Below are 72089 nucleotides of genomic sequence, written 5' to 3'. Positions count from 1 at the left end.
CTTGCATGTATGTTTGCAGGGATGACAGCTTGGGACTCTACAATGGATTGGCGTGCTCTCCTTTGGGGAAGACCACCTCTCCACTCACAGTATGCATCAGTTGCCTTTAGTTCCTTGTGTACAGTTGAGGCCCTAAGGCCTTTTTCTCATCTACTTTCAGTGTCTTATAGTATTATCCTTGTTCAGCTCACATTTGTACAGGCAGTGGGACCCAGACCTGTCCTTAGTGCATGAGCTGGCTGTTTGGAACCTTAGGCTTACACAGGGACACTTTGCTCAGCCTGGAAGGAGGGGACTGGACCTGCCTGTACTGAATCTACCAGGTTGAATTGAATCCCCAGGGGTGTCTTGGCCCTGGAGGAGATGGGAGTGGAGGGGAGGGGATGGCGGAAAGTTGGGGGCGGGGATGGGGGGGAGGACAGGGGAACCCATGGCTGATGTGTAAAATTAAAACACAAATATAATAAATAAAAAAGGAGAAAAAAAACAAAATCAAAATGTAAATCACATACTTCCAACATACAATGGCATTGGTGAAATTATTGAGGCCACTCCACATAGTTAAAAGGGAGGTTTATATAGTGGCGTAACTTACAAATGAATGGATAGTTAGGTTGCAGGGTCTGGTAAAGGTATGTCGCAGTCTGGCAGTGTTCTCTGGAGAACTCTGCTCGGTCTACCCCCAGCGTCCAGTGTCCTAGAACCAAGAGAGCTCTGGGATCCAGAACTCTTTGTCGCTTTGTCTTATTGACCATGTCCTTTGCTCTACAAAAGCTTCTCAGTTTCAACAGGTCCCATTGATTGATTGTTTCTCTCAGTGTCTGTGCTACTTGTGTTATATTTAGAAAGTGATCTCTGGTGCCAATGCGTTCAAGACTACTTCCTACTTTCTCTTCTATCAGGTTCAGAGTAACTGGATTTATGTTGAGGTCATTGATCCACTTGGACTTAAGCTTTGTGCACAGTGACAGATATGGATCTAATTGCAGCCTTCTACACATTGACATCCAGTTATGCCAGCACCATTATGTACACATGAGTGACCCCAAAAATTCAACCAAGAACTGATACAGCTTATAAACACCTTCAGCAACATAGCAGGATACAAGATCAACTAAAAAAAAAATCAGTAGCCCTCCTCTATACAATAGACAAACAGGCTGAGAAGGAAATCAGAGATACATCACCCTTTACAATAGCCACAAATGATATAAAATACCTTGGGTTTACTCTAACTAAGCATGTGAAGGACCTATATGACAAGAAATTTAAGTCCCTGAAAAAAGAAATTGAAGAAGATGTCAGAAAATGGAAAGATCTCCCATGCTCATGGATAGGCAGGATTAACATAGTAAAAATGGTGATCTTACCAAAAGCAATCTACAGATTCAATGCAATCCCAATCAAATTACCAACACAATTCTTCACAGATCTGGAAAGAATAATACTCAACTTCATATGGAAAAACAAAAAACCCAAGATTGCCATAAGAATCCTGAAACCTTTAACACTAGAAGACTCTGTGTTTTTGTAGTGGTATTGAAGATTGTGCGCCCGCGCGCGCGCGTGTGTGTGCGTGTGTGCGTGTGCGTGTGTGTGTGCATGTGTGTGTGCGTGTGCGTGTGTGCGCGTGTGTGTGCGTGTGCGTGCGTGGGCGTGTGCGTGCGGGTGTGTGCGCGTGTGTGCGTGTGTGTGCGTGTGCGTGTGTGCGCGTGTGTGTGCGTGCGCGTGTGCGTGTGTGTGCGTGCGCGTGTGCATGTGTGTGCGTGTGTGTGCGCGTACGTGTGTGTGTGCGTACGTGTGTGTGCGTGTGTGTGTGTGTGCGCGTGTGTGCGTGTGTGCGCGTGTGTGTGCGTGCACGTGTGCGTGTGTGTGCGTGCGCGTGTGCATGTGTGTGCGTGTGTGTGCGCGTACGAGTGTGTGTGTGTGCGTACGTGTGTGTGTGTGTGTGTGCGTGTGTGTGTGCGCGCGCGTGTGCGTGTGCGCGTGCGTGTGTTGTTTGCTTTGTTTGGTTTTTGTGATTTTTGTTAGTTATTTGGGGATTTTACATAACACATTTTGATCTTCTCACCACTCAGCTCCTCCCAGATCTCCTCTCTGAAACTATTTATTTCCTCCTTTCTCTTTGTCTTCCTCCTGCTCTTCTTTTTAAAGGCCATCAAGTCCCCTTTGTATTGTTCGTATATTCCTGCACGTGTGGCCTACCCATAAATAACCACAGTCTTAAAGAAGCTGACTTTCTTCCCACATAGCTACCAAATGTCCATTACTCCTCAGGAAGAGGTAGGACCTTGTGCCAATCTCTTTTCTCTCAACTAGAAGTCTTGTCAGGTTTGAGTATTAATGAGTCTTGTCCATGTTTCACAACTACCACGAATTTGCACATATACATTGCCCTTTTGTGTCCATAAAATTCTCCTTTCTTGTATTCGCCTTTGAGAAAATACATGACAATACATGACAGTGCTAGTGGACATTTGGACTAGTATGAAGAATAGATTATCAGAGAAAAGTCTAAAGTCATAATCTCATGAGACCAGTTCAAGAAGTCAAGAAGCCATTAGTAAGGCTATAGAGTCAGTGAATGAAGATAGACAATATTTTTTCTTAAGATTTATTTACTTTCATTCATGTTTATTGTGCGTGTGTGTGTGTGTGTGTGTGTGTGTGTGTGTGTGTATGCATGTGGGTCTCCATCCTGCAGTTTTCCTTACATGTAGTTGTGAGCCTCAGCGTGTGTGTTGGGAACCACACTTAGGTCTTCTTCAAGATCAATCAGCTCTGCTAACCACTGTTCCATTTCTTAAGCACCCTGAAGCATATAGATATTCAGGAGTAAACAGAGGTAAGAGGTAATAATTTGGGGGGTGTGAGTGTGTGGAGACTGATGTTAACTATGTACTGGCTAGGCTTTTTAATGTTTCAGGCACCAGGCACATACTTGATGCATATACATACATGTAGCAAAAAATTACTACATCTAAAAGAAATATTTTAAAAATTTAATAAGTTAACATTCATTATCAAAGATTTATAAGTATACTTTTCCAAACTTAACAAGGCAGAAAATAAACAGAAACATGATATAATTTATTTATTTAATTGAACACTTCTCATTACTAAAAATCAGAACCTATTGTAAATCAAAATTAATATCTTAAGAGAACACTAGTTTTGAAATTGAGTGTATGAAGCAAGCTATCCAAAAATAAACAAAATTTCAATTCTTCTATTTTCTGCCTAAAATAGCATCATTTATATACTACTTGTATAGTTTTGACCTCGCTATGAATGGACGTCTTGCCTTCATGCTTACTTTTGACATTATCTAATTCTGAAATGTCATCATAACAGACTTGCTATGAATAGCTGGTCCAATGAGGATTTTAAAGAATAATATCAATGCTAATTACTCCATCTTCAAGCATGGTTCTTATAATATCTTTGTTCTATTTTCTTCTGTACTTGTAGGTCAAGATAGAGTTCAACCTTGAGATAATTTATTTCTTGGCTGAATGGTAAATGCATTGTTTTAATCATAGAACATGACTCTGAGTGGCTTAAGGTTAAAATAAGTGTACTGTGTGACGTTGAAACTTGTTTGGAAAAGAATATGCTATTTGAAAGGAAGTCATTACTCCTCTAAGAACTTATGAACTGTGTGAGAATATTTGAGTGGGGACTAAGTACAGAAATAGTTTTCCTGTGTTTTCTCACATCATGTACTCTTTGCATAACAACATGTAGTATTACTCCATACCTCAGTTCACTTTAAACACAACTTCCTAATAGTTGAAGGCATCATTCCATTATATTTTTAGAGAATTAGCAAATAGTATACAGTTTGATTTTAACTCAACTACTTATCTACTTGATATAAGCATTAATTGAATGCATTTGAAAACATTCTTGTGATGATCAGTTTGCTTTTACATTACTTGCAATTCTTATCATTTTTCTCTCTCTAAATAACAAAGTAAATAATGGAACAGTTACGTTTAAGTTTAATTTCTATGTATCATTTTCTTTCATATCTACTCTAGCATTAATGTCACTTTCAGACTAGTTAACTAAAGCAATTCAGCAAGGACAGAAAACATATGCCTGAAACTTAATTACACACTCTGAATGAACAGTTTGTATTGCCTGAAACTGTCCTATAAAATTAAACGTTTAAGACAGAATTTACAGTATTTCTTTATGCAAATCTCTATTTCCCTATGAAATTCTAATAGTTATTAAAAGAATTTATTAGCTTTGACCAGACAAATTATCTAATTTTACTTTTGGAAATGATTAGAATTATATTTTATACAAAATAATTCCTGGTGATACTCTGCTATACCCATATACCTAGCCCAACTGTCATTAAGGAGTCTTCACCAAGCAATTAATGGAAACAGATGCAGAGACCCACAGCCAAACGTTCGGTTTGGCGGACCTTGGGAAATACTATGGAAGAGGGAGAAGAAGGATTACGGGAGCCAGAGGGGCCAAAGACACCATAACATAAGAAAACACACAGAGTCAACTGACCTGAATTCATGGGGGCTAAATAAGACCGAACCAGAGAGCTTGCATGGGAGTGATCTGGGCCCTCTGTACAGTATTGCGATTGTGGAACTTGCTCTTATTGTGGGACTCCAGGCAGAAGGAGGGGGCTGTCTCTGACTCTGAGGACTGCTCTTGGAACCCTTTCTTCCTGCTGGATTGCCTCATCCAGTCCAGCCATAATTGGAGAGGAGGTGCCTAGTCTTGCTGCAACTTGATATCCCATGACTGGCTGTTATAGGAAGGAGTCCAAAGCTTTTCTGAAGGGAAGGGAGAGGGAGTGGATGGAGGGATACCGGGAAATTGGAGGGAGGGACTTGTATGAGAGGAGGGAAGGAGGGGAAACTGAATTGTCTGGGGAAACTTGATTAATTAATAAAAAAGAAAAAATATTATATATGTAACTTCTATGAATAGTAATAAATTTTCAAATGGAGATAAACTTGTATTTAGCTTCAATTTCTTAAATTTGAAAAAATTTAATGTAAACATTTGTTTAATAATCATAATTAAATTTGTGCACATTTACTGGTATAATACAGTTATAGGTGTCTAAGTTATGAAAGTGTCACTGATAAAAAACAAGACAGAGAAACAACCGGAAGTCACTTATCTTAGAGATAATTATGAAGTATTTGCTTTAATCAGCATTTTCCTTTCTTCACAATTGCAGGTAATGTAATAGTTTTAGTAACATTACTTTCTATAAAAAACAACCATCAAATAACAAATACTTCAAAAACTATCTTATTAAAGGTAATCAAGCTTGCATCTTTTTTAATAGTTTAGGTACCATTAAGAAAACAACAGACATTACACAATATTTCCAGGCACAAAAATATCATTTAAAATTCCCTTTTTTCAGGACCAAACATAAGATATGGATGGAGCTTTTCTTTATACAAAAGAAGCCTAGTCCTTCAGTCACCATGTAGTTGACCAGATATTTTCTGATGGCCTCTTGAAGGGTGTGAGTCCTTAGACTTCTGTTGAGCTCTCCATACTATAGTTCATAGTCTATGAACTTTTCACAAATTCCCAGATATTTGCATGCTCTGTTCTTTTGACTATGTCTCACAACTGGTGCTTAACCTACTTTCTATCCATCAACATCTTCCAAGTATTCAATTATAAAACCAGTATTATTACTCTTTTCCACTTGCTCATATGATAAGCAGTTTGTTTCTTGCTGATGCTTAAGAGGATATTTTGTTTTCAACTTTACTTTTTCATTAGGTGGCAAAAATGGTTTCTCATTGTTTAAATCCTTCATTTAATTTCAGTTGTTTTTGGATGGGAGGTGAGAAAGTTTGTTAAAAATGACAACTGCCCTCCATGTAATTTATAGTTTCATAGAAAATCCACCAGCCAAGAGCTTCTGGTGTACACATTGCTACTTAGCAAATGGTTTACAATTTTTATTTTATAGGAAAAATTAATATACTGAATTGTGTTAAATTTCTTAACACATGTAAAACATCTACATAAAATTTGAAACTGTTGTAACTTTCAGAAAATAGTTTGTTACCCTTTTGTGGATCTTCAAAAAGTTGTGATTTCAAGTTCTGAAAGATAAAATTAATAAAACCTGACCATAATGTACAAAATTAATGTTATTATAATGCCTCTAGAGGGCAGTATTAAATTATTTGAGCCTATTAACTTAGAATTTTGTAATGTAAATCAGCTAAATTTTGGAGCAGGGACAGTCATAATGGAAGGGGAGTGTTCTCTCTGTAATCTTACATGTGGATGCAAATGGTTGTAAATTCAACTCTTTACACTTGAACCAACAAGCTTCTGATGTGCTCTCCAGGGAGATGTTTAAATTCTTCTGTTAAGGTTCAATAGGTTATTGTTGGCACACTCAAAATATATACATTAGAATGTTACAATTTTTATTTATTCTTTTATTTTTGACATTAATATAATTACATAATTTCCCCTTCCCTTTCCTTCCTCTAAATCATCCCATATAACCTTCCTTGCTCTCTTTCAAATACATGACCTCTTTTTTTAATTGCTGTTACATGCATATGCATATATAAGTTTCTAAATAATTTTCCCAGTAAGTAGTGTTTCAATGCAAACCATAGTAGACCATAGTTTGAGTCAGCTTTAATCACTTTTATATTTGCAAATTAAATTATGGATGTTAAACATATTAATGAAATAGTAATTTTATAAAACCTTAAAATTTATCGGATTCTGATGTACTCTTTATCCCATGAGCTGTATCGATTTCTCTCTCTCTCTCTAGATACACACACACATACACACATATCCTGTGTATATATACATATACACATATACATACATATATAGTTTCTTAGATTTCTACTGAAGTGGAAGGAAAAAGTGAATATATGGAATAAGTCCCTCAATGTCAAGTGTAATGTAGCTTTAGTCTATTTTTTAAATCACAAACCATGCTGCTTCTTGGAAGCATCAGAGAGATTATGAAAGTAGAGAACTAGGTGGCTTATCTGCCTTCTTTACATAGAGAACTATAATTTACAGTTTTTCATTTCAGTTCTTTTCTTTGTAGATCGATCTTTCCGAAGTTATAAAATCAAATTTTATTTCTCCTGAATAATCCCATCACACCCTGAGGTGATAAAAGATGATCTGTGGTCCCGGCTGCTTTACTGTCTTCAAAAGTGGTTGGAGGAGGAAAGGTTTATCCCTCTTGTTGTTGATGTAGAAGACAGGATCAGAATGACTGTTCAGTCTTTCTTCTGGCATTCTCCTTGGGAGTGTAGAATATATGTTCTTTTGTAGAATATGCTTCTAAACTGAATACGAAATTTGGGGGAGAGTTTTGTATTTCTTTCACTACATTTTGTGAAGGGTGTATTAAATATGCCCTTTTGAGTTGCAGAAGTCATGCTTAATTTAAAATGAAGTATATACGGAAATGTCAATTTTGGTAAAAATCTTAATTTGTTGACAGAGTTTGCATGCCTCACATTTCTTACTACTCTATATTTGAGAAGTATTGTGAATATTTAATGAAAGCTTACAGGATCTGTGAAAAGGTACAAAGAATTATCCCTGCTTTAAATTTGCAACAGAATTTGAGAGCAAAAAGTGACTTTTGTAAGGTTACATCAGGATCAACATTGGTATAAGGAAAAGAAGTTTTCTGACTTTATGTTCAAATTATAAAATAATCTTTTCAGTATCAGAAAATAGTATTATTGTAAAAGTAAAGAAAAAATAAAAGTCTTGTTGCTTCCAGGAGAGAGGCTCCCCAGAAAAATTCCTTTGCATCCCTGGATATTTCCTCTTCCCGTACCACCCCCACCCCCGGCAGTTGTTCAAAAGGTACAAAAGCACAAACTCATCCTGTACCTAAGATGCTGCCCTTCTGCTGTGATCTTACAGCCTTGACTCAGAGTAACTATGCAGGGATATGAAACTGGGTTTATGTGCATGATTAATCAACCAAAGTAAAGTCCTTTTCATATTTCTGATGTACTTAGATGTGACTTACATGAGAACTTCAGGATATTCTTCCATTTAGAAAATATAATACTGTCTCTTGCCATCTCCCCTGTATGAAAGAAAATACAAAGCATATTAGTATAAACAAGGCAGTCACAGAATTAGAGATCACTTCTGGCTGGCTTGATGTTCTTGCTCACTGTCAACATCTGTGGTCACTCTACCTTGCCCAACTCCTAAGGGAACTAAGTTCTATGGAATGTGCTCTGGCCCAACAATAGCAGTATTCTTTGAGGAAAGCGTCAGTGTACCTATTTACTGATCATCCCTTAACTTGTTTTCCAACTTCCTTGTCCTATTATTGCATCACACCCCTGTTTCTGACACTATTGGTCAACAAATTGTGCCCCAAGTTGATGTCACAAACTCACAATAATTTTGCATGTATTTTGGTTAATGACTTAGGCAAACTTTGCTTTTTCATTTTATATCTACCCTCAATACAAAGTGGGTTATGTGCACATCAAAAAATTTGACTACCTGACTGTTACTTTAGAGTTCTCCACCACCATGTATTCAGTGGGATTTTGGATGTTAAAACTTAGATGCACTGTAAATGGAAAACATTAAGTTTATCTTGAGTGTGAGCTAACATCTGCACACATAAACCTGTCTTTGCTTTTTGTTGTTCTAATAAAATAAAGATTTTCCCAATTCACCAGGCTTGCTCAGATCTGAAACTACCAATCTTATAACCAAAATTTCTTATCATTTCTGAAGTCTTAAATATTTCTTTAATACAACCAATTTCCTCTTCTTTCTGATCTTAGATATTAATATATCTTGTTTCAGTGATTTTTTTTTCTCATGATAAAGTAAATGCAACTAAAACACCAACCTGGAAACAAATTCTTTGACCTACAATCTGTTCTGCCTAGGGTAATATTGGCAAAAAACTTGTGGTAATAACCAACCAGCATCTGGTTTGACTTAAGGCCCACTCCACAAGATGGAGTAGATACATGACACTGATTGGATGATCAAAAACCAGAAACTATATATCCAGGAGACATAGGGTAAAACCAAATACTATCTGTCTAAGAAGAAAAAAATGTAGTGATAAAATGACTTATAATGACATTCTGCTATATACGTAGATCAGTGTACTATTCAGCCATCATTGAAGAAACTTCTTCCTGCAGCAGATGATAACAAACACACACACACACATACACACACACACACACACACACACACACAGAGAGAGAGAGAGAGAGAGAGAGAGAGAGAGAGAGAGAGAGAGAGAGAGACCTTGTAACACACAGCTCTAAATGGGATATATTTATCCCTCAGAGCTCAGGGAACCCAAACCCTATAGAAGAGGAAGTAGAAGGAGTGTACTAACCAAGGGTGTGGAGGACACCAGGAAAATACAGTTCTTCAAATCAGCTGAGCAATGCTCATATGAACTCACAGTGTCTGAAGCAGCATGCACAGGGTTTACACAGGGCTGCACCAGGTCCTTGACTTACATATTATAGTTTTCAGTTTATTTTTATTGGACTCCTGCATGTGTGAGTGAACAAGCCTCTTTATTTTGTGCCTTATTTTGGGTGCTTTTCCTTCTGTTGGGTTGCCTTGACCAACTTCAATGTGATGGTTTTGTTTTAACTTATTATATTTTGTCTTGTTTTTGTTTAGTAGAAGCTTGTTTTTTTTTTAAATGAGAGATGTAAAATGAGTAGATACAGATGAGAGGAAGTGGAGGGGGAGTAGAAAGGGGAACTTTAATCAGGATAAATTGTATGAGAAAATCTATTTTCAATAAGACGGAAAATGATGCTGTAGGATTTTATTGGAATGATTGAATTGGTTGGTGCTGGTTGTCCAACTGTAAATACAACAAAAGATCTGAATTTTATACTTTAAATATATGATGTGTATAAGCTATCTCTTAAGATAGCTGTTTTGACAAGGAAATAATCAAGCAAAAACAAAAGGTAGCAGTCTTCAGAATGGGAACATATTTTTTTTTTTTGCGAACTCTGTATCCAGTAGAGGACGAATATTTAAAATATATGAAGGACTCAAGAAGTTAAATATCAAAAAACTAAATAGTCCATTTAAGAAGTGGGGTACTGTAGTCCAGTTATCCTTTGCTTTGCTTCTAACATTCACTAACGTTATGAGTGAGTACATACTGTGATTGTCTTTCTGGGTCTAGGTTACCTCACTTAGGATGACTTTTTCTAGTTCCATCCATTTGCCAATCCACAACCCCAGAGAAACTAGGTAAAGAGGAGGACACTAAGAGAGACACACATGGATTTCCCCAGGAAAGGGTAATGGTTAAGATCTCCTAGGCAAACTGAGATGGAGGAGTAGAGGGGAGGAGATGGTGAAGGGAAGGAGGTGGGAACATGGGGGAGAGACAGGGAGAGGGACGAATGAAAGAGATATCTTGACACAGTGTACCATTAAGGGGATGGGGAGAAATCTGCAGCTAGGAAAAAACCCAGGAACTCACAAGATTGTTCCCAGCAAAGACTCATAGCAATGGTGGAGAGGGTGCTTGAACTAGCCTTCTCTTGCACTCAGATTGGTGTCTACTCTAATTGTCGTCATAGAACCTACATCCAGTGACTGATGGAAGCAGATGAACAGACTCACAGTCAAGTACTTGGCCAAGATTCTGGAGTTCAGTTGAAGAGAGGGAGGAAGGATTATAAGAGCAAGAGGGGTCACAATCATGATGGGAAAAATTACAAAAATAGCTGAGCTCATGGATTCTGGACTAATAGTTGGGGAGCTTGCATGGGACTGAACTAGGCCATCTGAATGTGGGTGAAAGTTGTGTGGTTTGATGTGTTTGTGAGTCCCCTGGCAATGGGATCAAGTCTTACCCTGGGTATACAAACTGGCTCCTTAGACCCTATTCCCTATGGTGTAATGCCTTACTCAGCCTTCATACAGGAAGGAGGGGCTAAATCTAGCCCCAACATGGTATAACAGCCTGTGTTGACTGCCCAAGGGAGGCCTTATTCTCTATGAGTGAGGAGATTGGGGTGGTATGGGGGTAGGTGGGGGAAGTGAGAGAAGATAAGGGAGGAAGAATGGGTTGGTATGCAAAAGAAAAGAAAATTTTTAAATAAAAAATACATATAAAGAAGACTTAGGATACAGATCTGAGCAAAGAATTCTCAATAGAGGAATCTCAAATGGCTGAAAAACATTTAAAGGGACGTTCAACATTCTTAGCCACTGGGGAAATGCAAATCAAAACTACTCTGAGATTCCACCTTAAACCTGTCAGAATGGCTAAGATCAATTCCACAAGTGACAGCTCATGCTGGTGAGGATGTGTAGGACCACTTCATTGCTGGTGGGAGTGTAGACTTTTACAGCAACTGTGGAAATCAATATGTCAATTCCTCAGAAAATTGGGAATAAATCTACTTGAAGGTCCAGTTATACCACTCCTGGGTATATACCCAAAGAACACTCCATCTTACCACAAGGACACTTGCTTAACTATGTTCATTGTGATTTTATTCATAATAGCCAGAGACTGGAAAAATACTAGATGTCTCTCAAGAAAAGCACGGATTAAAGAAATGTGGTACATTTACACAATGGAGTATTGCTTAGCAGTTAAAAAAATAAACAAAAAACCTATGACTTATTGAATTTGCAAGCAAATTGTTGGAACTAGAAAAAAAATTTTGAGTTAACTCAGATTCAGAAAGACAAACATATTGCTCACTTAAAGCATGTATTAACTGTTAACTAAATGATAGCCAAGATACCATCCATTGACCCAGAGAGGTCAGATAAAGAGGAGGACTCCGAGGGGACACAATGATCTCACTGAGAAGGGAAATTAGATTATAACTTTTGGGTGTAGTGGGGACTGATGTAGATAGAAGCAGGAGGGATCAGGTTGTGGGGGAGATGGGATGGAGAGAGACAATGGAGGGAGATATGGCTGGAATTGGGTGCATTTGGGGGGGGGTCAGTGTGGAAATCTGGTGCAGTGGAAACTTCCTGGAATCTGAGAGATATCCTAGTAAGGACTCTTAGTAATGGGGGATTTGGAGTCTCAACTGGTCATCCCTTGTAGCAAGGCTCCCAATGGTGGAATTGGATCGCATCAGGTTGACTTGTTGACTGAGAGAGGTCCTGTGGAGATCCCTAAACAACCGAGGATGATGCTAGGGCAGAGAATTGCTAGCTACAAACTGACAGTGGGGTCCCATTGCCTAGGGGAACATCCAAGCAGTTTACTGAATATGATGAGGAGGTATAGTTGGTCTCTGCATGGAGCCTTCACCCTTAAAGTGCAGACACTCTGCAGGCTACTGAAAGAGAAACCTGATACCAACCCAGCCACAAAACCTTTTACAAACCTGCTTACAAAATATGCTTGGACAATGGAGGCACAGAACTCATGACAGTGGACAACCAATATCTGATTTAACATGAGGCCCACTATGTGAGAGGGAGCCTATGCTCAACACTGCTTGGATGGCTAGAAGCTTGAGACTGGATAGCCAGAGACCTACAATAGAACCAAACAAGACTACTCTAAAACAAAAATCAATGAAATGATTTTTAATGATTTTCTGCCATACTCATAGATGGGTGCTTTGTCAAGTTATCATCAAAAATAGCTCCTCTGACAGCTGGTAGGAGGGAATGTAGAGACTTACAGCCACACATTATACAGAGAGAGAGAGAGTCTAATTTGGAGGTCGCCATCAGGTCCTTCCCCGTGGAGCTCAGGGAATTCTGGGGTAGAGGGGGAAGAAAGATTGTAGGACATCAAGAAACCATGGCCCACTGAATCAACCAAGCAGGACTCACATAGGTTCATAGAGACTGAACTGGCAAGCATGGGGCCTGTATGGGTCTGCACCAGATCCTCTGTGTATATGTTGTGGTTGTTAGCTTAGTGTTTTGTTTTGATTTTTGTACTGAATATTTTTATTCAGGATAAAAACAGACAGACAACCCCTTTCCCCCAAACAACAACAACAACAAAACCAAAGCAACACAAAAACATCTGTGTCACTGGCAGTATCGGTCAGCTTTCAATTTGTCTCTCCTGTCCAGAAGTGTCTCATGTAAAAATCCATCTTTCCACGCCTTTTTAAGAATTTTACTATCTTCTTTGCTTATTTTGAGTTTGCGGTCTTGGAAGCTCTGAAATTTCCTTACATAGTTGACTTCACACATTCCCTTTGTCTTCTTCTGGGATGTCATCTTTCTTCTTGGTTTCTCTTTCAGCACAGGATCTAATCTTTATTATCTCCTCCTCTCCTGCTGTTTTATTCTTTGCTTCTATATCGCCTGCTTCATTACATCTAATAAAGAAGCTATTTGAGGCCAATAAAGCCATTTTCCCATCTTGAAATACTGGTTCCCATTGTTCTCTCGGCCCAATTGCATCTGAACACCCAAAAAGTCCATCTGAATTTATACCAAGGTATTTTCTATAGCCAGATTTCAGGGCAATTCTGGAATCAGACAATTTGATGGCAGTAAACTGCTTAGTGTTTTTATGGGACTTATAACTGTGGGAGTGGGTGTATCTTTGACTATTTGGCCTGCTCTTGGAACTCTTTTCCTCCTATTAGGGTACCTGTTCAGCTTGGGTGTGAGGGCTTTTTCCCTGTCTTATGTTTTATTTTGTCATGTTTGATTGATCTCTTGGAGGCCTGTTCTTTTCTGAAAGGAGATGGAGGAGAAGTGGATTTGGGGGTGAGGTAAAGTGGCAGGGGACTGAAAGAAGAGAAAGGGGGACACTATGATTGAGATGTATTGCATGAGAGAAGAATCTTTTTAATTAACAAAAGCAAAACCAATCATTTCTTAAATTTTTCAGTGTTTAAGACAAATTACACATGCTTGACATGACTAAAAAAAAACCACTTTCTTCATTAAATCTCAATCCATATGCTAGGAATATTGCCATTGATGGGGAAAATTATAGTCTATTTAGTACCATTTTCATGAAAGGTTATTTTGCCATGAGTTTTCAATTTGAGACAAATTAGTCACTCTGACTTATCTTAATTTCCCACACATTCCTTTGAGTATATTATTGGGAAATCAAGTAAAATCCCATTCACATTTTTTTGTATTACATATTTTTTAATTTTTTATCCTATTTTTGAGGTTATGATACAATTTACCCTTTCTCTTTCCTCTCTTTGAATACTCCCATATATGCCTCATTGCTCTTTCAAATTCATGACAGCTTTTTCATTAATTGTTGTTAATATAAACACATGTATATTGTATATAATCCTAAGTACATAAATACAACCTATATTTCTATAATAATATTGAATATGTAGAGTTGCAAAAATGTTCAAAATATTTTTTTCTGAATTATTTGAGGTCATCAAGTTTATGTCTTGTAATTCTACTCTTAGGTCTTTGGGGATACTAAAACAGAGTTCTTTAGATTAGGTAATACATAAATAGAATTTTACTTCTCATAATTTTAGAGGTTAGACATTCTAAGATTAAGATGCCAGCAGGTCTGATGCCTAAGTTAGGGCCTATGTCTCTTAGACAGAACATTTTAGGAGTCTTCATGTAATATGGGAACAAGCATTTCTTTAACATGTTTCAAAGGAACACTAATCCCAGGCCTTGGAATGTACCTAAGTGGTAAAGACTCTATTAGTATATGTGAAGAGTTAGAATGGGTTCCTAAGCACTCAATAATGATGATGATGATGATGATGATGATGATGATGATGATGAAATGAAAGATAGGAAGAAGAAAAACCAGAACACTAACTCTACTTATGAATCTTGCACACTCATGATTTAATCACTTCCTAAAGTTCTTATTACTTAATACTGCCTACATGGTAATTAAGTCTCAAAATATAAATTATGTATTCTATTTGTTAGACAATCATGACTTCTATTTTATTTGACACAAATTTTCTAAAGACATGGTCATTCTTCAGCATATTTACAATGCATATGACTAAATATGAAAATAAACAATAATGTATTTTGTTATCTAATCTGATAGAGCACCTTCAAACTTTATTAAATATCTGGAAATATCTAACTAATACATCGAATAGAGGAGATGATAAATTGAAGGGATCTGGGTTTCTGTTCTCAACATTGAGTAGTCAACTAACCCTAAGTTGTGATGTTTTCCTGATGTACATAACATATCTCTCCATGGCTGAGCTACTTTAGATTGACTTATTTAAACTTGAAAGTAAGAGAACTCTTACTGTTAATGATTATGTAGTTGTTTGTTATTGTTTCATTATTTTAGTAGTATATATCAATTCAGAATGTCATATTCTAAAACTATTTGGAATAAAATTTTTTAAAAAGCTTCAGATAATGTTTGTTCCATGTTAAATGCCAAATAATGACTTGCTCCTTAATATAGTTTCCTGAACTTTTTTATAATGACTAGTTTTGTTTTTCATTAAATGGCAAATATTCTATACATTTCCATTAGAAATGTATTAGCTTCTGGAGCTAGTAAGGAAGAACAATCTGTCCCAGAATTGAGCAAACATCATTTATGATGTTTGTTATTGATTATATAAATGGCTGCTATTTTTCAATCTTTTGTTTTGATCCTTAAGTGAAATAGAAAACCATACATAATGAGAATTTATAAATTGCAAAAAACATTGATTTTTATTTATTTTTAGCACTGTGCTAATAAGACACTTACAGAAGATGAAACTTAGAAGTTTCCTTAAGATTATATTCATATATGAATAATGTAAGAGGTCATTAAAAAATCAGGACCCTTGTTTCTACACATGTAAGACCAGAAGAAGAGCAATATTGGATTTCATGATGACTGTAGGAATGAAATTTTTTTGTACTGCAGGAAAATAGATTTATTTATTTTTATTTTTATTTATTATTCCCTCCCACAATACAACCCAATCACAGCTTTCCCTCCCTTCAATCCTCCCAGTCCCCTGCACTTCCCCTCTCCCCCAGATCTACTCTTTCTTCATTTCCCTTCAGTAAAGAGCAGGCCTCCCAGGGATAACAACCAAACATGGCATAACAAGATCTAATAAGACTAGATACAAACTCTCATATCAAGACTACTAGGTAAGCCAGGAGGAGGAAAAGGCTCCCAAGAGCAGGTGAAAAAGTCAGAGACACCCAAACCCCACGGTTAGGAGTCCCAAAAGAACACCAAGCTGTATAACCTTAACATTTAGAAGACCTAGGGCAAACCCATGCATTCTCTGAGATTTCCACTGCAGTCTCTAGGAGCCCTACTTTTGTTTGTTTGTTTGTTTGTTTATTTATTTATTTATTTATTTATTTATTTTTATTTTTTTGATTCAGTGGATGGTATTCTCCTGGTTCGATATCTCTGGCTTTTATAATCCTTCTTCTCCCTTTTCCTTAGGGTTCCCTTAACTCTGCCCAATGTTTGGGTGCAGGTCTCTGCATCTGCTCCCATCAGCTTCTAGAGGGAATCTCTCTGATAACAATTGAGCTAGACACTGATCTGTGAGAATAGCAGAGTATCATTAGGAACAATTTTATTGAATTATTATTGTAACATGAATCTTAAAAAGTCTTATTAATAAAAACAAACCCAGGAGCCAAATATTGGGTTGAACGCTGAAAGATCAGAGAAACAGAACAAGCCACAGTCAACCTCACCTCGCCAGTTCCTCAGCTGATCTTGTTTCCTCAAACTGAAAGATTTTGAGTCCTCACCCAATTGAGTCTCAGCTGAACTGCTGCTAGAAGCCTAAGAGCTTAGCAAACTTAGTTTCTAGTACTCATGCCTTAATATACCTTTTTGCTTCCTGCCATGACTTCCTGAGATTAAAGGTGTGTGTTTACATGCCTGGCTGTTTCCAGTGTGGACTTGAACTCACAGAGATCCAGATAAATCTCTGCCTCCCAAGTGATAGGATTAAAGGTATGTGTACCACCATTTTATGGCCTCTATGTCTGTCTAGTTGTTGTTCTATTCTATAACCCCATATAAGTTTATTAGGGTGCATAATATATTGGGGGACACAATATCACCACTTCTTCTTCTTTTTTTCTTCTTCTTCTTCTTCTTCTTCTTATTATTATTATTATTATTATTATTATTATTATCAGTCATGTTGTTGTTGTTATTTTGGTCACTCATGTTTGGGTTTACCCTAGATCTCTTAGTCATCCAGCTTCCGGTTCTGCCTGGTCATCCAGGCAGAGTTAGATACATGCTACCTCTCATGGCTTGGGCCTCAAGTTAGACCAGTTATTGGTTGGCCACTTCTACAAGTTCTGAACCACTATTACCCCAGCACATCTTGCAGGCAGAGCAGCAGCTGTAGGTCAAAGATTTGTTGGCTGGTTTGGTTTCCCAGTCCCACCCCCTTGCCTGATTACAAAAGATGGGTGGTCAGGCTCTGTATTCTCCTTTCCTAGTAGTCCTTGATAGGGTCACCATCATAGGTTCCAGGAAGTTTCCTTTGCACTAGGTTTCCATATTTCACCTAAGTACTTCTCTATTTCAGCTGTCTCTCCCTGTACTCTTCCCCTATTCCTCCTTCCCATACCTGATCTCTCCTGTTCCCCTACACACCTGTACCCAGTCTACCTGCAAAATCTCTTCACAGCTAGCCACCGTTAGATTAGTTGGACTGTAGCCTGTAAGTCACTCTAATAAATATTCCTGCAATCTCTATCTATCTATCTATCTATCTATCTATCTATCTATCTGTCTGTCTGTCTGTCTGTCTGTCTGTCTGTCTGTCTGTCTGCCTGCCTGTCTGTCTGTCTGTCTGAGAGAGAGAGAGAGAGAGAGAGAGAGAGAGAGAGAGAGAGAGAGATTCATTCTATAAGTTCTGTTACTCTAGAGAACACTGACTAATGCAGACCAGCACCATTTGCTGAAGATGCTTTCTTTTTTACGTTACATATTATTTCTGGCTTCTTTATCAGAAATAAGGTGTTCATAAGTATGTTGGTGTTCAGTTTAATTCCATTGATCAACATGGCTATTTTTATGTCAATACCACACATTTTTTTTTATTCTACAGCTTTAAATCAGGAATAGTGATACCTTTGGAAGTTCTTTTATTGTACAGAATTAAGCTATCCTGGGTTTATTGTTTTTCCATATGAATTGAGTATTGTTATTTCAAGATTTGTAAAGAATTGTGTTGGAATTTTGATGGGTATTGTGGTGAATCTACAGATGGCTTTTGGTAAGGATGATGATTTTTTTTACTATGTTAGTCCTACTAACCTCTGAGCATGGGAGATCTTTCCATCATCTGATATCCTCTTCAATTTCTTCCTTCAAAGACTTGACATTTTTATCACACAAGGGTGTCACTTGCTTCATTAAGGTTACCCCCAATATATTTTATATTGTTTGTGGCTATTGTGAAGGGTGTTGTTTCACTGATTTCTTTTTCAGTCTGTCATTTGTACGTAGGAAGGCTACTGATGTTTTTGAGTTAATCTTGTATCCAGTCCCATTGCTGAATGTGTTTATCAGCTGTAGGAGTTCCCCAGTAGAAATTTTGGTGTTGCTTATGTACATGACCATATCATCTGCAAATAACAATGCTTTGACTTTTCCTTTCCAATTTATAACCCCTTTATTTCCTTCAGTCATCTTATTGCTGTAGCTAAAACTTCAAGTACTATATTGATGTGGATATGGAGACAATGGATAACCTGTCTTCTTCCTGATTTTGGTGGAATTGCTTTGAGTTTCTCACCATTAATTTGATGGTGGCTATATTTGCATAATAATTTGATATTGTTCTAAGTTGCATTAATTATGTTTAGGTGTGTAGTTTGTACTCCTAATCTCTCTAAAACTTTTAACATGAAAGAGACTTAGATTTTGTCAAAGGCTTTTCTTGGCATCTAATGAGATGATCATGTACTTTTTTTCCTTTAGTTTATATATATAGTAGATTATATTGGCTGATTTTTATATGTTGAACCATGACTGCATCTCTGGGATGAATCCCACTTGACCATGATATATGATCTTTTTGATGTGTTTTTTTTTAATTCAGTTTACAAATATTTTATTGAGTGTTTCTTTCTTTCTTTCTTTTTCTTTTTTTTTTTTGAGGCGGGGTTTGTCTGTGTAGTTTTGGTGCCTGTGCTGGATCTCAATCTATAAACCAGGCTAGCTTCTAATTCACAGAGATCCAACTGGCTCTGCCTCCTGATTGCTGGGATTAAAGGCATGCACCACTGCCGCTCAGCTTTGTTGAGTATTTTCACAACTGTGTTTATAAGGGAAATTATTCTGTAATTCTTTCTTTGTTGTCTCTCTGTGTGCTTTGAGTATCAGAGTGAACATGGCCTCATAAAATAAATTTGGCAGTTTTCCTTCTGTTTCTATTTTGTGGTAATTTGAGGAATATTGGTATTACTTTTTCTTTGAAAGTCTGGTAGAAATCTGCTTTCTCTTTTTCGCTTGCAGCTTTTAACATTCCTTGTATGTTCTATGTGTTTAGTGTTTTAATTATTATGTGGACAGTGGAATTTCTTTTCTGGTCCAATCTACTTGGTGTTTTATATGCTTCTTGTATCTCTAAAGGCATTACCTTCTTTGGGTTAGGAAAATTTCTTCTGATTTTACTGAAAATGGTTTCTGGGCCTTTGAGCTAATATTCTTTTTATTCTATTTCTATTGTTCTTAGGTGTGGTCTTTTCATAGTGTCCCAATTTCCTGAATGTTTTGTTATAGGATATTTTTAAACATTTTCTTTGACGAATATATCTATTTTTTCTGTCATATCTTTAATGCCTGAATTCTCTCTTATAGCTCTTGTATTCTGTTGTTGATGCTTAAGCCTGTAGTTCCTGTTCACTCACCTAGATTTTTTTCATTTCATGAAGCAATTTTTAAGGCAGGTTCACACACAAAGATGCAGTTCAGTTTTCCTGTGTCCCCCTGGCTTCTGCAGCTGCTCAGACCCAAGTAAACACATAGAGACTTATAATATGAGAGGAGGATGGGCGTTGAAGACACTCTCTATGGAGTTTATCTTCCTTTTGGCAAAAATAGCCATTTGGGTAAGAAACTGTTCTTGCCTGGACTGCTTGATTGACTGGACAGGCAGGTCCCATAGAAAGGTGACCACTGAAATTTGCTTGGCAAAATGGTCCTTTAGGTTCCTGCTTCACAGAGGAAACTGCCAGACATTCTACAGGACACAGAGAAAAGTCACTGAGAGACTCTAGACCTGTGGGCTGAAGACAGATGTTACAGCTTTACAGAAGAACTCTGGATGACTGTACAGGCTGCCAGCTGTCAATGTCTACTCTCACAAGACTCTTAAAAGTTGCTTGCATCCTTCTCCTGTTTCTCAGGTAATATTATATCCTTCTGATGTGTTTGATGTAGTTGAAGACTAGATAGTTATAATTTCCTTAGTTATGATAAAAGATAACTTAGATATGAAAACTTAGACTCACAAATATAGGATAAATAGGATATTTTCTTTAATTTTGTTAAATACAAATAGACTAGATATTATAAATAGACTAGATATTGTAGCTGTAATTATTGCCTGATAATTGTTTTGTTATATGTAATTTTACTATGTTAATGCTAAAACCTCCCTTTTTGAAAAAAAAGAAAAGGAGAAGTACTGGGGATGTTTTTTCTGTATGTTGTGATTGTGTTGCTCTGGTTGATTGATAAATAAAATGCTGATTTTCTGGTAGCCAGAAAGGAAGTATAGTATAGGCAGGACAAGCAGAGAAGAGAATTCTGGGAAGTGGAAGGCTGAGTCAGGAGGCACTGCCAGCCACTGCCACCATGAGAAGCAAGATGTAAAATACCAAATAAGCTACAAGCCACATAGCAACTTATAGATTAATGGAAATGGGTTAACTTAAGATATAAGAACTAGATAGTGAGAAGCCTGCCATGGCCATACAGTTTATAAATAATATAAGTCTCTGTGTGCTTACTTGGTCTGAGCAGCTGTGGGCCCAAGTGGGACTGGAGAAAACTCCAGCTACAAACAAATAGATTACTTTTTATATTACAAAGTATGTAAATATTATTGATCTACAAACAAAAATTGCAAAATGTCTAAACTAAGTGTTTTGTGATTATTTCAGATTTGTTGGTGCAGCTATGTCTCAAGTGTGCTACCATATTCCCACAAAATTGTGCACACCACTCTACATGTTCATCATTTATGAATTCATGGCAAATTCTTAAGAATATTTTCAAAAATTCTTAAAGGACAGCTGTCTTTTGAGCCGTTTGAGTCATAATAATCAAAATCAATATTGAAATACCATATATTTTTGTAGTTTAAAACCACTCCATCAGGGTTGGGGATTTAGCTCAGTGGTAGAGCACCTACCTAGCAAGCGCAAGACCCTGGGTTCGATCCTCAGCTCCAGAAACAAACAAACAAACAAACCACTCCATGACCTTCATGATAAATTACTATAGAAATCCCTACCAGGAGCCTACAATTCCAACATTTATGATTGCCATTATGGTTAGATCTGTACTGTGTTGGTGTGACTGAGATTTTCCATGCAAGGATGGTCCACAGTGTGCTTTGTAGAGGGCTTCAACTTGGGAAAATTTGAGAGGAGTGGCATCTGTAAGAGATGCATCTAGATCACTGGTATCACTGTGGATCCATAAGGCAAGAGAAAATACACTTCAAGCTCATTTATATTCCCCAAAGAAAAGGAAAGGGCAATCATAAGGACAGAAGGAGATGGTGTTCACTCAATTTGTCTACATTTAGCTTAGAGCACTAGTAATATCCTTATAGAGTATCCACAAGAAAGAGAAAGCCAGAGTCATCAGCGAGGAAGAAAGGAATGTTAAGGTGTCATCAGCATAAAAGATCAAGAGAGCTATAGCACAAGATGTCAAAAAATAAAACAAAATAAAAGTAATGCAAAGATTTTTCAAAAAGTATGAAGACAAATGACCAATAGATTGAGTAAGGCAAACTTTTAATGATTTTCTAATTAAAACCAATTTAAGTTTTTATTCAACTTTGCAGCTGTTTCTTGATGCTTCAGGAATCCCCCAGGTTAAAGATACACATGTAATTTAGAGGAGTTGATCTGAAATGTCTAGTTGATGAAAGAAGACCTATTGATAAAACAAAGTGAAAATAAAGAATACATTTACAGCCTTGCTGGAATTGCCATGATGACAGACTGAATTTTCAAAAGTGCTTTTATGTGTCGGATTCTTAGTATGTTACAGGAAAGAATTCTCTATGTCTTCACTAAAATTCTGACTATTGATCACATTTTTTTCTGAATATATATATATGTGTGTGTGTGTGTGTGTGTGTGTGTGTGTGTACTTTTCTTTATTGAGAATATACATCTTTTCATGGATGGAATCTAATTTCACACTACCTTCTATCTACAGAGCACTGAATAATGGCAAGGAGATTACATATAGGAATTCCTAACTCCTTGTGAAGAGGGATTTGGATACAGGAGGAAGGGATGGAGAGGGCTTTGTTGCTAGGAGCAGCCAAGTCTCGTGTTATCTCCCAGATAAATCAACTTTGGTAAAATAGGAAATCGGTGCAAGGAACAAAGAAAAGGAATAGGAAGAAAGCCAACATTCCTTGATCTTATTTCCTCCATCTGGCAATCCAGTCCTTTTAGGAACACAGGGAAGCTGGATCTGCGAAGTATGTGTTGTTTAGCCCTACCCTAGATGGCATCCACAGCCAGCAGATACTTTCCTGTGCTAGAGCACAAGAGGATGGGGAAAACCATCCTGTAAGAATATTAGGGGACAGAAGTGGAAGGAAAGGGGGAACCCTCCAGAGTTGGCTGCCACGGGACCAGCACTGGTCAGGCAGCTGCGCCCACTCTTCTGTCTTTGGAGCTCCTTCACTGTTTCTCCTTTGTTGTTAGGCTTCCAAGACAGAAAATGTGGTAGGTGTGAAAGGGAAGCTACCATCTGAAGGTCCCTGCTGGGGAAAGGGCGCTATTCAATTTGGCCTCAAAGGTAGGCACCATTTCCCAGCTTTCTGTTCTTCCAGTTGAATGAGACTGAGTATCTTGAAAGGTACATGCAGCAGAGTGACAAAATGTGGGTTGAGATTTTGTCCTTTTGAGCTCCTTCAGTCTTCACACAGACATCTAGGTAATCCCTCCCTCGTCTAAGACGATGAACTCTAGGATGTGGGTAGTCTACCTCTTCTGCATCTAGAATAATTCTTTGCTTTTTATGTCCTCCACTTCATAGGGTTTTTAATCTTCTTTTATGATGTCATGTTAAGATGAGTAAAAATGCAGAGATAACAATTTAAAGTAGCACAGTTAAATTTGACGCACTACTTCAAAGCAAGAACACTTACTGCAATAGTGAAAGCATGCTTGTCTTAGGAGGAAAACACGTGCCTTCAATTAATGTAACTTTGATTCCAGTTGTTGTCAGAAAAATTAAGAAACAAAAAGACCCTGAACATTTTGATACTATGCAGTATTTTTACTAATCTGTGTGCCAGTTTATAAAAATAGACTGTCATGCCATGTGGAAAGAAAATCTATGAGTCACTCTGAATGGTGCTATCAGCAGTTTGAAATGGAATCTGAAATCTGAATTCCAAATTCATTTCTCATGAGAAAAATAATTCAGCCTGTCTGCGCCCCCACCCCCGAGGTGTGTGTGTGTGTGTGTGTGTGTGTGTGTGTGTGTGTGTGTGTGTGATGGAGTTAGAAGACAAAAGCTGTAGAATAGGCTAAACTCTGACAATCTCCTCAAGTGACAATTTTAGAGATTTCAAATATATGCAAAACTGGAACAAATTTACTCTGCTCATAATAGTTCATGAATGGAAATAACATTGGCATTAAAAAGGTTTATTTAGCTTATTCTATGTGTATTAGTTTGATCTGTAGACATGCACATATACCATGGTGAGCCTGATGTCCACTGATGTCAGAAGAGACCCTTGGTTCCACAGAAGATACAGATGGTTGTGAACTACCACTGGATGCTGAGAGCCAAACCTGTGCCCTTGGAAGAGCTAAAAGTGCTTTTAAGCACTGAGCTATCTCTCCATACTCCAGAGTAATAATTTTTCTTTCTTTTAATTTTCTTCAAAAATTAGAAAATGAGGCCCTTGTAAGTTTCTGGCTCATTACTTTTATCATATCCCAGGTAGTTTTAACTGTGCCCCCTCTCTCCCTGGTATCAGTAGATAGGCCATTGTCACTTAAGGAGCTTGGGTTTTGCTGATTTCAGTCCACTGAATTTCATAATCGACAGTAATGCTTATAACCACAAGTTTTCAACTTTAAACCTAGATTTGAGATTTAAAATTCACGAGATAACTTTTGTTCTTATAATTCAATTATACTGTACATTAAAACAAATTCTAAATTACAAAAATGGAAATCTGACTTATACATTACATAGTAGATCCACAGAAAATATGCATAGGTTCAGAAATTACAGATCTCTACCCTGAAATGAGATTGTGGTTTTACTAATAATTAAAAATATGTATATCAAGATAATAGCAATTACAGTAATACTGAAGTGAAATGAAGAGGAGAAAAGGAGATATGCTTGCCAAGTCGTAATTGAAAATGAAACGAAATATTTCTGAGGAATGATGAAGATGGCCACTGTGAAACACTAGTTGGGTTCTTTGCTGACACAGCCTCAGAACTCCATTCCGTAAAACTATTCGAGTAAACTGCTTATTAGGACAAATTCTTTCTGTCCATTCAAGATGAAAATCTTCTGAAGAGAATATTGGTGGTTTTATCACCACAGAATGCCTCTTAGACCCTGAGAGGGGCCTGCTGCAATAGAAGGGGTCTTAGGTCAGTTGGCATTTTGCTCAAAGTTGTAGAACTGTCTCCTGTCAGGAAAGTTTGAGAAAAAAGACTTTTCCTTTGAGAGAACTAGTCCCTCATACATACCTATAATCCTCTCCTATATAGTGCCATCCTTCAGCCATTAACAGCTTTTCTTCTATATTCCAACTATATTGAATAAAGCCTTCTTTGCCAGTTTAATTGTAACATTATGCCATGTGAAAGGTTATTCTCCAATATGGGAAAGTGGCTCATAAATATATATAATATTCAATTAAATGCAATATTTTGTTTTATTAAATACTAATGTCACTAGAAATTCTAGGAAAATGATACTGAATGTAATGACTTCAAATTAAAAGAATTCTTTGCCTACCACAAATATCTCATTGCGTTTTAGGTGGGAATATATGTACTTTATTTGTTCTTGGTATGCCTATTTACCAATGGAGAAATGCACTTAGCATATGCTTCCAGTCAATAAGCCAGAGATACTATACTTGAACTTTCAATTTCTTATGCAGTGAATCCAATAACTTCTTCTACAGACTCCCTTTGGCATCTCAGTAAATTCCTGGTGCTTTTAAATTTTTATGCCTGTTTCTTCACCTTTCACCCTGGAGGTAGGAGTTTGCTACTTTCAGGCTTCCTCACGCCTTTCCTGGAGGACCTACCTTTCTTGGATAAGAACTAACATATAACTGCTAGACCTGGCTGTTTTCCCTCTAGACTGTCTCATGCTGGGCCTTCCTCTTACTTGTTTTTTAAAATACTCTATCATTCTCATAGTATACAAGCAATAAGAAATTCCTAGTATCCCCAAGATTACCTTAAAATCAACCAAACCTGATTATCTGTGCATTTATACATGTGTATATGTTTATACTTGTGTTCCTATTTATATTTATAGTCATAAATGAATACATTTTTGCACAAGATCATGCAAGAAAATAACCACAAAGAGGCCCTTATCTCAGAATATGTTCTTGTTTAAGTTAACATCTAAACCAGTAGAATTCATTATATAAAAACCTTACATGTTGTTAATTTGTTTTCTTAAAACTAGTAAGCACAAAGATAGTCAGATATTGTGATCTGTTTTCGTAGTGAATAATACTGAAATATATCCCAACTCAAGTACCAAAGAGTAATACATTATATCCAATTGCATACATTCATTTGATAATTCAGTAATTTAATATGCAATGAACACTAACTCAATAGATATGTTTACATGCATTATATTATGTAAAATTTAAACAAAGTAGCACATGTTTTAGTATAAAATGTGAAATTCAGTATAAACCTCACATATTGGTTTAGCCATATTCTCTTTATTGGTTGTTCAATTTTAATGATAGGTTGCCCATGTGTGGTTCTACAGTAGTGGAGGAATGGGCAGTCCCACTAAGTACAACAACTGCACCAGCATACTGTCTCCTATTGTCTTGGCCTACTAGCTAACATGGGGCCTATGCAGTCTCTGCAGTCTGGCAAAATCAGCTGTCATAAATTATTGGCAATTTCCAAAATACCTTTTAAACTGTAAAGCAGCAGGTTTGTTCACTTTTCAGGATACAATATGCATCACTTGTAAGCTGTTTCTGCTTCCAAGTGATGTAATGGGTGTTACCTGAGATAGATGTCCTGAACAGTGCAGGTAACAGGCAGCACTTCCAATGTGCACACTTTTCCTGGAAAATTAGATGAATATGTATGTTACTTCTGTTTATGTTAGATTGAATTTATATTTCTAAATTCAGCAGTCTCTCTCTCTCTCTCTCTCTCTCTCTCTCTCTCTCTCTCTCTCTCTCTTTCAGTTCATTTTCAACTGTCAAAAGTCACAGCTTTTCCCAAAGCAGCATAAATAACATAAAACAAATATAAATGAATGAAAAAATAAGGATGGAAAATTCCCAAGTTTTTTGAGGGAGAGGAGGAGTGGGGTATGAAAAATAGACTCTTCCTTTTGTCAATGATTAGATTCCTTATTATCTTCTTAGGCTCAGAAAAACTAGAGGAAGAATGAATCTTACAGATTTTTCATTAGTTGTAGGCCTTTGATGATGTTTCCTTATCTTAACATATTTTTTAAATTTAAATATCTTTTAAAAATTTTACTTTTGAGATTATAATTTAATTATAACATTTCTCCCTTCTCTTTTTTCTTTCCAAAGTCTCTCGTGTATTCTTTCCCACTCTCCTTCAAATGTGCAGTCTCTTTTGTTACTAGTTGTTACTGCATGCACATATGTGTTTCTAAACATAGCCAGTCAGTCCACCAAATGCTACATGGATGTATGTTTTCATGACTGGAGGTTTGAGCCTGGATAACTAGTAGGAGTGCTCCTCTCTAGGAAGGCCCACTTCTCCTGTTTCCAGCTTCCTCGATTACTGCAGTTCTTTTTGTAGGCGTGAAGTCCTGTGGCTTTTCTCTGTCTGGTGCAGCAGGTTCATTAGTGTCATCCTTCTTCAGCTCATATTTAGGCAGTCATGTTGGTGAGACTTTATGGGTGTAGCTTCTGACATTACTAGGAGACCCAATTTCACAGCAAATCCCTTATCTGATCTTTCTGCCATATTAATTCAAAACACCCTTAAAAAGTATTGTAGCTGCTAGTTGGTTTTTGTCAAGTTTACACAGACATATCTGGGAAAAAGATCGTCAGTTGAGAGAATGCTTCTATCAAATTGCCTGCAGGCAAGTCTTTAGGGCATTTTCTGGATTAATTGTTAATGTGGGAGGACCCAGCCCACTGAGGGCAGCATCACCTCTAGTATTGTGGTCCTGGGAATGTATAGGGAATCAAACTGAGCAAGCTATAAAGATCAAGGCAGTAAACAGCATTCCTCTGTGGCCTCTGTTTCAGTTCCTGCCTCCTAGATCCTGTTTTTGATAATGGACTATGATGTGGAAATGTAAACCAAATGAACCCTTTCCTACCCATGTTGCTTTTGGTTATGGTATTTTGTCACAGCAATAAAAACTTTAAATATAACAAGTAACTTGTCCAGTAATTATTCTGTTTCATAAACATAAAACAAGGAATGGACTGCAAGAACAAGGTGGACTTACATGTTCTTTACATGCATGCCCAAATACATTTGTTGCATTTTAGTGATGTATTACCAAGCTTACTACTATTTAGTATTAAACTCAGAGCATTTTTAGCAATTGAAATGTTATTAAATATATTAAATTCTTTTATTTGAGTACTATTGAGCAGTTTTCGTACTTGCATGTATGTTATGCCAATCATCGACAAAACAGTCTAAAATTTTAATTTGTAAATGTGATTGAATTTAAGAAAATATATTTGTTTTATAGATGTAAAACACAATGTTTATGGTTAAATATTTAATTAGACTCTTATTAAATATATTTTCTTTCAAAATACTCTTCACACTTAGATTTAACATATAAATATGTTACATATATTAAATTTAAATATGAATAGTACATTATATATACATATATATATATATATAGAGAGAGAGAGAGAGAGAGAGAGAGAGAGAGAGAGAGACAGAGACAGAGACAGAGTCAGAAACAGAAACAGACAGACAGACACAGATGGACAGACAAAAGCTTTCCTCCAGTTACACAGCAGCATAGCTTCATGTAATTGCACTTATCATTGTATACCTCAGTTTAAAACAGTTTTAAACTACAGAGAGAGAGAGGGGGAGGGGGAGAGGGAGAGGTGATGTGGGGAACAGGTCTTCCCTATAAAGCTGAGACTGGCTGGACCTCCCTATGTAGTTAGGGCTGCATCTGAATTTTGTAATCGTACCAACTGTACTTTCTGAGTACTTGGGTTAAAATCACAAAACATCCTGGCTCACATCCTTTAGGATATGGTTAACACAGTTTATGGCATGGAAACATTAGAATTTTCAAAAGAGTACTGCTGTGAATTAAAATGTCAAAGGTCCATAGTAACTATTGTTTTAAACTAAACTGAAGATACGTTTTGGTAAGTACAATTAAAATGAAACTATATACCTGTAATAACTGGAGGGAAATTTTATTTCTGTCAATATTCTGCTCCTGTATTCACTGTTATTTTGTTGCAATATCTACAGTTTGAAGCTCACCAAAAGTAGTTACTGTGTAAATGCTAAATAGGAAAAGTTAGCCGTTTACAACTAGTAGTTTACTTTTTATGATTGTTCAGTTCTAGGATCTTCCATAGAGATTGTATGACAAGATACAGCAGAGCTAAGTTTGTTCAATACGTGCGCACTTCTAGGATATTGTTGTAATGTTGTAAAAGTATTGTAGTTCATAAGTTTTGAATAAGCATTCTAAGGAGTCAACCTCCAGTCTTCACATGCTTAAGCAAACCACTTATTACACACTCACTAGTGTTCAGTTTTCCCCAGTTGCCCACGTGACCAAATTCAGTATGTAAGTGAGAAAGACAATACAAGGAAGTTATGCAGGTATAGATGTATCTTCACTTGTTATACCTATGTTAGAGTATATTGCTGCATTTTTCAATACGAGAATTCCAACTTATTTCATCATCAGAATCCTAGATTAAATGCTTACTTTTACTGTGTCTCTTTTCTATTTACAACTCAAAATCCACCATGAGGGATACATGATAAACTAAATTTTTTACAGAAAAGGTGCTTGAGAGTTTTGACAAAATAGTCTTAGTGGCTTTATAATAACAAGTATATAAATAGATTTCTGGTCTGAAGTTGAAGCTACAGACATAAGAATATGTTTTAATAGTACACAATAAAAGTTGGAATACCAGATAGTTATCAGTTAAAATACTTTCACAAACATTATATATATATATATATATATATATATATATATATATATATATATATATATATATTGATGTTCCTCTGTATAGCATAAAACAGTTGCTTTTAAATTAGTTTTTAATTTTCAAGGAATAATCACAGAATCATCTAGATCTCCATCCCATCTGTCATTCACACTATACTTAAAGTCTTGTCATATTATGTCTCTAACTTGTTGATTTACAAGTCCTACTTTTGAAAACGTCTATAAGAATTATTAAAACAACATGTAAAAAACTGAAAACAATAAAAACAAAAGCCCATTGTGTAAGCTTCTGCTCTGCTAGAGTGATGGTGGCCTTTGCATACAGAGATTCTTAGCTTCTTGAGGTCCCATTTACTCACTGTTGATCTTAATGCCTGTACTGTTAGTGTCCTGTTCAGAAAGGTCCTTCCAATACTAATGCATTCAAGCCTGTTCTCTACTTTGTTTTCTACCAGATTCAGGGTATCTGGCCTTACGCTATGGTCCTTCTTCCATTTGGGGTTGAGTTTTGCGAGCTTTAGAGGCATAAACTATTTGTGGACTCTTCCTTTGTGATTTCAGAGAGAATCCGAAGGTAGGTTGAGCCTATTGGGGGTGTCTGTGTGTGAGGGTCCTGAGAAAGCAGGAGAACCATAGAGGCCACTGATGAATCTTGAAAGTCAAGTATGGGTTATGATGGAGGTTTGAATGTTGAAGAAGCCAGAGATGTAAGACACTTGCCAAAGACAGCTGCATATAAGAAATGGAACTGGCTGCAAAGAGAGATGTTAGAGGGTGCAAATCTGGAGGAGTGGAGCTATCAAAGTCATATAAAATTAAATTTCTAAACGAGAGATAAAACTATATTATTTTCTTTTTTGTTCACCTTACTGAGTTCTAATCTTACTGGTCCTGTATTTCCTCACTGTTTCCTGATCCCCTCTTTGGGTATGTTAATGTATATCCTATGCCTTTATATGTTGTAAGTATATAATTTGATATTTTTCTTTTACAAGGGAATTTAGAATTAAGAGATTTCCTTGAGTCTCAGAAAAGTTTTGGTTTTTAGATTGTAAACAGTGTAATAATTGGGAAAGACTATGGAAACCTTTGAAGTTGGATCAAGTAAATTTTACATTTTTTAATCATTCCAAATTATATTTTTCTTTATTATGATATTTTTTTTATTTTTTTTGTTTTTTAGTTTCTTGGTTTTTTCCAGAGTTTCTCTGTGAAGCTTTTGAGCATGTCCTGAAACTCACTCTGTAGACAGGCTGGCCTTGAACTCACAGAGATCTACTTGCCTCTGCCTCCTGAGTGCTGGGATTAAAGGCGTGTGCCACCAATACCTGGCTAAGAAAATTTTTATTAATTTTACATACCAACCTCAGATCACTCTCTCATCCCTCCTCCCACTCCCACTCCCTCTAACCCACACCCCCTTTCCCCTCTCTGAAAAAGTACGACCTCCCATGGGGCATCAACAAAGCCTGGTACATTCAGTTGAGGCAGGTCCAAGCCCCCACTCTGTGTATCAAGGCTGTGCAAGGTGTCCCCCAATGGATAAAGGGCTCCAAAAAGCCAGCTTATGTACCAGTAATAGATCCTAATCCTACTGCCAGGGGCCCCTTAAACAGACCAAGCTATACAACTGTCTCTCTTATGCAGAGGGCATTGTCCTGACCCATGCAAGCTCTGCGCTATTGGTCTAAAGTTCAATAGTTTCCACCAGCTTGATTTCAGTTGTTTCTAAAGATTTCCCCATCATGATCTTGATTTGCTTATAGAATTTCTCTTCCCTCTCTTCAACTGGATTCCTGGAGCTTGGTCTGATGCTTGGCTGTGGATATCTGCATCACCTTCCATCAGTTACTAGATGAAGTCTCTATGATGACAGTTAGGGTATTCACCATCTGATTACCAGCTCAGCCACCCCCTCAACTATTGGTAATAGTCTAAGCTGGGGTCATCCTTGTGGATTCCTGGGAACTTTCCTAGCACCAAGTTCCTCCCAATCCACGTGATGTCTCCCTCTATCAAGATATCTCTTTCATTGCTCTCCCACTCCATTCCTGTTCTAGCTTGACCATCCTCTTCCCTCATGTTCTCATCCCCCATCCCCTACCCACTATTGACCCCCTTATCCCCAGTTTACTCATGGAAATCTCCTCTATTTCCCCTTCACAGGGCGATCCATGTGTCCCTCTTTTTTTTTTTTTTTTTTTTTTTTTGGTTTTTTTTTTTGTTTTTTGTTTTTGGAGCTGAGGATTGAACCCAGGGCCTTGGGCTTGGTAGGCAAGCACTCTACCACTGAACTAAATCCCCAACTCCCCATGTGTCCCTCTTAAAGTCCTCCTTGTTAGCTAGCTTCTCTGGAGCTTTGGGTTATAGTCTGGTTGTCCTTTGCTTTACATCTAGTATCCACTTATAAGTGAGTACATATCATGTTTGTCTTTCTGAGTCTGAGTTACCTCACTCAGGATGATATTTTCTAGTTCGATCCGTTTGCCTGCAGATTTCATGATGTCATTGTTTTTTACTGCAGAGAATACTCCATTATGTGCATGTAACACATTTTCTTTATTCACTCTTTGGTTGAGGAGAAACTAGGTTGTTTTCAGGTTCTAGCTATTGAACATATTTGAGCATGTGTCCTTATGGTATAATTGAGCATTCCTTAGGTATATACTCAAAAGTGGTATCATTAGGTCTTAAGGTAGATTGATTCCCAGTTTTCTGAGAAACCACCATACTGATTTCCAAAGCAGCTGTACAAGTTTGCACTCCCACAAACAGTGGAGGAGTGTTCCCCTTGCTTCACAACCTCTCTAACATCAGTTGTCTTCAGTGTTGTTGATCTTAGCCATTCTGACTGGTGTAAGATGATATCTCAGAGTAATTTTGATTTGCATTTCCCTTATAACGAAGGATGTTGGGCAATTTCTTAAATATCTTTCTGCCATTTGAGATTATTCTGTTGATGGTTTTGTGTTTAGCTCTGTAGCCCATTTTCTTTAATTGAATTGTTTGGTATTTTGATGTCTAGTTTCTTGCGTTCTTTATATATTTTGTAGATCAGCTCTCTGTCAGATGTGGGGTTGAAGATCTTTTCCCATTCTGTATGATATTGTCATTTCTACATTCTCTTCTATCAGGTTCAGAGTAACTGGATTTATGTTGAGGTCTTTGATCCACTTGGACTTAAGTTTTGTGCATGGTGACAGATATGGATCTATTTGCAGCCTTCTACATGTTGACATCCAAGCCAGCACCATTTGTTGAAGATGCTTTCTTTTTTCCATTGTACAATTTTAGCTTCTTTATCAAAAATCAGGTGCTCATAAGTGTGCGGGTTAATGTCAGGTTCTTCAATTCATTTCCATTGGTCCACATGTTGGTTTTTTATGTAAATATTAAGTTGTTTTCATTACTACAGCTCTATAGGAGACCCTGAAGTGAGGAGGGGTAGTAATGCATCCAGAAGTTGCTTTATTATAGAGGATTGTTTTTAGCTATTTTGGGTTTTTTGTTTTTCCATATGAAGTTGAGTAATTTTCTTTTGAAGTCTGTTAAGAATTGTGTTGGGATTTTGATAGGAATTGCTTTGAATTTGTAGATTGCTTTTGGTAAGATTGCCATTTTTAAAATATATTTATTTATTTATTAATTTTTTTTTCATTTTATATACTAACCCCAGTTCCCCATCACTCCCCTTCTCCCACCTCCTCACCTCCCTCCCACTCTACCCCCATCCACTCCTCAGAGTGGGTAAGGCCTCCCATGGTAGTCAACAAAGTCTGGCATACCATTACCATTTTTATTATGTTGGTTCTACCTATGCATGAGCATGGGAAATCTTTCTATTTTTTGATATGTTCTTCAGTTTCTTTCTTCAGAGACTTAAAGTTCATGCCATACAGTTCTTTCATTTGCTTAGTTAAAGTTACCCCAAGGTATTTTATATTATTTGTGGCTACTGTAAATGATGGTGTTTCTCTGATTTCTTTCTCATCCTGATTATCATTTGTATATAGGAGAGCTACAGATTTTTTTTTTTTGAGTTAATCTTTTATCCCACCACATTACTGAAGATGTTTATCAGCTGTAGGAGTTCCTTCACAGAATTTTGGGGTTCACATATGTATATTATCATATTGACTGCAAATAGTGAAAGTTTGACTACTTCCTTTCCAATTTGTATCCCTTTGATCTACTTTTGTTTTCGGATTGCTCTATCTAGGACTTCAAGTACTATATTGAAAAATATAGGGGGAGTGGACAGCCATGTCTTGTTCCTGACTTTAGTGGAATCACTTTGAGTTTCTTTCCATTTAATTTGATGTTGGCTGTTGGCTTGCTGTAAATTGCCTTTATTATGTTTAGGTCTGTTCCTTGTATTCCTGATCTCTCCAAGACCTTTACCATGAAGGTGTGTTGGATTTTAGTCAAAGGCATCTAATGAGATGATTACATGTTTTTTTTTTTTTTCTTTCAGTTTGTTTATATGTTACATTGGCCATTTTTCATATGTTGAGCCATCCACGCATCTCTGGAATGAAGCCTACTTGATCATGATAGATGATTTTTTTTATGTGTTCTTAAATTCGGTTTGCTAGTATTTTGTTGAGTATGTTTACATCAGTGTTCATAAGGAACACTGTAATTCTCTTTGCTGCATCTTTGTGTGGTTTGGGTATCAGGGTAACTATAGCTTCATAAAATGCAGTTGGCAATGTTCCTTCTGTTTCTATTGTATGAAACAAATTGAAGAGTATTGGTATTTGTTCTTTTTTGAAATTCTGATAGAATTCTGTGCTGAAACCATCTGGTCCTGGGTGTTTGTTTGTTTGTTTGTTTGTTTTGGCTGGAAGACTTTTAATGAGTGTTTCTATTTCCTTGGGAGTTATAGGTCAATTTATTGTTCATCTGGTCTTGATTTAATTTTGTGTGTGGTACTTATCCAGAAAATTGTTCATTTCTTTTAGATTTTCTAATTCTGTAGAATACAGGTTTTTGTTTTATGACCTAATGATTCTCTGGATTTCCTCAGTATCTGTTATGTCCCCCTTCTCATTTCTGATTTTGTTAATTTGGATGCTCTCTCTCTCTGCCTTTTGGTTAGCTTGGATAAGGGTTTGTCTATCTTGTTGATTTTCTCAAAGCACCAACTCTTTGTTTTATTGATTATTTGTATTACTCTCTTTGTTTCTATTTTATTGATTTCAGCCCTCAATTTGACAAACTCCTTGCATCTATTCCTCCTGGATGAGTTTGCTTCTTTTTATTCTAGAGCTTTGAGGTGTGCTGTTAAGTCACTAGTGTAAAATTTCCCCAAATTCTTTATGTAAGCATGTAGTGCTATGAATTTTCCTCTTAACACTGCATTTATAGTGTCCCATAAGTTTGGATATGTTGTACATTCATTTTCATTGAATTCTAGGAAGTCCTTAATGTCTTTCTTTCTTTCTTGACCCAGTGGTGATTCAGTTGAGTGTTGTTCAGTTTCCATGAGTTTGTAGGCTTTCTGCAATTTGTGTTGTTGAATTCTAACTTTAAGACTTGATGATCTTATAGGATACAGGGGGGTATGCCAATATTTTCATCAGTTGAGATTTGCTTTGTGACCAAGTATGTGATCAGTTTTATAGAGGGTTCCATGTGGTGCTGAGAAGAAGGTATATTCTTTTATGTTAAGGTGAAATGTTCTGTAGATATCTGTTAAGTCCATTTGAGTCATAGCATCTATTAGATCCCACATTTCCCTTTAAGTTTCTGTCTGGCAAACCTGTCCGTTGGTGAGAGGGAGGTGTTGAAGTCTCCCACTATTATTGTGTGGGATTTGATGTGCAATTTAAATTTTATTTTATTTTTTACATATGTTGGTGCCCTTGTATTTGGGGCATAAATGTTTAGAACTGAGACTTCATCTAGATGGATTTTTCCTGTGTTGAATATGTAATATCCTTCCTGATCTCTTTTGATTCATTTTAGTTTGGAGTCTATTTTATTGGATATTAGGATAGCTACAGCAGCTTGGTTCTTATGTCCATTTAATTGAAAAGTCTTTTCCCAACCTTTTACTCTGAGATAGTGTCTGTCTTTGAAGTTGAGGTGTGTTTCTTGTATGCAGCACAAAGATGGATCCTGTTTTCATATCCATTCTATTAACTTCTGTCTTTTTATAGGCAAATTGAGTCCATTGATATTAAGGAATAATAATGACCAGTGATTGTTGATTCCTGTTATTTTTGGTGGTAGTGTGTGTGTGTGTGTTGTGTGTGTGTGTGTGTGTGTGTGTGTGTATGTGTGTGTTTCCCTTCTTTGGGATTTGGTGCTGTGGGGTTATCTATTGCCTGTGTTTTCATGGGTACATTTAACTTCCTTAGGTTTGAATTTTCCATCTAGTACTTTCTATAGGGCTAAATTTGTGGGTAGGTATTTTTAAGTGGTTTTGTCTTGGAATATCTTGTATACTCCATCTACAGGGATTGAAATTTTGCTGGATATAGTAGTCTGGGCTGGTACTCATGGTGTCTGCATTACATCTGTCCAGGACCTTTTGCTTTTAGAGTCTCCATTGAGAAGTCAAGTGTTATTTTTATGGGTCTGCCTTTATAAGCCATTTGGCCTTTTTTCCTTGAAGCTCTTAATATTCTTTTTTTATTCTGTATGTTCAGTGGGTTGATTATTATATGGCAAGGGGACTTTTTGGGGGGGGCAGGGTTTTAGTCTATTTGGTGTTTTGTAAGCTTCTTATATCTTCATAGGCATTTCCTTCTTTAAGTTGGGAATGTCTTCTTCTGTGATTTTATTGGATATATTTTCTGTGTCTTTGAGCTGGTATTCTTCTCCTTCCATCCCTATTATTCTTAGGTTTGGCCTTTTCATGGTGTCTCAGATTTCCTGGACATTTTGTGTTATGACTTTTTTGGCTTTAGTATTTTCTTTTTTTGTTTTTGTTTTTGTTTTGTTTTTCGAGACAGGGTTTCTCTGTGTAGCTTTGCACCTTTCCTGGAACTCACTTGGTAGCCCAGACTGACCTTGAACTCACAAAGATCTGCCTGGCTCTGCCTCCCGAGTGCTGGGATTAAAGGTGTGGGCCACCATTGCCCGGCAGCTTTAGTATTTTCTTTGACTGACAAATCTGTTTCCTCTATCATATCTTCCATTCCAGAGATTCTCTCTTCCATCTCTTGTGTTCTGTTTGTTATGTTTGCATCTGCAGTTCCTGTTCATTAACTCAGATTTTCTGTTTCCAGCATAACCTTGGTTTGTATCATCTTCATTTTTTCTATTTAAATTTTCAGGTCTTGAACTGTTTCTTTCACCTGTTTGATTGGTTTTTCTTGGCTTTCTTTAAGGGATTTGTTGATTTCTTCCAATTTTTTTATTTGCCTTTTCCATGATTTCTTTAAAGGAGTTTTTCATTTCCTCTTTAGAGCCTATATCATCTTCATAAGGTCATTTTAATGTCATTTTCTTTTGCTTCCTCTACACTGTGATATTCAGGTCTTGCTGTTGTAGAACTGCTAGGTTCTGGTGGTGCCACATTGCTCTTTATGTTGTCCTATGTGTTTTCGCACTGGTGTCTATCTATCTCTTTCTTCAATAGGTGCAAGAGGTGCCTGTGTCTGACTCTTGGTCCAATCTGTGCTTGCTGTGTCTGTGTTTCTGGCTGCCACTATTGGTCTCATTGTACCTGGTCTAATTGGAGCTGGTGGATTGTGTGTCTCAGGGCGCCTCTGAGGTCACAGGTAGATGGGAGGGTTTGGGGGAGGGAATGGGTATTGTAGATTGCAGGGTGTGCTTGGGGGTGTTGGTGGGGAGGCCTGACTCCAGGAGTCTTCCTTGCTGACCTGCAACTGGGGCAGCAATGGGTGAGGAGGGGGTACAGACTGTGCCCTGGTGCCTAGCTAGGTAGGTTCTAGTGACAGGACTCTCTAGCTGAGCGTCACTCACTCCTTGGTCCAATCAGAGCTGGTAGATTCTGTGTCTCAGGGAGCCCCTGAGGTTTGCTGCAGGATCTGTGTATTTGTGGGGAGCGAGTGGGTCCTATAGATTGCAGGCTCCCTTAGGTGGAGGTCTTCCTTTAAAAGTCTTCCCTTTTGGCCTGCAACTAGGGCAGCCAAATTTTGCATTATAAAATAGCCATGAAATCTGCTGGGCCCCTGCAAAGGAATGTACTCGTTTAAGTTGAAACTGCCCCACACAGGATCCAGTGTTTAAATACTTGGTGCCCAATAAATGTCATTGTTTAGGGAAGTTAAGAAGGTGCAGCTTAGCTGGGTGAATTTGTAGGAAGTATGTCATTGGCTCAGGCTTTCAGAGTTTAAAGACCTGTGCCACTTCTAATTTGCACTCTCTGATTTATGCTTGGGTTTGAAGATATGAATTCCCAGCTTCCTGTACTTGACAAAATATCTACTCCCTGCTGTTTTCCCATATTGTCTTAATGTACTCTTATTTTTCTGGAACCATAGACCCAAATAAACTCTTCATTTTATAAGTTGCTGTGATAGTGTTTCAGCAACAGAAATGAGGAATAGTTCAGTCAATTTAGTACTTATGAAACATACTATTATGAAAAAAGCAACAATGAGCTTTGCTGATCAAGCATTTATGTAGTAAGATATTAAATCCTTTGGGTATATACCCAGGAGTGGGATGGATAGGTGGGTCAAATGGTAGATATGCCTCTAGTTCTTGAGAAAATTACACTGATTTTCAGAGTGGTTACACTAGTTCATACTCCCATCCACAGTGTCTAGGGGTTCTTCCATGGCAATATTTTATGCATTTCGTTTCTGGTTTCCTTGGTTACCTAGTTTTAGGCACCATTTCCACATAATTTCTTACCAAAGAATTTGACACATAGACTTATTTCATCTGTTTCTCTTCTTGTATATAAATATTACTTGCTGATTTGTTTTTCTCTCCTTTTCCTTAACTTTTCTCATTTTCTTCTGTTAAGAATCTCTATTTCTAGATAAGCCTGTTCAATGGCTCTATGAGACTATTAATATCAGTTTCCTCTTTTATAATGTCAAAAGAAGTCAGTGAAACTGATACTATAGTGGCTACAAAAACCATAGAAAAATGTATTTGAATTCATTTGAAATTCACTTACTACAAACTGTAGTTAGAGAAGACAGATGTCATAGGTAAAAGTACTTTTTAAATTGCAAAATCTTAAACAAATTTAAGGCATTATTATGAATAATAATGGCAATGTTGATGGAGATCATAAAATCTGTAGCCTTTTTAAAAGCTAAGTTAAGCCATGAGGAATAGTTCAGTTAATTTAGTACTTATCAAATAGTACCCTCCAAATCATTGACCTGTCCATGCCATAATAGCAGCTAGTTAAGATATAGTCTATATGGCTTCATTTATATCTCTACATCTACTTAAATGTTAACTTTCAATGTCAGTCCACATAAAGTTAATTATAAAATAAAATTATATAATTATAAACTTTTGCCATGTGAAGTAATAGGATAATAATTTGAAAACTGACTAGTTCTATGATTAATATATTTTATTCAAGTCTATAAGGTTTGATTTATATTATAACATTCTACAACATAATGTAGTGTGTGTATTATTTTTTACAACTGCAAAAGTCAATGACAAATTTAAGTGCAGAAGAAATTTCTGTGCACATTAGTTATTGATATACTAGGAGTCATTTATAAGTGCACTGCATGATAGATAGCAGTATTATTTATTTAATTACAAGTGGATATACTAGCACATCTAACATGTAAAGAGCAGTCCACCATCAGCAGAATTGTATTCATATTTTGCACAGAGAGCGCTACAGTATTTTGACAACACCCAGTCAGCTTTAATCTGTCAATTTCAAAGTTTGTCACCAGAAAGTTCATTTAAAGGAAGGTGCTTGTTCAGTTCATGTTAACTATGAAGTGCTTGCAATAGATAACATTTACAAAATGCACCATTTCTTGGGAAAATAAAGTTGTTTAATATGGTTATTATGTACTTTCAAAGCATGAGACAAGTTTTTAAAAGCACATCTTAAAACACCGACTTCAAGTAGTATAATGAAAAATGTATTTGCTCATGGAAAGCATATGGCAATAGCAGTAAAAGCAAAGACACTTTTCCCTGCAATAGTTCTTCATTTACACAACAGTGTGTAAAGGATAAAAGTGCTGCAACACTGAATTTCCATTTCTTGTTCAACTTGATGGAGGCTTGATAAGCTATACCACACTGAGGGATTTTCAATAGTGTTTACAGTTTTCCAGTGTTGGCATCTGGCCATGTGGTTTATAGAAGGGTGGATTTCTGTATCAAAAAAACCCAAAAAACCAAAAACCAAAAACAACAACCAAAAAAACCTTTTTGTGTGTCCTTTATTTCACTGGCAGTGTAAATATTGATCAGAAACTATTACAAAACACAAATGATTTCTCTCAAAATTGTAGTAAGAAATGAGGGGATGGCTTCTCAAGACAGGAGACAAAGTCTGACCCATGAGCACTCCTTTGTCTTCCCACCATCAAAGTTTTGATGTTCTTAGCTCAGATTTTATGTGTTGCACAAGATGAAATGCAAAGAAAGATAATTCTTTATGAAACAATGGTGGAAACAAAGAGCACCCTGCTCTTCAAAAATCAAAACAGGGCACAGTCTTACAGGCCCTTGGGGGATATTCACCTCACTTGACATTGAACCAGGGAGAGTATAAATATTTCAGGTAGAACAGAACAGGGATTTTCACACATTTTGTTTTTTGAATGCACTTTAAGTGATTAAAATGTTTACAAAGCATTTTCTTCAATTTCTCTGATTATTTTACCATAGATTGGAGGGCTTTCTTTGACTACCTTTGTCTCAAACACTAGGCCATCATCATGGACCAGTGAGAAGCACTTTTCTCCTACAGGACAAGTTGTGTTGTTCAGATGACAGGTGAGCATTCCAAGGCCTTTTCTTAACATGTTGCTTTCTGCAGTTTATTTTCCTCTGAAAAAGCATCTCAGTACAAACTGTCCTCACACATTTTACTAAGTATCTGACAGGCTTTTCCTTCCCCTGTGCTCTAAACTCTGAGATCTACAAATATCTCCTTTCTCAGGCCCAAGTGTGCTATGGAACATCATGACTACAGGTTATATTTAAATTCTAAACAAAATCTGTTTTAGTGATATAGTCTCCCAGATATGTTCTTCAAACCAGGACCCCAACATCATTAACCATATTGTCACTTTCTACTTCTTACTGTTCTGTATTTGGGGTTTTTTTTAATCCACTATTTAAAAAAAAAACTATATAACTTCACTTCCTGTTGCTAAATATATGAAACAATATCTTTTTATTTCTCTCTGAGGTATTGTAAAATGCTATTTAATGCAGTGGCCACTTCATTTTGGGAATTTTTTTATTTTTCTATCTTCCCTTCACAAACCTTAACTAATAGCACAGAAGATGGTGTGGTATGAGAGGGATGTTAGTACTAAAAATATACACAAAGGATTAGAGGAATGACCAGTGAGAGGAGCCAGGTGAAAAGGAGGTGAGAGGCTCATTAGGTGTCTTGGTTTAGGCCATGCAGGGTTTCCTCAGCTGTGTTGGTATCAAAAGACTCAATGAATGATTCCAAAGATGCTTCAGGAACAGAAGCAGTAGGAAATGGTGATGTGCTGTACTGATGTAGAAAGGACACAAAGAAAGAGAAAGTTCTGTGTTGAAATCCTGTCTTCTAAGTCACATTACTATAAATAAAATACATTAAATATAAAATATCCACATAAATTTGAATTTTGTATAAAGATGAATGTATTTTTGCAGTGTATATATACACAGTACTTGTGTACTCAGAATTTTTTATTGTTTATTAGAAATTCAAATGTAAAACCTATATTTGTTAAACCCACAACCCTATTTCTGGTTGTCTTCCTGAATTTGGAAGCAGTAGAGAAAAACCAGAATAGCAGGAGTCAAATTTTCCTGTCATTGACTTGAAGCTTCATCATTGTTAAGATGAATTGTCAGTTTGGCACTTTGAACTTAGAGCTGGGGATAAATGCCTGGACTGACTGTAGCATGCACTCTTTAGAATTTCACATGTTCCAAGTAAATCTCTTTCTCATTGTCAGATGATCCTCTTACCCCAACTGTATAATTTTTAGTGATATAACTGTTGTATTCATATAAAAAGAAATAAAACATAATAAGAGCTATTTATTTTAATCCTTTAGATACTGTCAGTTACCAAATGCTAATCATAAGTTTAATAGCTATACATCAATATCTGTCAATATCTTTATATTTCCTTATCTTAATAATGATAGAACATTGAACACACATTTCACAAGTTATTTAAATTGATAATCAGCTTCCAATTTGTGCGTCCAATAGAATGATTTTTTATAATGACAGGCTGTGTTAATACACTTCTAGGGACTTATTATTTACTAGACAATAAAGATCACTATGTTCTTGGATTTCCACAATGCAAAAAGATAATTGGTTTTGACATTGGCTAATTAAAAGGTCAAAGAGATCTTTGAACATATGCAAATATATAGGGCAGGTGGAAACAAGGAACACAGATTGACTCTATATTTTCCAAGAAATTATATCTGAAGACTAGAAAGGAAAAACAACAATGAGATAAGGGAGCAGACCTAACTGGCTTTGAACATGGTAAGTAATTTGTGAGTCCTTCCCCAAAATACAATTCTCTGTTGTCATGACCTTGCACGAACCTTTCTTAGAATTACTTTACAATTTATTTCATATTCAGAAAAGCACCATTTAATGTTAAGGACACCTGTAAAGTACTCTTCCGTCTTTTTTAAATTGAAGCTTATTTTCCTACAGTGGTCTCCTGTCTAGAACAGCGTCTTTCGTGTGTCATTTGGCTGAATCTTAATTTAACCCTACTCTCCCACAGTGTGGTATCAAGTGAAGAGCAACAGAGTTTAAAACCATTTGAATCACAGAAGCATGAAGACCTAACCTGGCTGATGTCCAGTGAACTTGGACAGTAAGGTATTGCCTAAATGCAAGTTAGACAAAAAGCAGAACTTTAGCCACAGTTCTTTTTGCTAGTATTTCCAGTCTTCTAATTCTTGTCAAATCAGCATCTTGAGAATTGGGAAGGGAAAAGGGGGAAAAAGGCAAAGGAGGCTAATATTAACCATGTCTTTGGCTTTAAAAACTTGAAAAAGAAGACAGGCAGTAGGAGGGCTGAGAGTGAGAAAACAGCCTTCCTCAGGGAAGAGCACACCTATTTGGGACCCAATACCAAATGGCCATCCTTGAAAAATGTCCATACAGTAACATTCTACAGATAGAGCTGGCAGCATTTATAAATTCTTGTATATATATGCATGTGTAAAAATTAATGAAAAAAGAGGCATGAATTTGAAGGGGCACAAAGAGAAGTATAAGGGAAAATTTAGAGGGGGGAAAGGGAAGGAAGAAGTGTGATAATTATATTATAATCTCAAATATAAAAGAAATTAAAAAGTCCTAACATCAAGAGGCAGATGTTTCCTGCAAGTAGGAATGTCTTCTTTATCTCCCATTGATCATCAGAAGCTGCAAAGCACCTCAGGCAAACTGCCTGCAGACATATGCAGAGGAAGCTAATGTAATTATCTTGGATCAAAAAGAATAACAGGAAAAACACTGTCCTGTATGGGAACTTGATAATGCTTTGAATCACTAACAATTGCTGTGGCTTACTCAGAGGAATCTGATTCAGAAAAAAATATGGGAGTAGGAAGAAGTCTGGACATGAATAATCTTGTCAGCTATGTTACAATTCAGACTAATTTCTTTTTAATTTTTTTATTATAAATATTTAAACAGGGAGTGGCATAAACCTCGGTGGATATTTAAGAACCAATTAAGCAGCACATTTAAGAAACCAGTGCTCCAGTGTCTGATTCTATGGAAACAGCTGTGGTTCTCACTGAGTTCTTGAGGTGCCCATCAGAAACTATGGTTCTAATTTTACTCTATTGTTGAGAGTAGTTGTTAAAACATGTAGGTGCTGCTAAAAAGCTGGGTCATTAATAGCAAGCAACTGCAAAGTAAGAGAGAATTTCTGGAAAGGTAGGACCAATAAGGGCCAAAAAGAAAGCATTCTCAATATTTTAATTTCAATGTCACATGGTAGCCTTATACATTAAAAGTGAAATTATGCCAGTATCAAATTCATGTTGACTGAAAATGGAGTCATAAACATACCAAAGTATTATTTTCCTGGCTATCTTGAAATCTGCTTTAATTGTTTTCATTAGAGATGCAATGTATTTTGATAATATTGATCTGTCTTCCACAACTCTTCCTAGAATCTGCATCAGCCCCTCACCCACCCAGCTTTGTATTTGATTGACTTCATGTGCTCTCTCTGTCTCTCTGTCTCTCTGTCTGTCTCTGTTTCTCACTCTCATCAAGAACAATGGAACAGTTTCTTCTGGCCCACTACTACTAGGCATAAAGTTTGCCCTGATGCGTGGCCCTCCATGTCACACCAGTAATGCAAACTGACTATGCCTTGGACAGCAGCAATAAAATGCTATAGCTTCTCTGATAGTGGTGGGATTTTGATACTCTCTCTCATCCTCCATACAGGCATTTTGTCTGCCCTGAGCTTGCATAGGTTTTATGCACATCGTTATAATTGCTGTGCGCTCATATATGTGTCTCCCTTGTTGTGTCTGGAAAACACTGTTTCCTTGAGACCATACAGCATCTTTGGCTCTGACAGTCTTTCTGCCCCTCTGTTCTATAGATTCCTGATCCTTGATGGAAGGAGTGTAATATAGACCCAATTTAGAGCCAAGTATTCCAAATTCTTATTTTCTGCATGTAGGTACCTGTGTTGTCATCTTCTGGAAGAATAAGCTATCCTGACAATAATAATTATAATTATAATAATCAGCAGATAGAGTAGTAGGTCTATTATTGCAACTTCCATTTATCATAATAACAGTTTTCTGACATGGGATGTCCTTCTGTATGCTGTGAATATGTGTTGCTTTTATTGGTTGATGAATGAAGCTCCTTTGGCCTATGGCAGGGCAGAATATACATAGGTGGGAAAGCCAAATTGAATATAGGGAGAAAGAAGGGCAATATCTAGAGAGAAGCCATCCACTTGCCCAAGGAGCAAGATGCCAGCAGACCAGTAATGCCACAGCCATGTCGCAATACATAAATAGAAATAGGTTAATTTAAGTTGTAAGAGCTAGTTAGTAATAAGCCTGAGCAATAGGCCAAACAGTTTGTAATTAATATTTAAGCCTCTGAGTGATTATTTCATAAGTGGCAATGAGGCTGGGTGGGATGCAGAAAAGCCTGTAGGTACAGTTTTCCCCTAGGCCTCAGACCTAGCAAGCCTCAGGTTCTTGGACTCATTTGGCAGTGTTAGTTATGGGTTTCATTTTGTGGAGCAGGCCTCAAAGCCAATGAAGAAGTGGTTGGCTACTCATAACTTTTGTGCCACTGTTACAACAGTGGACATATATTACCAGGCAGGTCGTTAATGTAGCTTGCAAAGTTCATAGCTGGGTAAGAAGGATGATTACATTGATTTTTTAGTAGCATGCAAAGCACTTTTCTTTTCTTTTCTTTTTTATTTTTGGTTTTTCAAGACAGGGTTTCTCTGTGTAGCTTTGCACCTTTCCTGGATCTCGCTCTGTAGACCAGGCTGGCCTCGAACTCACAAAGATACACCTGGCTCTGCCTCCTGAGTGCTGGGATTAAAGGTGTGCATGACCACCGCCCAGCTGCAAAGCACTTTTCATCACTACAGAACATGGCCAGTAGCAAAGAGGCTGCCAGCTGAGCATGAGATTTCTCCATGTTCTATGACTTAAGTATGTGCTATCTATAGCGATAAGGTCTTGCTGTCTAGGTCTGTAGGATAACTAGCAGTATTAGCAATAATCTTTAATATTTGGGGCTTATCTGTGGGACCCCTTGTTCAACAATTCAAAAATAGGTAATCCATTCCCAGTACTTGGGGTTTTATTTGGTAGCATATGGTATCTAGTTATGGTATTGTCCCTTATAATAGCATAACTCCATTTAAAGTCTTTATATAGAGAGATATGTACATGTATGTATTGTATATACCCATAGTGTATTATTTTATTTTTATTTGATTAACTTTACTTATTAATATTTTGCAGCTGTGGGTATAAACAAAAGCTGTGAATGCTTTCCTAAATAATTGTGATGGCTTCAATTAATTACATTTCAAGACTAAACAGTGTCATTGGTACTTTTAATGGAGTAGGTAGAGTTTAGATTTCAACCATAAAGTGTATACATGAAGTAAAATATACACTCAAAACCTGGGTGGATTACTATAATGTATTTCCTCCAAAGAACATATCCAGAATGGTCTTAATTAGGTTCTGAGCAGGTAGGAGTACCTAGCAATTTCTTAGTGTCAGGAATAAGAGCAGTGTGTTTCACTGCATCATCTTACATGTAACAGTCTCACAGCAAAGTTACTCATGTAGCAATTAAAAGAATTCTGAACTCTGTAATTCACTTGTATGAGGGAGAGACAGCTATGACAAAATTGAATATGATAGTAACATAAAAATAATTATAAACACTGTGTTTTAATAAACTTGGTATCACTGATTCTAATATAGCATAAAATCTACATAAAGTTATTTATAGCTGTATAAAGTGATATGAGTCTAGCATTCAGGATTTTAATAATTAACCTAGAAATTATATGTCAATTTTTGAAGGAATTAACAGAAAGTACTTATAGCAATGCTGTCTTGAAGATTCTTAAATGTATTTCTACTTTTAGATCTTTGATAATAAATGAGTCCTCTCTTATATTACACAAGTGACTATAGTTTGCTTGACATTTGTGTCTTCCTTTCAAGAAAATGAAATACTTAGACTTTTATTCCTAATACCTTTCCCCATTTATTTCTGTCATCCTGCTGTTTGGCATCTGCAAACCTAGCTCTTATCTCTAGGCAAACAGGCAAGCAAGCATCTCATTCCTGAACTAATGGCCATGTAGTTCCTTGGATTAATTGGCAAGTCAATGGTGCAGCCGTATGCTGCATCCCCAAGAGACCTTCATTCACATCAGCAAATACCTGGCCTTCAGTTCGCTCTAGATCTTGACCCTTTCTTGGTCTCACTAATTCAAATGGATGGCCATATTGAATACATTGCTTATGTTTATAGGAATACATCATCTTTCACTATGGTGAGAAAAATAGTAAAGGCCAGCTAACTAATTACAACATAAGCATATAATTAGACAAATAAATTATTTTTAAAGTGTGATATCTTGAAAAACATTTTTTGAATATGATATTGCCCAGGCACAATCTTTTCAAAGAACAGATGAAAGACAGGGGGTCTACCACCACACTGCTCTGTAGAACATTTTTCTCTCAAAACGTATTTGAATTCTTAAAATAGACAGAAAATTGGAAACTTCAGCTCTAATATGGGTCACATACTTTCTAAATGACTTTGGAAACATAATATGAGATATTTTTTCCTGTGCAAAATTAATTTTTTATTGGAATAAGGTTGAGACACTTATTTCCTCGAAAAGTGTATTTTGTATAAGAATGAATGTACACATTCATGTGTGGGTTCTGGCATTTAGAAGGCAGAGGTCAAGAGGTCAATACTGGCATCTTCCTCTGTCATTCACTATTATTTTTGAGACAGGGAATTTCATGAACCTGGGAGTCCTAGTTTGGGAGTTGGCTAGCAAGTCAGAAAGCTCTGAGACAATGTCTGTATCCTTATACATCATTCTACTCTCAGTCCTGGAGTTTGAGATGTGCACTGCCTCACCTGGCTTTTATGAGAAATTGCTAAGAATCTGAGCTCTGTTCTTATGTTTATGCAACAAGGAATTTACCCCCTTAGCCTTCTCTGTAGCTTCAAGGTAAGGGAGTTCCTAGGACTAACATCTCTCCGTATTAAATCCAGCTAGTTATTTTAAAATTTATTTTGCAATGATAAAGGCAGAATCTCAAGTGCTTCAAGCTCACTTTTCTGCTTAAAATAGTTTCTCTGAATTCAGGTATTCTGCTTTATGTCTTATTTAATTATTGCTTGAATATAATCAGCTATAATTCATTTATCAAGAACTGGTGCTGCTGAGAACTTATATTGTCTTCCAAAATCTCAGTGTTCTAGACCAGCACTACCCAGGAGAAAATGTATCATTCAAGTCACTCGGAGCTTTCTTAGGCAATAATTAAAAATTATAAATTAATATGCAATTATTTATAATAAATAGTTTGTGTAAAAATGTCAAAATAATAACATTAATACATATAGTCAATATTTTAAAATAAATTTAAGACATAGTCTACATTCCTTTCCTGTGTATTTTAAATTTTTAGTATATCTCAATTCTGACACTGATTTTTATCAGAAACAGCTTTTCTATATTTTAATTTCATAAAATATATAACAGAAAAAGTAGATTCATAGTCAAGTTATTCCAAATGTGCTTAAATCTTTAAATTAATTTAAAATTGAAATTAAATTTAGTTATGATTATATTAAATTAAATACTGAATTCTCTATTGGCATTCACTATATTACAAGAGTCCAGGAAACAAAACCCAGCCCCGATGGAAGCTTCAACTTGAAATCTCATAAGCTTCAGTTTAACGAAATTTCATAGAAATCAAATGAGTCTTTCCTGTAAAATACATGAATTTTATTGAAATTTCAGAGTAGATAGTTTTTCAGCAAGTGTCCTTGTGGTATAATTGAGCATCTTTTGGGTATATCCCAAGAGTGGTATTACTGGGTCTTGAGATAGGTTGATTCCCAATTTTTTGAGAAACCCCCATAATGATTTCTACAGCAGTGGAGGAGAGTTCCCCTTACTCCTCATCCTCTCCAACATAGGCTGTCATCAGTGTTTTTGATCTTAGCCATTCTGACAGGTGTAAGATGGTATCTCAGAGTTGTTTTTGATTTGACTAATGATGTTGAATAATTCCTTAAATGCCTTTTGGCCATATGAAATTCTTCTATTGAGAATTCTCTTTTTTTTTTCTTTTTTTTATTATTATATTTGTGTTTTAATTTTACACATCAGCCATGGGTTCCCCTGTCCTCCCCCCTCCTGCCCCACCCCTACCTTTCCTCCATCCCCTCCCCTCCATTCCCATCTCCTCCAGGGCCAAGATTCCCCTGGGGATTCATTTAAACCTGGTGGATTCAGTACAGGCAGGTCCAGTCCCCTCCTCCCAGGCTGAGCAAAGTGTCCCTGTGTAAGCACAAGGTTCCAAACAGCTAGCTCGTGTACTAAGGACAGGTCCCGGTCCCACAGCCTGGATGCCTCCCAAACAGTTCAAGCTATTCAATTGTCTCACTTATCCAGAGAATTCTCTGTATAGATCTGTACCTCATTTTTAATTGGATTATTTGGTATATTGATGTCTAATTTCTTGAGTTCTTGTGCATTTTGGAGATCAGCCCTCTGTTAGATGTAGGGTTGGTGAAGATCTTTTCCCATTCTGTAGTCTTTGTCACTTAGTGTCACTAAGTCTTCGCCGCTTTGTCTGTGTCTTAGTGACCATGTACTTTGTCTTACAGAAGTGTTTCAGTTTTAGAAGATCCCATTTACTAACTGTATATTTCAGTGTCTGTGCTACTGGGGTTATATTCAGGAGTATTCTCCTGTACCAATGTGATCAAGGCTACTTCCCATTATCTCTTCTGTTAGGCTCAGTATAACTGGATTTATGTTGAGGTCTTTGATTCACTTGGACTTGAATTTTGTGCATGGCAATAGATATGGATCTATTTGCATTTTTCTACATGTCGTCATCTAGTTATGCCGGCACCATTTGCTGCTCAACTATATTCCTAGCAGCATTATGCCTGGAAACAACCTTGATGCCCTTCAACCATAGAATGGATAAAGAAAATGTGATACATTTACACAATGGAATGTAGCAGTAAGAAACAATGATGTCATGAAATTGGCAGGCAAATGGATGGATCTAGAAAAAAAAAAAATCATCCTGAGTGAGGTAACACAGACCCAGAAAGACAAACATGATATGGACTCACTCATAACTGGAAGTAGATGTAAAGCAAAGGATAACCAGGCTATAATCCACAGTCCTAGAGAAATGAGGTCACAAAAAGGATACAAACAGGGATATGTGGATCACCCTGGGAAGGGGAAATAGATGAGAGATCTCCTGGGTCAACTGGAGGTGGTAGTGGGTCAATTAGTGGGGAGGGAATGGAGGATGGGAATATGAGGGAACAGGATTGTCAGTTGGGGGAGGGAGACAGAGAGAGAGAGAGAGAGAGAGAGAGAGAGAGAGAGAGAGAGAGAGAGAGAGAGCAATGAAAGAGATATTTTGAAAGAGGGGCCATTATGAGATTAGGGAAAACCTGGGAGTAAGGAAACTCCCAATAATCCACAAAGATGACAGCAGCTAAGATTCCTAACAATAGTGGAGTGGGTGCCTGGACTGGCCTTCTCCTGTAATCAGATTAGTGATTATCCTAATTGTCATCATAGAGCCTGCATTCAGTAACTGATGGGAACAGATGTAGAGAACAGCAGCAAGTGCTGAGCTGAGCTCTGGGAGTCCAGTTGAAGAGATGGAGGAGGGATTATATATGCAAGGGGGGTCAAGATCATGACAGGGAAACCCACAGAGCCCACTGACCTGAGCTCATGGGAGTTCACAGACTCTAGACCAACAGCTATGAAGTCTTCATGGAACTGACCTAGGCCCTCTGCATGAGGGTGACAGTTGTGTAGCTTGGTCTGTTTGTGGAGCCCCTAGCAGTAGGACCAGTATCTATCCCCAGTACATAAGCTGGCTTTTTGCAACCTACTTTGGTGGGAGGCTTCTCTCAGCCTTGATGCAGGGGATAGTAGCTTGGTCCTGCCTCAACTTGATATGTTATGCTTTGTTGACTCCCATGGGATGCCTTTCCCTTTCTGAAGAATGGATGGGGAGGTAGAAAGGAGATGAGGGGAGGGAATGAGAAGAGAGGAGGGAAGGAAAACATTAGTTGGTATGTAAAATAACAAAGTAAAATAGACAATTTTAATAACTTGTTTTTAGTCTAGCTAGTCACACATATCTATTGTTTATTTGGGAAAATCCTGTCACTTGTTTTAAGATAATCCAAAAGTGGGGTCTTCTTTTAAAGTAATACAAAACAAAAGACAATTCTTGCATGACTCCACCCTCCACCTTTTATTTTATTGTCCCTGAACCAAAACAGTGTTATAGGCTGAACCTTCTCCAGAATAGTTGGGTCAACTATGCTCAAGGTTCTTTACATATTTGAGTGAAAATAGACTATGCAACCCTATATATTTACAATAGTAATCATGAAATTCAAATATATATATACACACAAATATACAGAAGCATTGATTTCCTAGTGTTCTTTGTTGATAGTGATCTTGTGGAAGATCAAGTTTTCTAAGATATTAGTAAAAAATCAATGGGCAGAATGAATATGTTACTTGAACTTTGAATATTCTATTTTTATATTTGTTCATTATTAAAAGAATAGCTAGATGTTAAATATTAGAGCTTAAAAATGAAAGATTATACTGTCTGCAACACAAATCTTACAAGCTTAGAAAACTTAGCACTAGAGAGGCAAGACCACTCCCCAAAATGGTCAGCTATTTCATCGCAGGTATTGGACCTGTCAAGGCTTTATTATTTCCTACCTAGTATTTCCCCAAAATATTATTCTTAATAATTATAGGTTTTACACAATTACAGAAGTGATACTCTGGTTTCTCTTCAGTTCATATAAATCTTTTGCCTTTTACCAATTACAGAAGTGTAAAAGTTTTATAGACTTAATTCCAAAAGTCGGCTAGGAAAGTGCATCATATAGTAAAGAGCTGTACTGTATAGCAGATGTACTTCCAACTGCTGAATATTAAAATATAGTACTAAATAATAGTTATGACAACTTTGTTCCTGTTATATTTTATTATGGAAAAGAGCTAGTGAGCTCTCTACATCCAAACACAAATACAGATACATATGTACATGTGTATATATATATAAATATATGTGGGTGTATAAAGCAAATACATACATACATATAACTAACATTTTAATAAAGACAAGGTTAAAAATAGAGGTCTGTACTTTTCAAGACATAAATTATGATAGTCAAAGTTTTATCAGAAATATGTTTGAAAACAGCTATCCATAATGTGACAGTTAATATTGATTGTCAAATTAGCGAGATCTGAAGATATCTATGAGACAAGCCTCCAAAGATATTGTCTTAACTATTTTTCTAATGCTTTGACATACATTGGCGATTTAAAGGAGTATGGCACCCATAGGTTCATATCTTTAAATGCCCAGTCCCCAGTTTGTGGAACTGTTTGGGAAGGATTAGGATGTATGGTATTATTAGAGTATGTGTGGTCTTACTGGGGGAGGTCTGTGTCACTGGGGGTGGGCTTTGAGGTTTTAAATGCCCACACCAGTAATATTCTCTATTTTATTGCCTGATGCCAAGGTATCAGGATGAAAAGCTCTTAGTTACTGTTCCAATACCATGCCCGTCTGTCTGTTTCCTGCCATGATAATCATGGACTAATCCTTTAAAAATGTAAGAAAACACTCAATTAAGAGATTTCTTTTATATCAGTTGCCTTGATCATGGTATCTTTTTATAGCACTAGAACTATAACTAAGACATAAGTTGGCATTAGCAACTAGGGTATTGCTGTGACAGGCCTGACCTTGGTGCTTGGTGGTGGAAAGAGAACTTTAGCATTTTAGTTTTCTAAAGTGGTTGAATGCTTTGTGCCATCCCAGTATGAGCATGGAAAACAATAGTCATGAGAGCAATGTGTGTTGTGAAGCCTAGTTCAAGAGGTTTCACAGGGCACTAATATTAAGACTATTCTTATGATATTTTGGAAAGAATGAGGTTGATTTCTGCCCTTGTCAAAAATCTTTTTGAGGTTAAATTGAAATGTTTTAGATTAATGTCACTGACAATTTCTTTCTTTCTTTCTTTCTTTCTTTCTTTCTTTCTTTCTTTCTTTCTTTCTTTCTTTCTTTCTTTTTTAACTTTCCTTTTTAAATTAATTCTTTACGCCTTCTACATCATAAATCTTGATCCCATTCACTTCCCTGTCCTCTCTCATTCACCTTTTGCCATTACAATCCCCTCCCAAATAAAACAAAATTTAAGAGAAAAAGGAAAAACAAAAACAAAAACAAGGAAAAAATTAAAAATCTCATCATGGATAAGACAGTGATTCACATAGTAAATCCCTTTCTCCATACTTCTTTACTTGCAAGTGTTCATTTCAAAGAGTCATTGATCTGGTTCAAGGTCTCTGTTTTCTACTACACTATCAATGCTGGGCCTTCAGTGAGAGTCTTCTTGGATATCCTGTTGTTGTCCTGTGTTGTGGAAATCCTACAGCTTTGGGTCTGCAGTCAGGCCTCCTCACATGCTCCAGCAGCTCATAGATGGGGTGGATGTTGGGGCAGGCCAACTCATAACCCTGGTCTTGATTCTGATTCTGGACAGCTGCAGGATGGGTCAGCCTACTAGTTCTCCCCTGTCCTCACCACCAGGGTGAGCTCTCCAGCACTGCCCACCCACCCAGGGCTAATTTACCTCTTGCAGCAATGAGCAAGGTGTGGGGCCAGCTCTCCTGCCTTCATGTCCTCAAGGTCTGCTCTTTCACACCTATATCATCAAGGCCAGCTCCCTGTATTGCCCATGCAAGGCACAAGGGACACTCTCCCCAGCTCCCTAGCTTTGCAACTAGTGAGTGGCAGGGATAGCTCTCCTGCTTCCATGACCCCATGACCTCCTCCATCTGTCTCAGGTGTCAATGGGCTGGGAGGGGGGCATTTCTCCTCTGCCCATGCTGCCACATGGGGATGAGTAATGGTGACAGCACACCCCACTCACAATAAGATGCAAGTTCAAGACAACCTAGTATTGATTGTATCATGTATCTAATCCTTACACTCCTATACCTATCTACAGTGAAAAAGAGCAAGCAGGGCAAAAGAGATTCATAAAGTACACTTTGAGGAGAAAAGATTACCAGGGAATATAATATTGGAGTCAAGTTTTGAATTCAAGGAGATGAGAAGTTTAAAGAAAAGCCTGATGCTAAATGGAATTACTGGGATGGTAACCCTCAGAGGACAAAAGGCCCTAAGCAGTGATAGCATGAAGATATGAAAGTGAAACCTGTGTTGTAGAACCAAGTGTGTTAGAGTTGGTAGAGCCATGGAGTATGTGCCAAGGAGAGATGTACACTTGAAGTGGAAACAGCTTGAGAGAAAAAATGAGCTGCAGTCAGCAAAGCTGGGAGGCCAAAGCCACCAAAGCCCCCTGGCATCAGCTATGGAGTTAAAGCATTTGTAATTCACCCTGATTGCTTTTGGTCTCACTTTGGTTCAGTATTTCCTCACTATGTCCTGCTTTCTCCCTTTTGGAATGGCAATTTATATCCCACGTCATATGTGTGTGTTTGTTACTCTTCTATGGCTGTTAAGAGGCACAATGACCAAGGCAACTGATAGAAGAAAGCATTGAATTAGAAGAATGCATATAGTTTAAGAGGATTAAGGTGGTCATTATGGCAGGAAATAGAGAGGCAGGGCCCTGAAGTGGTAGCTAAGAGTTTTGCATTCTGATCTACAGGCAACATGGAGAGAGAGTGACTGAATCTTGTGTGGACTTTTGAAACTGCAAAGCCCACCCCCAGTGACATGCTTCCTTCAACAAGGCCACACCTGCTCCAACAAGACCACACATAATTAGAAAAGACTAACCATTCCCAAATAGTTCCACTAAATGGAGATCAATCATGGACTCATGAGGGCCATTCTCCTTCAAACCACCACATTCTGCTCCCTGGCCTCCATAGGTCTGTAGCCATATGATAATACAAATATATCTGGTCCAACCCCCAACATCCTCATCGTCCTTCAATTTCAACACTGCAAATGTATCTCAAACTTCATGTCTTTTCTGAGACTCAAAGCAATCTCTCAACTGTACCTCCACGTAAAACAAAACCAACAAGCAAGAGCAAATCACATACTTTCAACATACAATGACACAGAATATACGTCATTCCTAAAGGGAGGAAGGTGGGCATAGTGAGGAAATACAGGATCAAAGTAAGAAAAAACCCTACAGGGAAAATGCCCAATTCTTTTTTAAATGGCTCTTCCAATCTCCTTCCAGCTCTGTTGACTGCAGTGTACTTCTCTCTCTTGGACTGGTTCCCTGCCCTGTTAGCAGCTGTCTCTGGCAGCTGTCCCACTGCTCTGGCATTGCCAACATCTTAGACTCTCCAGTGCAATCAGGGTTCACCTTGCAAGCATCAGGCAATGCCTTCTTTGGGCCTCCATGCAGGGACTCTCCTGTTGCATGTCTGGTTTTAGCAGTTTCTCTTAACTGTGAGGGAAGATGGCACAATTCTTTACTGTTTCTTTCATGACTCTAAGTCCATAACCACATGGTTGAAGCTGCAAGTTCTTCTGCTTTCAGGGGCCAAGAGTGGCACCCTCTTTGAATTGTATTTGCATAAGTTTTCTTTAGTTTTTTAGACCTAGGAAATCCCTCAGACATTTTCCTTTCACAAGTGCCAACATTAGCTAGTTGATATCCCATGGCTCTGTCAACTCTAACACACATGGTTAGAGTGACAGAGAAACCACGATCCAGGTTTCACTTATAGCTTTATGTAATTGCTTCTCAGAGACTTTTGCCCTCTCAGGGTTTTATTGTACAGCCTGCCCTGCCACACATGGCCTGCCCTCAGTAGCTCTCCTATGGAAGATTCTATAGACCTTATATGTAGTTGGAGAGCTTCTCTCTAGCCCCCCGCCAAGTCCTTAGTCCAAAAACCCATTTATACAATAAACACACAGACATTCATATTACTTAAACTGCTTGGCCATTAGCTCAGGCCTACCATTGTCTAGCTCTTACTCTTATATTTAGCCCATTTCTATTAATCTATACTTTGCCACATGGCTCATGGCTTACCATTACCTTATCTCTTTCTTGTCATGGTGGCGGCTTGCAGTATCTCCTTGCCCCAGCTTTCACTTTACAGAATTCTCCTCCTCCTTGTTCTGCCTACCCTATCCTTCCTGCCTGGCTACTGGCCAATCAGTACTTTATTTATTTCAACCAATCAGATCAACACATTTGACATACAGAACATCCCACAGCACTTATACCTCTGTATCTTTCATGAATTGAAATCTAGAACAGTATGTATGGTGATGTCAAGTCTTTTTACCCACTTGAGGTGAATCCTGTACCCCTTTAATCACATTTTTAGAAGCTCCTTTGTTGTTGCTTAATAAGAGAAGACAATTTTTGAGGCCATTCGCTTTCACAAGTAGAAAGCTTTGCTGGGTTGGATCTTGCCTTGAGGGACTCTGCTTTATTCCATTTCACACCAGGCCTCACCCTATCTCTTCCAGCACAATATTTGACTCCAACATTAAATTTCGTGGTGCTATTTTTCTTCTCAAACTGTACATTTCCATTTCACTTGTGCTTCAATTGCTCTTTTTCACTATATACTTACATAAGGGTGATTACTAATAACCGTATGACACAGTCACTACTAAGCTGTCTTTAAATCATCTCCACTGAAGTAATTAGTTTTAGCGTCAGACAAATTCCTAGGGCAATGGCAGAAAGTAGCCACATTCTTTGTCAAAATCTAGTTAGGACAGTTGCTAATATTTTTCTCATCTGAAACCTGTTAAGTCTTCATAATACACAATAGTTTCAGCAATACTGCTGTCCATACTCCTACTAAGATGACCCATTAAGCTCCCCTTATAGAGTTCAGCTGCTTTCCTAGTTTGAAGCCCCAAAGTCTTCTACTTTCCTCTAAACCAACATAATCAGGTTTGTCACCACAATATCCAGTTCCTGCTATCAAATTATGTATTAGTTATTCTTCCATTTCTGTGATAAAATATCATGAATAGGACAACTTAAAAAAAGAATGTGTTTAATTAATTGGGCTTATTATTTCAGAGGATTGGAGTCTGTGATGGTGGAATAAAAATGTGGTGGCTGGAACTCCCAAGAGTTTACACCTAATTTCACAAGCAGGCAGCCACAGTGATAGTCTTTAGAAATTTCAAAGCCTGACCCAAACAGTATACCTCCTCTAAAAAGGCTACACCACCTACTCTTGCCAAAATGTCCATCAGCTGAGGACCAAGTATACAAGCATATGATTATTGAGACAATTCTTGTTCAAACCACTACAGCTGCATATGAGGATTAGTTATATTAGGTTAGCCTATGTGTACTTATTTACTTAATTAAATAATTGAGGTAGTAAGGCATGCTCACCATGGATGGCAACATTCCATGGGCTATGGCCCCAGACTGAGTAGCAAGGAGAAGATGAAATGATCACAAATACTCCTTATCTTCTGCACCCTGACTGCATGTTGGCCAACTGACATGGACTTTCCTATGTGATAAAATTAACCTCAAACTGTGACTCAAAACAAACCCTTTCTCCTCTAAGTTGCTTTTGCCAGTTCATTTTATTAGAGAAACAGGAAGTGTAATGAAAAACAAATTAAAAAGACAAATAATAAAAATATATTCTGAGTTTGTTATACTCACGATAAAATGAAAAATATCATAGAATCTTATTTACTATATAGCTTTAAAGGAAAGCTCATCAGTAGGAACAGCCAGGGTAGGTCTTTGAATTCAGCATTGGGAGTTCTTCCACCTTTATCTGTTTCTATGTTCTTTATCTTAATATCTTCATGGTAATTTATTGATTTTTCCCCTGAATTTATGTATTTTTGTTCTTCTCTCAAATATTACATCCTGAATGCAGTTCTCTATTCCCCCATTTTCCCTTTTCACCAGACACACTCCCACCTCTGCCTCCCCTCAGAAAAGGGCAGGCCTCCTAAGGACACCAACCAAACATGGAATAACAAACTACAATAAGACCAGACACATATCATAACATCAATGCTGGATGAGGCAACCTAGTGGGAGGAAAAGGGTTCCATAAACAGTCAAAAGGGCCAGAGACAGCCCTGCTTCCACTGCTAGGAAACCAAGAACACCAAGCTACTCAGCCATAACATAAATGTGGAGGATCTAGATCATACCACACAGGCTCCCTGATCTCTGTGAACTCCATGAGTTCTGAGCAATTGACTCTGTGGGCCATGTTTTTGTGGTGTCTCTGACCTTTCTGGTTCCTCCAATCCTTCTTCCTCCTCCCTGAGTTCTGTCTAATGTCTGGTTGTGTGACTCTGCATCTGTTCTCATCAGTTGCTGGATAAAGACTCTGGTCTCTTTGATGAAGATTTTGCTATGCTATGGTCCTAGAACATTCTTTAGGGAGGACACACTCTAAGTCAAAGATTTTGTAGCTGGGTCAGCATCCCAATCCCTCCACTTGAGGCCGTGCCTGGTTACAGAAGATGGCCAGTTTAAGATTGGAGTCTCCCATTACTAGAAGTCTTTGCTAGGATAACTCTTGTATATTCCATAGAGTTTTCAACTTAACACTTTTAGTCTTGAATTTATGATACTAATTCTAGAGAAAGGAAAACTAAACTTTAAAAATGAGTCATCAAGTGTACTAACTTATTTTAAATTGTCCATTTAGGGTATGTTTAGTTGAACAAATGATAATAATCAAGATTTATTGTGTCACAATTACATTTCTCTGACTGTATCCTCCTTAGGCTGCAGAGCTTACAGTTTCTTTTAATTAAAATAATTTTAAAGAATATTTAACTTTTCCCATTTATTTGCCTGCTTTCTATATGTTTTTTAAAAAGTATTTCTGATTCAAAGTGGTGGTGTTCTTAGTCTCACTGCTTGTTGAGAATGCTTTCCATAAATATGAGCAATTGAGAAGCATTTCTATCTTCTGGCTCTGTATTTAGTATGACTTTGTCAATGTGAGCACAATGCACACAGGAACAACTTATGGCAAATTTATTTAGGCTTATGGTTCACAGGTTTCAGTCTATTGTTGTTTGGCTTCAAAAATTTCTACTGAACACTGTAGGTATGGGAAAATGTAACTGAGTTCAGCTGCTCACATCATGGTGGGAACTGAAGTAAGTGTCAGGTAAAAATTTCAAAGACTGGCTCCTCGTGTCTGTCTCCTACTTCTGTAAACACAGAATAATACTATCATCTGAGAGCAAGCATGAAAAATGATGGTCCACAGGTTCTTGCAGTCTCACTGACATATCTGGTGCTGATGGGGCTTCCTCTTGGGTATTTCACTACTCCAATCCATCTCATAGAAATTGCAGGTCTTGTTATTTGTATTTCGTAGTTAAAAGGTAAAGTGGAATTATACTCAAAATGTTTTCAAACATCTTGACATAGTCAATATAGATTGTTTTATAGTGAACATATTAACTTTCTCTGTCCTTTTATCTCATGCATGGCTTTACCCTTCCTGTGATCAGTTTTGTAATATTCTTCCTTTGAGTTGATTATCAACCATCTCTACCAGTGTTTCTTGGAAAAGATCTGTTGTATTTCTTGAAGTTCAGGGCTGAGTCATGATTACATTCCCACCAAGAAGTGCATTCCATTTCTCTAACCATAGCACCTGCTTCAGTGATGAACATGTGATTCAAACCAGGCCAAGTGAAAACCTACCCAAGGACTTCCACAGGATACATTGACAAGAAAGCAGTGTCCTCCCATTGAGACCTATAAAATAACCAATGTCTGGAGTGCTGTGTCTCAAAATCAGGAGGAAAAATTAAATAAACATCAAGGTGATAATTTGAAGAACACGCGCATGCATAGTGATGTTTCCACAGGTGTATAGGGAGCAATAATTTTTTGCTGAGTATGTGCATAGTAAACTATTGTCAAATTATTTAAATAGTACCACCATTTGCCTCTTGTTTTGTACTGAAAAATAATATGGGTGCATAAAAAATATCCCTTTCAGCCATTGGGTTGTTGTGGAATATTATTTTAATATGTGCTGCTTTTTTTCCTACTGCTTTTGTTAACAATGCAAAGAGGTATTACATTTGTTTAATTAAATAAAATTATTCTGCAGGCTGAATCAGCACGTAGCTGACAGGAAGTGATGAGGAACCACAAATAGCTAGGGTTCTTCAGTGGGGCTTAGCAGAGGGACGATGGTGTTTTGGAAGGCAGGCAAAGGGAGGTTAGGGACTTACTACTCTGCCTCTCTGAGCAGAAGAATTCCACCTTAACTTTTGAATCCTGAGTTGTTCAGAGAGATAGAGATCTAGATAAAGTTTCCTTTAGTAGCTTTTAAAGAGTCAGTGCCTGAGGGAACAGAATTCCCCCAGGGTGTGTTGCAGCCAAACCACTGCTGGTAATGGCAGAGTTGCAGCATCTGATTAGGACAGCAGTTAGTTAAGGGGCAGCTGCTGTAAAGAATAAAAACAGACAAGAACACTGGGTCATGTAAAGTTATATGTACTTACATTCTCTAACTTGATTAGGCAATGTGTTTTCATTTAAAAAATGAGATTGGTCTCTCCACACACTTCCTCCCTCCTTGATGTGTCCTCTCTCAGGCAACCTGATCCTCCCATTTCTGTCTCTCCACCCCATTTCCTTCTCCCAGGGAGATCCCTGTGTCCTCCCAGGCCCATTTCTCTGTACCTAACCTCTCTGGGTCTATGGATTGTAGGTTGGTTATCATTTATTTAATAGTTAATATCTGTTAGGGTCAGCATTCAAAACAGAGAGCTCCACTCCGATATCGGGTCACAAATGAAGCTTTATTTTAACACGAGCTCGTGGGACACCAGCACGAGGAGTAGCTGGTGACCCCGAGTTTGAGGCTCATAGGCTTTTTATGAGGCAGTTCTACCACGGCAGGGGAGTGGGGTCACCCAGAGTGCAGACACCTGGACACCAGATGTCTCCGCAGTCTTTCTCAGAGTCTGGGTAGGTAAACGAATTCCAAGCTTATCTAGCAAGGGGTTATTTGGCAAGCATTCTTCTCAAGCAATTTATCTTGCAAATGCAACCGCAGGGGGCATCCTGCAAGCATCCTGTTAGCAGAGCATGATGGGCTAACTTTTCTGATATGGGGTGTGGGGGCAGAGTGCAGTATTTTCCACTGAATCTGCAATTAGCAGAGCTAGTGGGGGGGGGCTTTGTTTCCCTTATAATGGCCCTTTCATTCCCTTTCTCTTGTGCCCACCTTTAATCCTAAAGGTCACTGCCAGATACCGGCTGGTATCGTTGTCTTAGGACCATCATCTTAACTTCATTTACCTGGCATCGTACAAAAGCCGAGATTCGATTGAGGATACATGGTCCAATCATGAGGATAAGAATTAATACAACAAGTGGTCCTGTGAGGGCTGACAATAATGGAGTTAGCCATGGGGATTGATTATACCATCCCTCAAACCAGCTTTGAGAGCCTCGTAAGTTCTTTTTTCTGGCATCTAATCTTTTTTAAGTTTTGTCATTGATTTTTTTATTACACCCATATTTCCTCCCATTATATTTATAAGTTTCCTTTTCATCCTGACAGACGGCTGGCGATCTAGGGTTCCTAGGGTCAGTTGTAGGGATATCCCAGTCATCTGACCCTGCTGCTAGCTGGCAGAGGTCCGGGTGCAAGTCAGGCCACCAGCCCCACAGTGGGTGCTGATTAGAGGTAATTTTCCCATACAATTTTCCCTTGGCCTGATATAACCTGCCAAGTCTGAGACACTGGTTGATGTGGGTTACTTGCGGTCGCACTGGCGACGAATCCGAAGCTTAAGAGGATGGTCAGTCCGTTCCGCAGTCCAGGAGTCTTCTGGCACTTTGGCTGGCTTGAGGTGGGAGGCATGGATCCAGGCGGCGATTCCGTCCACCTTGACCGCCATTGGGGTGGTCAGCAGGACTTGGTATGGTCCCTTCCACCGGGGTTCCAAAGACTGATGCTGGTATCTGCGGACGTATACGAAGTCCCCCATGTGGAACTGATGGGCAGCGGGTTGGTACGCAGCGGACAGTTGCTTCCACAGTGTGTGCTGGACAGATGCTAAGGCTTGCAGCCTGTCAGACAGAGGGGGAAGGCATGATTTTTCTTTGCTGGAGGGTTAGGTTCTTAACTGGGGGTGCACACCCAAGGAGCAATTCAAGGGGGGTAAGATCCATGAAGGAAGGGGTATTTCTAGCTCTAAAGAGGGCATACGGTAGGAGCATCGTCCAATCTCTAGAGCCAGTCTCCATGGTCAATTTGGTTAAGGTCTCCTTAATTGTTCTCCTGTCCTGAGCTCTGGGGTCTATAGACATAATGTAATTTTTAATCAATCCCCAGTACCTTTGCAAGTCCCTGACTTACCTGGGCCACAAAAGCTGGTCCATTATCTGACCCTATTACCTGCGGTAACCCGAACCGAGGGAAGATGTCTTCCAAGATTTTCTTGGCAACGACAATCGCCATTTCTCTCTTGGTAGGGAAGGCCTCTACCCATCCTGTAAAGATATCTACAAACACTAGCAGGTACTTCAGGCCATACTTAGTTGGCTTTACCTCGGTGAAGTCTGCTTCCCAATGCTGGCCAGGGTGGGCTCCTCGTAGCCTTTTTCCAGGGGCCAGTTTCCCAGGATATGCATTTACCTGCTGGCCGGCCCGGCAAGCAGCTACCATCTTTTCTGCCATTTGTTTCTTTTCAGATGTGGAGAGGGTCTTATCTTTTGTAGTCAGCTGGATCAATTTTCTGCTGCCCAGATGAGTTAATTTGTGGATCCTTTCCAGAGTGTCTTTCAGAAGTTCCGGGGGTGGAGCCTCTTTAGGAGCTGAATCCTCCAGAGTCGAATTGTGAATGGCCAGGCTCCTTGGTTCCTGGAGGGCAGCCTCCTTTGTCTCTTGATCAGCCTTCCTGTTTCCCACTGCCATTGGGGAGTCCCCTTTTTGGTGCCCAGGGCAATGTATGATGGCCAGCTCTCGGGGTAACATTACAGCCTCCAATAGGGCCTCAATCTTTTTATTTATTTATTTATTTTTTTAAGCCGATGTTAGTAGCCCTCTCTCTCTCCATATATTGCCCCATGCACATGCGCTATTGCGAACGCATACGGGTTGTCAGTATAGATTGTGGCCCGTTTCCCTGCAGCCATGGTGAGAGTTCACGTGAGTGCTATCAGTTCTGCTTTCTGGGCTGAAGTTCCTTCCGGGAGGCTACTAGACCAAATTACCCGATTTTTGTCCACTATGGCTGCTCTCGCTTTTCTCTGCCCCCCCACTCAGGAAGCTGCTGCCATCCGTATACCATATCAGATCAGAGTGGGCTAGAGGCTGGTCTGTTAGGTCCTTTCGGACCCCGGTCTCTTCGGCTAGGATGACCTCGAAGTTATGGACTAGTTTATTTTCACCCTCCTCCAGGGAGATTGGGAGGCCGGATTTAAAATGGACGGGGGCCCAAATGTGATGTGGTCTCGGTCTAGTAGCATTGTCTGGTAATAGGTGGCCCGGGCATTGCTCAGCCATCGTTCGGGCGGCTGATGAACAATGCTCTCCAGCGCATGGGGAGCAATGATGGTCAGGTGCTGCCCCAGAGTGAATTTGTCTGCGTCTCTCACCAAAGTAGCCACTGCTGTCATTGCCCGGAGGCAAGTGGGCCACCCTCTAGCCACTGGGTCGAGTCGTTTGGATAAGAAGGCGATGGGCCTTTTTCAGGGTCTGAGAGCTTGTGCTAGTACATCAACCGCCATCCCCTTTTTCTCATGGAGGTACAGGGTGAAGGGCTTACTCACATCAGGAAGTGCGAGGGCAGGTGCTGACAGGAGTGCCTTCTTTAGCATCTCGAACACTGTCTGGTGTTTCCCTTGCCAGACAAAGGGGTTCTTTTCCCGAGCCGAAACTGCTGTGGGTTTTAAGGTGACCACAACGGGTGGCTGTTCTACTGCCAGTCCAGGTCCCCCTGTCTCTGCCCAAGCCTCTGGGAACCTGCGGGTCCATTTTTCATTTCCCAGTCCTGTGGGGACCATAGTCAGTTGGGCCTCGGGGATGGTGGTCCCATACAGCCGATATTTCTCTGTTGCTGGGAGTTCTTTCCCCAAGTTGACTGTTCTCTGAGTGGTCCAGGGTCTCTCTCTACTCCCGTTGGCCCCTTGGACTAGAGACTTGCGGGAAGATAGTGGCCCGAGTGGTTGTTGTATTGCTGAAAAGACTGCCCCCGCATCTACTTTAAAGTCGACTGGGGTCCCCTCCATTTTAAAGGTTACCCGGAGCTTGGGGAGGGGTTCCGAACCCTGATTTCCTTAGTCATCAAGGGCCAAGACTGACCGGCCTCATCCTCTTTGGTTTTTGTTGTTGTTCTTGTTGTTGTTGTTGTTTAACCTAGCTTTTTTTTTTCTGCAGTTTTTCTTTTATAATAAACCTTTTCTGTTTCCTTGACTAAATCTCTCAAACTCAGTCCCTGCAAACCATCTAATCTCTGTAACTTGTGTCTTATGTCTGCAGCTGACTGTCCTATAAAGGCCATCGCTACCGCCCCCTTCTGTTCTTCAGACTGTGGATCGAAAGGCATATACCTCCTGTATGCTTCTATGAGCCTTTCATGGAAGGCAGAGGGGGTTTCATCAGGCCCTTGGAGAACCTCACCTACCTTAGCCAAATTAGTGGGCCTTCTGGCCGCCGCACGAAGACCCGCCATTAGAGTCTGGCGATAGAGGAACAGATGCTCCCTACCTTCCGGAGTATTTGGGTCCCAGGTTGGTTGTCTCAGTGGGAAGCGCTCATCAATCAGGGTGGGGAGTTGAGTCGGTCGCCCATCTGGCCCGGGGACTAGTTTCCTGGCTTCCAGGAGAATGCGCTCTCTCTCTTCTGTAGTGAAGAGGATCCCCAGGAGCTGCTGGCAATCGTCCCAAGTAGGTTGGTGGGAATAGATGATGGAATCTAAGAGACCTGTTAATCTGGAGGGGTCCTCAGAAAATGGAGGGTTATTATTTTTCCAGTTATACAAGTCAGAGGAGGAAAAGGGCCAGTATTGGAGAGCGGGCATGTCACCCCCGGCCCCATCATCGACCGCTCCCCCAATGGGGCGCAAAGGCAGTGTGATAGCCGGGGGTGCCTCATCCGGGGCCCTTGCTCTCCTCTGGTGAGTTCCCTGTGCTGGACCTGACGGGGAGACCAAGACAGACTTGGGCCCAGTCTCTGCCGGAGGTCATGGTTCGGGCCGATAGGGAGGCGGCCGCAGTGGTGGCAGGAAGTCTAAGGCAAATGAAATGATTTGAGATTTGAGTCATTCTGAGATTCAGGTAAGGGGGGTTGAGGAGGGGATGGAGTCAGTAATGGAGTCGATTGGGAAGGTTTGGTCACGAGAATCAGAGAGCAGAAGTTAGTGAAGGTGCTATTGGAGCAGTCAGGAAGGGTCGGACCCACTTAGGAGGGTCAGTCACCAGATCCTCCCATACCCAAATGTAGGCCTGCTGGTCCGGGTGTCCTTGCGGATCTGGAATGAAAATCTTTTGTTTGACTGCCCTGATTATATTAAGATCAAAAGTACCATGTACTGGCCACCCGACTCCGAAGGTGGGCCATTCAGACGAACAGAAAGTCTGCCACTTTCCCTTCCTCACCTGAACCGCCAGGTTCAATGCGCAATCCGTCACTGCCAACCAATGAGAGAGGGTCAGGGACAAAGGGGTGGAGGCAGACTTGGCGGCCAACTGTCCCATTCCAAACAAGTAGAAACAGACACAGAAAGACACAAAAATCGAGACACAACACATAAACAAGACAAGCTGGCAAAATGGTAGGGAAAATGAAGCCAAAAATTGTCTATTGGCCCGGGCCGTCTGAAAAATCTCTTAGACAAAAGGGAACCAGACGGGGCCCCTGTCCCAGGGTCCCCACACTCCAGAGCGTCCTCCAGAGCTGCAGCCTGTGGGTTCAGGACACGTCTGTCCCCCACCGTCCAAGGGTCCTCACGGGCCGCTTGAACAGCTGCTTCCCCGCCTACTCACCACCGTCCTTACCAATCTCGGTGGGACCTCCAAAATGTTAGGGTCGGCATTCAAAACAGAGAGCTCCACTCCGATATCAGGTCACAAAAGAAGCTTTTTTAGCACGAGCTTGTGGGACACCAGCACGAGGAGTAGCTGGTGACCCCGAGTTTGAGGCTCACAGGCCTTTTATGAGGCAGTTCTACCAGGGCAGGGGAGTGGGGTCACCCAGAGTGCAGACACCTGGACACCAGATGTCTCGCAGTCTTTCTCAGAGTCTGGGTAGGTAAACGAATTCCAAGCTTATCTAGCAAGGGGTTATTTGGCAAGCATTCTTCTCAAGCAATTTATCTTGTGAACGCAACTGCAGGGGTCATCCTGCAAGCATCCTGTTAGCAGAGCATGATGGGCTAACTTTTCTGATATGGGGTGTGGGGGCAGAGTGCAGTATTTTCCACTGAATCTGCAATTAGCAGAGCTAGTGGGGGGGGGCTTTGTTTCCCTTACAATGGCCCTTTCATATCCACAAAGAAGTGAATACATACCATGTTTCTCATCCTGGGTCTGGTTTACCTCAGTCAGTCAGGATGTTTTTTTTCTGTTTTGTTTTGTTTTTTGAGTTCCATTCATTTGCCTGCAAATTTCATGATCTCATTTTTTCAAGAGCTGAATAATATTACATTGTGTAAAATGCACCATATCTTCTTTATCCATTCTTCTGTTAAGGGTTATCTAGGTTGTTTTCAGTTTCTGGCTATGATGAATAAAGCCACATTGAAGATGATGGAGCAAAAGTCCTCATGAGGTCCCTTTTATTAATTGTTGATCTTAGTGCCTGCACTATTGGTGCACTGTTTAGGAAGTCTTCAGTGCCAATGAGTTCAAGGTTATTCCCTGCTTTCTCTCCTGTCAGGTTCAGTCTATCTGGTTTTATACTGAGGTCTGTGATCTATTTGGACTTAAGTTTGGTACAGAGTGATAAGTATGGATCTGTTTGTATTCTACATACAGACTTTCAGTTAGGTCAGCATCATTTGTTGAAGATGTTTTCTTTTTTCCAGTGTGTATTTCTGACTTCTTTATAAAAAATCAAGTGTCCATATTATATCTAGGTTTACAATTCAATCCCATTGGTCAATGTGTGTATCTTTATGCCAATATCATTCTATTTTTATTGCTATAGCTCTGTAGTATAACTTAAAATTGGAAATGGTTCTCCCTTTCTGATCTTGATCCAGCTGGGATCTCCTGCTCCCCTTAGCTTTCTTTCCCTCAAACCTTGCCCTTCATTACTCCCATTGTCATCCAGGTTGTTCATGTAGCTTTCATCCATTTCTCTGTCATTGGGTAATCCCTGTGTCTTTCCTAGGGTCCCATTTTCATGATAAATGAAGACCACATGAGAACAGGAATAGGCAGAGTGTTGGAGAGGTCCCCAGAAATCCACAATAATACATCCTCTGTAGACTGCTGGCAATGGTCGAGAGAAAGCCTGATCTGACCTAGTCTGGTGATCAGATGACCAAACACCCTAACAGTTGTGCTGTAACTCTCATCCAATAACTGATGGAAGTGGATGCAGAGATCCTCAGGAAGGCCCCAGGTGGAGCTCCAGGTGTCCAAGTGTAGAGAAAGAGGAGGGACTGTAAGAGTGTGAATTGTTGAGCCCAAGATTGGAGAAAACACAGGGACAAATAGCCAAATGAATGGCAGCACATGAATTATGAACCAACGGCTGTGGAGCCCCCAGCTGGATCAGGCCCTCTGGATAGGTGAGACAATTGAATAGCTTGAACTGTTTGAGAGGCATCCAGGCTGTGGGACTGGGACCTGTCCTTAGTGCATGAGCTGGCTGTTTGGAACCTTGTGCTTACACAGGGACACTTTGCTCAGCCTGGAAGGAGGGGACTGGAGCTGCCTGTACTGAATCCACCAGGTTGAACTGAATCCCCAGGGGAGTCTTAGCCCTGGAGGAGATGGGAATGGAGGGGAGGGGCTGGAGGGAAGGTGTTGATGGGTGCAGGAATGGGGAGGACAGGGGAACCCATGGCTGATGTGTAAAATTAAAACACAAATATAATAAAAAAAAGCAAAAAAATTGGAAATGGTGAGACCTTTAGCAATGATTTTTTATGAAGTTGAGAAGTGTCCTTTCAATATCCATAAAGAATTGTGATTGGAATTTTGATGGAGAGTGCATTGAATTTGTACATTGTTTTTGATAGGATGGCTATTTCTACTATGTTAATCCTTCTAATCCATGAACATAGGAGATATTTCCATACTTTTATATCTTCTTCAATTTATTTTATCTGGAATTGAGGTCATTTGAGAGATAATAGAGAAACCTAATGCAGTGGAAACTTCCTAATGAAGGCTATCCTAATAAGGTCTCCTAATAATGAGGAAGATTGAGTCACAACTTCCTATCTCATGTGACCAAAGGCAGCTTCCAGTGTTGGGACTGGGTTGCATCAGTGGAGTTGTTGGCTAAGGGAGTTACGTGGATATCCCCAAACAACCCAGGCTATTGCCAACACAGACTGGCAGTGAGGCCCCATTGCTGAGGACAACACCCACAGAACTCATTGAACATAGAGAAGACAAGTTGGTGTCTTCATAGAGTTTTTATCTCTATCTTATAGGGTCCTTGATGCAGAAAGTTCCTCTGCAGGCTACCAAAAGAGAAACATAAATACAAGCCCAGTCACAAAAACTTTGAGCTGTAATCTGTCTTTTCTAAAGACATGCTATGGTAATTGTGGCATAGAATTTGCTGGAGAAGCCAACCAATGTCTGATTTGACTTAAGGACCACCTTAAAAGAGGTGGAACCCATACCTAGCACTGCTTGGGTGACCCAAACCATAGACTAGATAGCCCAGATACATAGGGTAAAATGAAACACTGATGGTCTAAAAAATAGTTTAAATAAAATAACTTCTAATGATATTCTGCTACACTCATAGATCAGTGGCTTATTAGTTATCACAAGCGAGCTTCTTCTTCTTGCAGCAGACAGGAACAGATGCAGAGACTCATGGCCAGGAGACAGAGAGAGAGAGAGAGAGAGAGAGAGAGAGAGAGAGAGAGAGAGAAATGAGAAATTGACAATACAACTCTAAATGAGATCTCTGCATCAAATTCCTCTTCTTAGAGCTCAGGGAACCCTACCCCAAGAAGTGGTGGTAGAAAGAGTATAAGAGTCAGAGGAGCTGGAGGATATTAGAAGAACAAGGTCCTCTGAATCAACTGAGCAAGTCTAATGTGAGCTCACAAAGACTGAATCATCATGAACAGGGGCGACATGAGTCTGCACCAGAACCTCTGTGTGTGTGTGTGTGTATGTATTACACACATACACACACACACATATAATAGCTTTCACTTAGTATTTTTATGGGAATCCTGTGTGTGTGTGTACAAGTAGGACTCTGATTCTTGTGCTTGCTCTTGGGGCTCTTTTCCTTCTTTTCCTTCTGTTGGGTTGCCTGGCCCAGCCTTGACAAGATGGTTTTTGCTTTATCTTAGTATATTTTATTTTGTCATGTTTAGTTGTTTCTAATGAGAGATAGAAAGGGAGTGGATCCTGAGAGGAGGGGAAATGGGGAGAAAATGGGAAGAGTAGAGGAAGAGAAAAATGTAACTAGGATATATTGTATGAGAAAAGAATCTATTTTCAATTAAAAAAGAGAAACAAACAAAAAAGAATGAGTTTGATTTTCCTTGCTGTGACAATTCAAGGAAACCTTTTAACAGTGAACTCCTTTGTGTCAGAGATGTGTTACACACCAGGTCATGGGTTTATTTAGTAGCATTCAGCATGAAAGTTTTAAGGCTTGGGTCAATTCCCTCTGAGGGTTTTAGTGATAAGGGAATATGCTTGGCTCACGTTCTTTTAGGGCCTCAGATTTTGAACAGATGATACTTGGGATCACAATGATCACATCTCCTACTGTCCAGCTTTTGACTCTTGGTGAGATCTGGCCTGAGATGCCAACAGTGGCTTTTAGCAGGCACAAGCAGAAGAGTTTAACACTAATGAACTAAAATATGCAACTTAGAAATTTTTGTAATATAGACTTTATTTTAATTAAAACTTGTAAATACAACCAGGAAAAAAAATAGTTTTTTTTTTTTTTTTTACGAACTTTTTGAGTCTCTGTTTTCAAGTGTGTTTTATATACACCATAAAGAATCCATGCATATTTTAAAATTTATGTGTTTAATTGACTTGTTCTTATTTTTAATATTTTATTGAAGTGTAATGGGCAGACATATGAGAAGACCACACTTAATGAGGTAGCACCGCCCTGCTGAGCCTTAACCATCAGTACATGTCTGTGCGAGGCCAGGCTTCACTTCTACTTTATTTCAATTAAATGCCTGTCATGTAATTACATTGCACAGGAAGGATCTGTTGATGTTGTGAATTTGATTTTTAATGAGATACTCTAAACTGTAATATGCCTTTGTAACTTTGGAAATTCCTGTTAGGCAATTATTGCTTTAATCATCTGTTAGGAAAGTTTCATTTACACAATTACTGGGAAGGATTTTCTTGAAGAAAAATTATAACGGTGAAGATGTTGTACTTATTTCTCTTATAAATAGTATACCTTTTCTTAACATGGTTGGTATTTGGAGGAAAGTTAGATATCATTCTAAAATATACAGAGAAAATGCCACTTTAAAAGAAAACTACTCTGTTTTCTTTTAAATTCTGAGGCCCTAAAAGAACTCAAGCCAAGTAGAATTCCCTTATCACTAAAACCCTCAGAGGGAATTGACCCAAGCCTTAAAACTTCCATGCTGAATGGGACTCAACAAACCCATGACCCAGTGTGTAACACATCTCTGACACAAAGGAGTTCACTGTTAAAAGGTTTCCTTGAATTGTCACAGCAAGGAAAATCAAACTCATTCCTTTTATTGTTTATTTGTTTCCTTTTTTTATTGAAAATAGATTCTTTTCTCATATTATATATCCTAGTTACATTTTTCTCTTCCTCTACTCTTCCCATTTTCTCCCCATTTCCCCTCCTCTCAGGATCAACTCCCTTCTGTCTTTAAGATTTTTAAAAATTTTATTTTACAACACTTCTGTTATTATCTGCCTACTTTTCAAGTGCCCTTTCCTCTACTTTCTAGGTTATCTGTAATAACAGCTGAGGCTTCAGATTCTGTCAGGTTATATTCAAGTTGCTAATAAGTAGTTAGTGTTTAGTTTATAGACAATTTTCTGGAAGAAATCGAAGGCTAGGTGACATTAGACAAGGAGTGTCTACTCTGCATTTGAGATTCTCTGGCTAGTATTCTTAATTTGAGAAAGAAGTAAGCTGTAAAAGTTTGCATCTTCAGAGGCATGTATTGTTGCACAAAAATGTCCTTTAATAATTTTATGACATTTAAAATATGTATTGTTTTGTTAATCTTGAAGCATATATATATATATATATATATATATATATTCCATTAATTTTAAAAATGTCAGGTACTTATATAACAATTGATAATAATCTTATTAAATTATGTATACCATATGTTTTTCTTAAAAATTTTTAAATGTAGCAAAATAAATCAAAGCAAACAAACAGAAAGCTAATGTTTTCATCTTAGTGAACAAGCTTTTTTGTGTATACCTATGTATTCTGAGATTAGAATAAAGATATAAAAATATTTTATAAAGGTAACTACATTTGAATTCGATTGCTGAACTAAATATGACTTTAAAAAACAAACACAAACAAAAACCCAAATGTAAAACATGTATAACTTGATGTTTATAGATTTGTGTTGAAACACAAATCAATTAATTTTTATTTAAAAATCTTGATAATTATTGAATTGTATTTACAACTTGAAAGGCATCAGTTTCATTTTAATTTGTTCTAAATAAAGATTTTTGAACCATTTTCTTCTCCTTTTTTAATTTATTATATTTGTGTTTTAATTTTACACATCAGCCATGGGTTCCCCTGTCCTCCCCCCTCCCGCACCCGTCCTCACCTTCCCCCCAGCCCCTCCCCTCCATTCCCATCTGCTCCAAGGCCAAGACTTCCCTCCAGATTCAATTCAATCTGGTGGATTCAGTAAAGGCAGGTCCAGTCCCCTCCTTCCAGGCTGAGCAAAGTGTCCCTGTGTAAGCCCAAGTTTCCAAACACTAAGTTCATGCACTAAGGATAGATACTCCAGTTTCTCTTCAGATCCTAAAAATCTTTCGCCTTCAATTTTTGTTTTAAAAGTTAAAAATTTAATTTTTTTTATTCTTGCTGGTTTTCTTTTTTCTTTTCTTTCTGTTTTGACTGACTACAGAAGAGAGAGATTTTGTGAAGGTTCAATGTGGTGATATTGTGTTCCCTGAAATAAACTTACCTGGGTTCAGAGAACATGACGGCCACAATATTAAATATGAGCATAGGCAGTGGCAGCACACGCCTTTAATCATAGCATTTCAGAGACAG

The 72089-nt window shown here is 38.4% G+C and overlaps 1 pseudogene; it reads right to left on the bottom strand.

Annotated features, from left to right (window-relative positions):
- Nucleotides 1–13065: 13065 nt before the first annotated feature.
- On the bottom strand, nucleotides 13066–62120 carry LOC118596547 (annotated as a pseudogene).
- Between the last annotated feature and the right edge of the window lie 9969 nt (nucleotides 62121–72089).

The sequence above is a fragment of the Onychomys torridus genome, chromosome 15 (assembly GCF_903995425.1).
Source record: "Onychomys torridus chromosome 15, mOncTor1.1, whole genome shotgun sequence".
NCBI lineage: Eukaryota > Metazoa > Chordata > Mammalia > Rodentia > Cricetidae > Onychomys > Onychomys torridus.
The sequence above is the reverse complement of the archived record's forward strand: the minus strand, read 5'-3'. Positions and strand labels throughout refer to the sequence as shown.